At 40.6% G+C, this 69,861-nt stretch overlaps 4 protein-coding genes across 8 annotated transcripts in view; 2 read left to right on the plus strand and 2 right to left on the minus strand.

Annotated features, from left to right (window-relative positions):
• Positions 1-7,094: 7,094 nt before the first annotated feature.
• On the minus strand, positions 7,095-16,368 carry LOC308661582 (hepatic lectin-like; the record flags this gene model as incomplete). Its single annotated transcript, XM_081316584.1, has 6 exons — positions 7,095-7,332; positions 7,949-8,061; positions 8,340-8,491; positions 9,015-9,089; positions 11,067-11,168; positions 16,326-16,368. 6 exons carry the CDS (start codon positions 16,366-16,368, stop codon positions 7,167-7,169), a joined length of 651 nt encoding a protein of 216 aa, XP_081172710.1. The 3' UTR covers positions 7,095-7,166.
• A 7,081-nt stretch (positions 16,369-23,449) lies between these two features.
• FBXL12 (F-box and leucine rich repeat protein 12) lies at positions 23,450-28,268 on the minus strand. The gene is made up of 3 exons (XM_081316582.1): positions 28,131-28,268; positions 27,135-27,207; positions 23,450-25,878 (listed from the first exon to the last, which is right to left on the minus strand). The coding sequence occupies exons 1-3, from the start codon at positions 28,229-28,231 to the stop codon at positions 25,078-25,080; spliced, it is 975 nt and encodes a 324-aa protein (XP_081172708.1). The 5' UTR covers positions 28,232-28,268; the 3' UTR covers positions 23,450-25,077.
• On the plus strand, positions 28,160-34,127 carry UBL5 (ubiquitin like 5). 2 transcript variants are annotated; one of them, XM_081316586.1, is made up of 5 exons: positions 28,160-28,259; positions 29,973-30,068; positions 31,315-31,398; positions 32,841-32,878; positions 33,899-34,127. In XM_081316586.1, the coding sequence occupies exons 2-5, from the start codon at positions 30,013-30,015 to the stop codon at positions 33,940-33,942; spliced, it is 222 nt and encodes a 73-aa protein (XP_081172712.1). In that variant the 5' UTR covers positions 28,160-28,259; positions 29,973-30,012; the 3' UTR covers positions 33,943-34,127. The 2 variants fall into 2 exon arrangements, with proteins under 2 accessions (XP_081172712.1, XP_081172711.1); XM_081316585.1 differs by having other exon boundaries at positions 28,212-28,445.
• Positions 34,128-48,223: 14,096 nt separating this feature from the next.
• PIN1 (peptidylprolyl cis/trans isomerase, NIMA-interacting 1) overlaps positions 48,224-69,861 on the plus strand; it is a 51,179-nt gene continuing 29,541 nt past the window's right edge. For all 4 annotated transcript variants that reach the window (XR_014025225.1, XR_014025226.1, XR_014025227.1 and 1 more), the window contains exons 1-2: positions 48,224-48,302; positions 61,177-61,377. Coding sequence is in view for 1 of the 4 variants with exons in the window: in XM_081318494.1 (XP_081174620.1) it covers positions 48,245-48,302; positions 61,177-61,377 (259 nt within the window). In the remaining 3 variants the exon portion in view is untranslated. The remainder of the gene's footprint in view (positions 48,303-61,176; positions 61,378-69,861) is intronic.

A 69,861-nucleotide genomic window follows, 5' to 3' on the forward strand; every position in this document is an offset into this window, starting at 1 on the left:
AGACATGCTTTGTTGCGAGTTTGGAAAAAGTATAGACATAAGTTAAATTATAAGATACCTTTATGGGCAATACCGAAACACGCAATAGAAAACATAAATGTTGGGTTCAAACATGATGTGACTACATATAAGGAAATCTTAAGTTTGGAGAGGAATGTATGGTGTTTGAAGCCGTATAACTTTTTAAGAGAAGAAAAGATTGTTCAAACCTGGTTTCAATATGGGCAACTACAGGCCAGGTGGAAAGAAGATCAGAAAATTGGTTTTTCAATGACTGATGAAAATCTGGTAAAGCAAATTAGAAATCAGGGTCCAGCACATATCAAACGGATATATCTTGCATTGATAGAAATTGACTCAGAAACAGAACTTGTTAAAGATTGCATGATAAAATGGGCTCAGAATATTCAAGAAGTTATTACAATGGATACTTGGGAAAAGATCTGGGTGAGAAACGTAAAATTTACGCAAGCTCAAAATTTAAGAGAGAACTTTTATAAAATGTTTTATAGGTGGCATTTAGATCCCAAAAAGCTTGCAAGTATGTATCCGAACTATCAGCCTAAATGTTGGAGGTGTGGTGGCGAAGACGCAATGTATTTTCACATATGGTGGACCTGTAAAAAGGTTAAAGCGTTTTGGATTAAAATCTGGTGGAACATGCAGAAGATATTTAAGAAAAGGATAAAGTTTTGTCCGCAATTGTTTTTACTGGGCATAATTACTGATACTACTGTTGTGGACACTAAGTTGATGTTGTACTTAATTACGGCAGCAAGACTTTTAGTAGGTCAATATTGGAAGAAGGAGGAACTGCCGACTATAGAAGAATGGACTTTAAAAGTGTCTAACCTGGCGGAAATGGCAAAGATCTCAGCGTATTTGAAAGACCACTCGCAACAACGTTATATTACGGAGTGGAAAAAATGGATTGATTATATCCAGAATAAATATGGGACTAAAAAGTTTCATTTAGCATTTGAATAAGTATTGATGTGATATCTGTATTGCTTGTAGTCACTCTATAAGAGCTAAAGTGTGATAGATTTAATAGTTCATTGTTGTTAGCATATGGTTGTTTATGATTGTTTTTACTTTTATACCTTGTATTTAGCTCTGGGAAGTCGGGGATGGGGGGGAAGGGGAGGGGGGAGGGTTGGGTAGGGTTGGGAAGGGGGTGGGTGGGGAGGGGTTGTTAAAGATAAAATGTATTGAAAAACTTTTCAATAAAAAAAACACATGGGTTTCCAGACCAGTGGAAGGAGGGGATTTCCTAGCAGTCCTTTTGAGGATGAGTTTCACTTCATGGCTTGAGAAAAGGAAAATGGGAACTCATTCCCCATTTCACTCTCTAGGAATCGTTGGGAGGGATTTATGGAATGGTGGGAAAAAAAGGCTGAAAATAACTGAGAAGGCTGGAAAAAGCTTTTTTTAAAAAAGGCGAAAGGAGAGCTTGTGGCTTCAGAAATATTTCAGCAGTGTCTGCTACAATTTCAGAAGGTCAGCCATTGTAACAGAGCATGGGAAAGATCTGCATTCCACACTTGGAATACTGCATCCAGTTCTGGTCATCACAGTATAAAAAAGATGTTGAAACTCTGAAAAGAGTATAGAGAAGAGGAACAAAAATGGTTAGAGGGCTGGAGGCTAAAACATACAAAGATCGATTGCAGAAACTGGGTGTGTCTAGGACCAGGGGAGAGATGATAGCAGTGTTCCAATAATTGAGGGGCTCCTACAAAGACAAGGGGGGTCAAACTATTTTGCAAAGCACCAGAATGCAAGACAAGGAACAATAGATGGAAACTAACCAAGGAGACGACAAGCAACCTTAGAACTAAGGAGAAATTTTGTAACAGTGAGAACAATCAACCAGTGGAATGACTTGCCTTCAGAAGTTGTGGGTGCTCCAATACTGGAGGCTTTCAAAAAGAGACTGGACAGGCAATTGTCTGAAATGGCATAGGTTCTCCTGCTCAAGCAGGGGGCTTGACTAGATGACCTCCAATGTACCTTCCAACTCTGTTATTCTATGTTCTGTGTTATATTTCCTTCCAAAGGATTGATTCCTTCATTGCAATAATTAGCTCATCAGGAATGGTTATAACTCTGGAAGGTAGAGCACACTTATTATTTGGAGCAGCAGGAGGAGGAGCTTTCTCTGTTTTTCAGACCTCTGGCAGTTGACAAAGATCATTGCTGGAAGGTGAACTGAGTCAGGATCCATAGTTCTTGTTGGTTCAGTCATCCTGTAAATATTATGCCACCTCCTAATCTTGAAAGCCGTTAAAAGGAAAAACTGTAATATTGACTGTTGCCTTTATTGGTAATGTTGTTTTGCTCAGATTTGATTTTTTTTTCTCAGGAAAAAGATGCTTCCAATAATTAATAAGAAAGTAGGGAATATATTAAAATTTCAGTGGAAGAGTTCAATTGTCCTCAGTGGATCCCGACTGAGGAAATTTAGACTAACTGGTAAATATACCAGCAGAAATCCTTAACTCAGAAATCAGCAGTCTGTTCTCTTGCATTTATTTGAACTACATCTTCCATGTTCCCACGTCATGTTTATTTATTTTTATTTTTTTATTTTAATTCCATTTATATCCCGCCCTTCTCCGAAGACTCAGGGCGGCTTACAAGCTTAGCAGTAGCCTTCATTCTATGTATATGCCTGCTTATTAGGGCTTTCACACACACCCCAAGCGGCATTATTACAAAGTCAGCTTAATTGCCCCCAACAATCTGGGTCCTCATTTTACCTACCTCGGAAGGATGGAAGGCTGAGTCAACCTTGAGCCTGGTGGGATGCGAACCTGCACTAATTGCAGGCAGCTGGTGTTACTTAAGGAGGCATTAGCCCACTGCTCCACCAAGGCATTAAGTCTTCTAGGAGGATATTACTGTTCTTATATTTGTATTCCTGGAATGCCTTTGCCATTTTAGCTAAAGATGCTGGGCTAGAAACCAAGAGACTATGACTTCTAGTCTTTCCCCAATCTATGACTCTGGGCCAACAGTGGCCTCTATTTCATTTCTATCTCCTACTTTAATCCAGTGGCAAAAGCGTATGTTCCATATGGGAAGCATTGATCCTTCAAGCCCTTTGATGTGAAAGGGCACCCTTACCATTCCAGCCACTTCCAGTGCCAAGCCAAATGCTTATGAAACTTTTTCATTTGCAGGATCCCACTCCAAATACGATGGAGCCAACCAATCAGCCCTTGTATGCAGAGTATTCCAATGGAACTCAGCTCAGTGTGAGTTCAGCTTCTCATTGTGTCCCTGAGAATTGCTGCAGATTGCATCATCCCTTTATACCTATGCGCTGTTTCTACCAGCAGGACAAATGATGATATATAAGGGGAAATGTCTTCATTCACTTCCCTTGTTTCTGTTTTTCCTCTACTCTAGTCTTAGTTAAACCTCTGTGTTTAAGAGAACCTACAACCCTGGAATTTCCTGTGGTCTCCTATCCAAATATTTTCCTTAGCTTTTCCAGATTAGCTAAGGTCAGCTAAATGCTCTCAAACAATCCTTTCTAAAGGTGAGGAGCCTTTGTAAATTAGAACATAGAATCACAGAGCTGGAAGGGACCTTGGAGGTCTTCTACTCCAACTCTGTGCTCAAGGCAGGAGACCTTATACCACCCTGCTGAAATAGTTGTTCAGTCTATTCTTGAAAACGTCCAGCGATACAGCACCCACAACTTCAGGAAGCAAGAATTGACAATGCTTACATATGGATCATTGTGACTCAATAAAAGCAATTCCTTTTCCACACCCCTCATACAGAGGAAATGTGTAAATTTTTTTAGATTATATATGTTAAATGCTTGTTAACTATTTAGATTACCTTGTTAGGCCCCAAACATGGGACAAATCTTTATTTCCTGTTTCAGCCTAACCAAAGGCCATCGACAGGCAGTAGTCACAACAGTGACAGCTCATATTTGTGTAAATCTAAAAAAATTACATATATATATATATATACATGTTTGGGGCCTAGCAAGGTAATCTAAAATAGTTAACAAGCATTTGACACATATCTCCCCTTGCTTCTCAAGCTAACAAAGCGAGAGAGATCCTGTGGCCTAGAGGTGAAAACAACTGCCTAATGTGCAATCAGCCCAGGTTCGAATCTCAGAAGGGTATGGCTGACTGATGAAAACTAATAAGTTTGAAATGCATATCAGTCTCCCTTAATTCTTTGTTAGCAATTTACACAAATATGAGCTGTCACCGGTGTGACTACTGCCTGTCGATGGCCTTCAGGATAGGCTGAAACAGGAAATAAAGATTTGTCCCATGTTTGGGGCCTAGCAAGGTAATCTAAAATAGTTAACAAGCATATATATATATATATATATATATATATATATATATATATATATATATATATATATATATATATATATATATATATATATATATATATATATATATATATATATATATATATATATATATATATATATATATATATATATATATATATATATATATATATATATATATATATATATATATATATATATATATATATATATATATAGGCCGAAGAGCCAGCGCTTGTCCAAGGACGTCTCCGTGGTCATGTGGCCGGCATGACTAGACACCAAAGGCGCACGGAACGCTGTTACCTTCCCACTGTAGTGGTCCCTATTTTTCTACTTGCATTTTTTACGTGCTTTCGAACTGCTAGGTTGGCAGAAGCTGGGACGAGTAACAGGCGCTCACTCTGTTACGCGGCACTCGGGATTCGACCCGCCAAACTGCCGACCTTCTGATCGACAAGCTCAGCATCTTAACCCACTGAGCCACCATGTCCCATATATATATATATATATATATATATATATATATATATATATATATATATATATATATATATATGGATCTTTGGTTATTCGGGTTTTTCCCCGCGTAGAACTAAAGGTGTAGGCGCAACGTTTCGACGGAACATTCCGTCGAAACATTGCGCCTACACCTTTAGTTCTACGCGGGGAAAAACCCGAATAACCAAAGATCCACATACAAACACCCGCAAAAACCTCAGAAAACATATATATAAAACCAAGGATCCATATATATATATATATATATATATATATATATATATATATATATATATATATATATATATATATATATATATATATATATATAGGGACGCGGTGGCTCAGTGGGTTAGGACGCTGAGCTTGTCGATCAGAAGGTCAGCAGTTTGGCGGGTCGAATCCCGAGTGCCGCGTAGCAGAGTGAGCGCCTGTTACTCGTCCCAGCTTCTGCCAACCTAGCAGTTCGAAAGCACGTAAAAATGCAAGTAGAAAAATAGGGACCATTCCGGTGGGAAGGTAACAGCGTTCCGTGCGCCTTTGGCGTCTAGTCATGCCGGCCACATGACCACGGAGACGTCCTCAGACAAGCGCTGGCTCTTCGGCTTTGAAACGGAGATGAGCACCGGCCCCTAGAGTCGGAAACGACTAGCACGCATGTGCGGGGGAACCTTTACCTTTACCTTATATATATATATATATATATATATATATATATATATATATATATATATATATATATATATATATATATATATATATATATCCTCTTTTTCTCGTGTATGTTTGCTTGTATGAAAAGAAAGTTTTCCTCTTTTCTACTAAATTACCTTATTTATTTATTTATTAAAAAACCTTATCCAATATATTTGGTGAGACCTCAACTTCCCTACTTATGTGTCCTGGTCTTTCCCTCAGCAACCTGGTTAAAAAAAAGCTCCCACCCCCCGCACCAGATGGGTCTCAAACCTGTGACTTGGGATGCTTGTGAAGTCTCTGATTTAGCATTTTGTCCTAAGACAGTGATTCCCAAACTTGAGTCAATTACCCCAGTTTTGGTAAAAGTGATTTTCTTTGCATAATGACACGTGAACCTATTGCCCAATCACAATAGGAAAGTTGAAATAAGAACTTTTTGATAAATGGTGAAAAAGCCTTTTTGATAGGTAGTTTTGGGGTAACAAAGAAAAAAGTTTGGGTAACAAAGGAAGCCCTGCCCTAACAGCTGAAAGATTGCTCTTTACAATCTTTTGCATGCTAAGATTCAAAGCAATACTTGTGAAAGTAAGCATATTCAAACTCTTGTCTGTAAAGGTGGATGAAGATTGCTGGTTGAACTGGTGTCTTGCATGGTGATTTCATACATGGCAAAAGTGTGTCCTGGGAATGTGTCCCATCCTGATGATTTCCTTGATTTGCTAGTATGTGAAATTAGATGGAGATGCTGACTTGCACATGTCCAAAGGGGTTGGACAATGGGAGCATTTCCAGAGATGATGTGATCTTGTCTTTTCTTCATGTGTGGACCAAACCTACCAACTAACACCACATGAAATCCTTAAGACCAAAAACTAACTCATCCTTGATACATGCCTTGGCCTTTTGCAGTCCAAAAAACAATGTGTTTTCTTGACTTTCATTTGTATCATTGGAGTGCAGAATTGCACATGAAGCAACCAAGATCACTAAACCATTATGTGCTGTGTTAGGTTTTGTGTTAGCATGGCATATAAAACCAGCTGTTACAGTTTAAAAGTTAGCTTGTGAGCCTGCTGTACAAAGTCAGTTGTGGCTCATTCAATAATACACAGTTTAGTAAATATGTCTTAGTACAATGCTTGAACCCAGGTAATTTTAATACAGCATCATCTTCTTCCCTGTGGTTGTAATTACTACTATACAAATATGAGACTATAACTAGTGATTTTTTTTTTACAAATTTTAAGTTTAGTATTTTCACATTGTTCAGTGACTCATATAATGAATGACACAGCAATAGCAATAACATTTAGATTATGCCTAATGGCATTACATTTATCTCTCATATATTATGATTTCAGGAATACTTTCCACACCTTGGAAGGTAGATTAGTATTTGGTTCCTCCAGATTGCAGGAAACAATTGCTTAGAAAATTTATATGCATAATTTGATTTAGCTACAGAATTGTCAGATAATCCAGAGCTACCAATATGCTACTGATTCTGTGTTAAATTGAGATCTTAGTCTAGCAAAAGTGTAGTGCTGCTTTGTCAGTCATGGTGTGAGGGTTGCAATCTTTCCTTCCAAATTATTTTTGAGAAGTTCTGCTTCAGTTTGAGAAGTTCTGCTCAGAGCTTGTGTGATGGACCTTTGGGTTCGGCCGGTAAGGGCTTTTCACAGATATAATAGCTGTCGGATGAGCAGATAAAATCATTCCATTCACCATTAATCCAAACTTGGGCACAGTCCTCTTCACGACCCTGGTAAGTGTTGGGTTCACCTGACTTCCAGTTCCTGAGATGGAAGCAAGAGACAATCCATGTTTTTATCTCAGATAGTCAAGAATAATCTCAGATTCAGTAAACTTATCTCTGGAGCCATCAAGCTATTGTTTCCTAAACATTTTACTGATAAATGTTTCTGAACAAAAGTGGAAACTCCTCATCAGTTTCATAGCCAAATAGATTTACTAAATACAGATCTCCTTGCCTGGAAATAAATGGTTTTATGTGGCTTATTTTAGGTCATATGATTAAAGGATTACAAGTCTAAAGGATGTTGAGGGTCATTATGTTGCTGTCAGTAATTGCTGGTTGAGTTCATGCATCATGTTAAATCAGCATAAAATTATTTTATTGCTTGGTATGATGTTTGAAACCAGTCTTTCACTTATTCTGCCTGTCAGAATTACAGAGACGTTGAAAAAAACTGGAGCTGAAGGTGAATTTCTGCTTCATGATGGCTGTTCAAGTGATAGCCATTCGGCTGGTGATGAACCACAGTTCCCAATATATCCCTCAACCTTAATAGTGCGGCCTGGGCATCTGGGAATTGAAGTTTAACAACAAGTGAAGAGCCACATGTTCCCCAACTCTGCTAACAACAACAATAAAAATTACTCAGTGCTCACTTATAGCCATTTCTGTAATTACTGCCATCCTCCCATTTCCACTCTCCTTCTCTATCTTGGTCATGGAGACCAATCCAAAAACGTTCATTTCTGGTCCGAGTCTCTATGAAATTCTGCAAGAGAAAAATCCAAGAAATTTGAAGAAGGGCATTTGGACTGTGGCTGTGTAAGAATAAAAATGATGGAGAATATTTCCTTTGCAACCATAAAACAGAAGAAAGGAGAAAAATGGAGTTGAATTACTTCTTATAAATTCTAGAAATGAATGCCATCTGAACCAGAACAAGGCATCCAAGATAGGAAATATATGATACCTTAGCTTTATTCATGCTTGCTACCGGTATGTCCTGGGAAGAAAATTTACACCAAATCTGTAGGTGTCCCAACTTACCTGTTTTGCAAGACTATCAATGACGACCAACCGTGATTGTTTGCGTTCACAGTCTGTCCTGGCTTCATGCCAGGGAATTGACCTCAGGGAGAAGAAGTAACACTTTCCACTAAAATATTCCCATTGTCTAGTGTCAGAACCACACGGGAACACTGAACAATAGGAGGAAAAAAAAATAAAGTCAAAAACTGATACTGACGTGGCTTGTCAATTCATGCAAGATCAAAATGTGCTGTTTCTTCTGATGATAAAGGCTGATAAAACAAGTTTTTTTTTAAAATTCCATTTATATCCCGCCCTTCTCCGAAGACTCAGGGCGGCTTACAAGCTTAGCAGTAGCCTTCATTCTATGTATATGCCTGCTTATTAGGGCTTTCACACACACACACCAAGCGGCATTATTACAAAGTCAGCTTAATTGCCCCCAACAATCTGGGTCCTCATTTTACCTACCTCGGAAGGATGGAAGGCTGAGTCAACCTTGAGCCTGGTGGGACTCGAACCTGCACTAATTGCAGGCAGCTGGTGTTGCAGAGACAAAGCTAGAGAGCATGCACTAAAGTAATACTGTTTCTTTACCTACAGCAGATTTTTTTTTAAAAAACTGGAGCAGAATTGCCCCATGAATTAGAGACCAGAAAGCTAATCTCTGCTAAGGGAAATAGAGAAACTTACAGTGAAAGTCCTGGCCGAAGGGATCCTTTGAAAAATTGAGTCTCATCTTATTGAGTTCAGATGGAATTGCTGAGACTAAGATTGTGAAGGAAGGGAAATACATATTAGAAATCTTGCAATGACACTCCAACAACAGAACTGTAATAAGAAGAGAAGGGGCAGATGACGCCCATCTCAGAAGCTGCTCTCGTAGGACTGTTTCCTTTTGGTCACTACAGAATTGTTACTACCAGTACTAACAGCCCTTTGAAGTATTCCGGGGAAGAGAAGGCAAGCACCTCGCAGTTTGTTCCAGTTGATAAAGAAAAGAATACGAACATTTTTATTGCCACATGGAAACTGCTTCTAGACTTTGTGCTTGAGGTGGAAAAAAAATGAATTTTTGATTTTAGGTCTTACCAATTAGATAGGTTTGATGTTATCGAAATGGCTAGTTTGTATTATTTTGTAAAAGTAAAAAGTTGAGGTTTGACACTCGACTTTACTGCACCAAAGGAAACCAGAAGTCAATCCATTTTTTTTCTTTTTTTCCCCTCTCTTACCACACTTCTCTACTCCCTTTTCCCTTCCCCATCTTTTCCAATATTTGCTTTTGTATTTTGTATCCTATATTATAAACTAATAATAAAAAAGAGTTGTTCCAGCTAGATTGCCCAACGTCTTTGCAGCAATGTTTCAGTGTTTCAGTAGAAACAATCTCCAAATTTCTGACTTAACTATGATTTTATTAATGAAATTGGTGCATCTTATGCACTGTTTTGATAAGACTTCTTTTCCTGAGAGATGGCATTTGCCCACAATAATACATAAGAAGAAAATTGCTCAGCAACCAGGGATACAATCCTATACTGTGCTGTACAGTAGCATTCTGCAATAGATATAGTATACGAATGTACTAACAAAGAGCAGTGGGAATGGCCCTGGAGAATGAGAAGGGAGTGTCCTTGTGCCAGGGAAACCTAGTTTTAATTATAAAATTGTATCAAAAACAATACAAAACTAAACAAGAACAGCTGTTGGCAAGTTCTTTGCAGGATTAAAGCTGTACTTATATTGCAAATATGTATTAGATATCAACTTTCATACAACCCAGACTTCCTGTTCTGCCTGCCTGATGTGGCTGGAATGACACACTTGGAGAGTTCTAGATTGAGAAAGACCGATCTAGCCTTAGATTAAAAACAGTCGATTCCATGTCTGAGCTTCCTCTAAACCAGGGGTAGCCAAGGTTGCCTACCCCTGCTCTAAACCATATTTTCATTCCCATTTCAGTATCAGAGAGGCCTATAGGGTTTATAAAGCCAGGATGGTTGCTCATAGGTGGTCCTCAACTTACAACCATTCATTTAGTGACTGCTTGAACTTACATTGACAAACAATGATTGACAACTAGTCCTCGCACTTACAACCATCGCAGCATCTCCACGATCATGTGATCAAAATTTGGACACTTGGCAGCCAGCATGTATTTACAATGGTTGCAGCATCCTGGGGTGATGTGGTCACCATTTGCCACATTCCCAGCTAGCGTCTGACAAGCAAAGTCAATGGGGGAAGCTGGATTTCCTTAACAATCACATGGTTTGCTTAACTGCAATGCTTCATCTAACAACCATGACAAAAAAGGTCATAAAAGCAGGTGTGACTCAGTAATTGCCTTGCTTAGTAATGGAAACTTTGGACCCAATTGTGGTCATAAGTCAAGGACTAACTGCATTAAAAAGCCTTCCTGAAATCTATTATAATACAATTCCCAACATTCCCAGATTGTGTTGGTTAAGAGAGATGGGAGCAGGGAGTATCGCACAGCTGGAAAGTACAGTATTGAGAAAGGCTGTACTAGCTCAGAGCTGCAAATTTATCCAGTGCTCCTCTTACATATAATGTACTACAAAGATCCTCCATCTTGCTTTAGAGTCAATATCCTTCTGGTCCTTTGAACCAAAAGCGAAGGGGAAAAACTGAAAACCTGCTCGGCGTTTTTCAGCTTTCCTTAGAAATTCCCTCTTTTATTAGATGAAATATTGCAAAACGTGAAGGAGAAAAACATACCTTTGGAGAAGGCCACCGCATAGCCAATGAGAATTAGCAAATAAGAGATACCCAGTAGTGCATAAATCGGAAAGTATGATCTTGGATTCAGGTTTCTTCCTCCTTTACGTGAAAGGAAAGAACGAAAATGTAGAAGTGTTGTCCAATTAATGGGTAGGAATGTCTGTGGATGTTCCTTATAGCAGACAAGAGAATTGGCCTGAGCTACTGTATATGCTCTTTCAGTCACCTGGTGTTTCTTTCAACAATTTGAGGAATGAAAATTTTATTAATAAATGGTTTCCAGATCTTGTTTTGTAGGGGTACTGGATTCTATTCAGGCCTTCTCACTTACAGTATTTTTAGAATGGGCAATCCTTTTTAGGTCAAGAGACTTATTTTTACCAGTGTGCTGGAAATTGCATTCCAAACTTTTGGTATATAGGAAAAACAACCTTTTTTTTAAAAAAAAATCATTATCAAACAGGAGGGCAGGGGGTTTATACTTTTATCAGTTGATGCTAGTATAAACATTATTGTGTAATTTCAAACTGAGTTCAAGACTTATTGTCTTTTTATTCATTTCTTGGGACCCAATGTATAATTAAAAAGCAATTGATCTGTAATATTATAAATAAACACAAAGCCATTTTAAAGCTGTCCCTCCCCCATGACCACTAATTTAAAAATTAAAACAAAAAAAATATTTCTGCAAATTATGCTTCATGTTATATCATTGGAGTTTTTTTTTAAAATAGAGTTTCATTTTATTTACTTCTTGTGATATCGATTCATCTCCTATGATTGATGAGACAGAAAATCTGGGGAATTGTCTACAGCACTGTTTCTCAATCTGGCAGCTTTTAGATCTGTGGACTTCAACTACCAAAACTCCAAAAAGCCAGGCTAGCTAGCGCATTCTGGGAATTGAAATTTGCCTATCTGAAAGCTGCCAGGCTTAAAAAATACTAGTCTGTGGGCCTTGATAGCCTATTGTCTAAATACATAGCAACTTGCTGACAAAGCATCCCCATTTGGGCAATCTCTTAAATATGAGCCAGCAGTGGGCTGCAGCTGCCAAAAAAGCCAACACAGTGCTAGGCTGCATTAACAGAGGGATAGAATTAAGATCACATGAAGTATTAATACCACTTTACAATGCCTTGGTAAGGCCACACCTGGAATACTGCATCCAGTTTTGGTCACCACGATGTAAAAAAAGATGTTGAGACTCTAGAAAGAGTACAGAGAAGAGCAACAAAGATGATTAGGGGACTGGATGCTAAAACATATAGGGAACGGTTGCTGGAATTGGGTATGTGTAGTTTAATGAAGAGAAGGGTGAGGGGGGACATGATAGCAGTGTTCCAATATCTCAGGGGCTGCCACAAAGAAGAGGGAGTCAAGCTATTCTCCAAAGCACCTGAAGGCAGGACAAGAAGCAACGGATGGAAACTAGTCAAGGAGAGAAGCAACCTAGAACTAAGGAGAAATTTCCTGACAGTTAGAACAATTAACCAGTGGAACAACCTGCCTCCAGAAGTGGTGAATGCTCCAACACTGGAAGTTTTTAAGAAAAGACTGGACAGACATTTGTCTGAAATGGTATAGGGCAGTGATGGCGAAGCTTTTATAGACCGAGTGCCCAAACCACAACCCAAAATCCATTTATTTATTGCAAAGTGCCAGGGTCGCATAAGCATTGTGGTGCCTTCGGGGGGGCATGGGAGCGTGGTCCACTGGGTAGGCATGGCTGCAGTTATTACAGCAGACTGGGTGAATATGGCTGGGGTGGGCAAGGCCACCTCGATGTTGCTCATGGGAGGATGCCTGTGGGGGCAGGGTTGGGGGAGATCCAGGGGGTCTCTGGAGGGTGGGGCAGGAGGCCCAGCTTAAATGGGGGGAGGCACACTGGGGGGCCATGGCGCCAATGGGATCTGGCTTTCTCTGCTCGGGGTGGCCTTTGGCTTGCTGGGTGTGGGCGTGCTCTACCACCTCTACTCCAGCTTGCTAGCTGGCCGCTTCGCCTCCTTTGTGCTGGGTGGAGCTGCCACTCCAGGCGGTGGTGGCGGCCTAATGGACCTGCGCAAGCTGTTGGTAGCAGCGGCGCGCGTGCCCACAGAGAGGGCTCCAAGTGCCGCCTTTGGCACGCGTGCCATAGGTTTGCCATCACTGGTATAGGGTTTCTTGCCTGAGCAGGGGGTTGGACTAGATGACTTCCAAGGTCCCTCCCAACTGTATTATTATTATTATTATTATTATTATTATTATTATTATTATTATTATCATCATCATCATCATCATCATCATCATCATCATCATCATCATCATCATCTTAAGCCATTTTAGAGTCTCCACTAACATCAGGCCAGGCCAGGAACAGCTTAAGGGGTTTGCAGTGTGTGTCTGAGAAGGATTGTATGTGTATATGCATAACTAGAGAACTGTAAATTCTGTAGAACTTCATAACAGGTTCTTTTTGCAGCAGCACCCTAAAAATTGAAGCAATTTGGTATGATGGTTAAGACACCAGGCTAGAAACTAGGAGACTATAAGTTCTAGTCCTGCCTTAGGTACAAAGTCAGATGGGGGTATCTTTTTGCTTGTCACCTTTTCTCAGGTCTGTGAAGCAGGTAAAAGCAAACCACTTCTCAAAACCACACTAAGAAAAATGCAAGGACTGGTGCAGGCAGTTGTCAGGAGTCAAACTAGCTCAACACACAATTAAACCCACCCTGAAAGGTAAACTAAAATGAAAGGTAACAGGTGATCTTTTCATGGCAAAACATGAAGGACAGAGTCCAAAAGTTCAGCTCTGCTGAATCTTGCAGTGATCTGGAAATGTGCAGAAAGCTGCAACCTAATCAGTCCCATTTGTCCTAATGGTAAATAAATAAATAAATGCCTTATTGACTGTCCTACTGGAATTTGCATAGAAGGAGAAATGGACCCCACTCTATAGTAATACGTTTTTAGCTAGCTAGCTTTTTTGAGGGGGATGACTAATCTACAAGCAAAGCTTTTCAAACAATTAGCAATTTGCCTGAATGGCTTTTAAAAAGCAAATAATAGCCACACAACCAACTCAAGGCTGGGATATGGCAATTGATAACAGGTGTCCACTCAGATCACCTCTTTTGCTGTAATCTATACTGGAAGAACTCCTCACGTGGATGAATTTCTTTATATTGTCTTTTCAGTCAATGTAAATTATATGGCATCCTCAATCTGCATCAGGACTGTATCATTTATCTTTAGTATATTAAAGATACTTCTATGGTACTGCAATAATAAAAAAGACCCTTGGCAGCTAACATAGAACAACTAAAAGTCAAAGCATGCACAATATCAATAAAACAGCTGTTAAAACAATAGAAAAATTGAAGCTGTACAATGTATATTTGTCTTCATTTGTGTACAGCATATGCTACAAAAGAAATAAAAACTGAATAGCAATGTTCACATTAAGGGCTCTCTGAAACAGTTTGGTCTTCAAGGGTTTCTGAAGCACCCACAGAGGGAGTCAGCCTGATCTCTATGGAGAGGCTGTTCTTCAGGGTCACCTGACTAGGTAAATTAGACTCCACATGCTAAAACTATTTTTATTGAGACTGATTGCTGTGCGTCTTCCTCCAATTTACAGTTTTAGTGAATTAGGGAGGTGTCTGCCTGAGAAAGGCTGAGCGCCAAAGAATTGAAGCCTTTGAACTATGGTGCTGGAGAAGACTCCTGCGAGTCCCTTGGACTGCAAGGCGATCAAACCGATCAGTCCTAGAGGAGATCAACCCTGACTGCTCTTTAGAAGGACAGATCCTGAAGTTGAAACTCAAATACTTTGGCCACCTAATGAGAAAGAAGGACTCACCGGAGAAGAGCCTAATGCTGGGAAAGATTGAGGGCAATAGAAGAAGGGGACGACAGAGAATGAGGTGGCTGGATGGAGTCACTGAAGCAGTAGGCGTGAGCTTAAATGGACTCCAGAAGATGGTAGAGGACAGGAATGCCTAGAGGAACATTGTCCATAGGGTCACGATGGGTCGGACACGACTTCGCAACTAACAACAACAACAACTGCCTGAGCTGCCTCTGAATCTTGCCTCATAGTTTAGGACTCAAAACAATGCTTTAGTCTTTTTTGCCTAGGTAATAGTTCCTATATATCTCTGTCAGGGTAATCTGATTTACTCTATAGTATCCAGGGGTGTCAAACTGCCGGCCTGTGGGCCAGTTGCCTCATGTGGAGGCCGCACCAACCCCAGCTCTGGCAATGCAAAAAAAGTGGCAATACGTTGCAACACATTTGACACCCATGCTCTATACCAATATTCCTCAACCTTAGCAACTTTACAACATGTAGACTTCAACTCCAAGTATTTCCCAGCCGGCACTGTTGGCTGGTGAATTCTGGGAATGAGCTCAAGACATTTTAAGGTTGTCATGGTTGAGAAAGAGTTGCCTAGATACACAATGTCAGCAACGCTACAGTAAAGCAGCAGCACCGCCTCACTTCTGCCCCCTGAACTTCTCTGATGTGGGATTTACAGCAGCTTCTTTCTATTAGAGCTAATTGAACAGGCCAGTATTGACTGCAGTAGGGAGTCCTGGGTATACCTGGGTACCAAATCGTATCGGGTGGGGTTGAGAGGAGCAAATGTTTAAATTCTATTTCCACCCCACCCCTTGTTGCAGTTTGGAATTGCTGTGTCTAAACATGTCATTAAAAAAATGTGCTATTGCTTGGATGCTGTCATCCCTGATATTTCTTCAGATATTTCTAGCAACAGCATCTATTTGTGATTTTGTGGCAAATAGACAAATACTTTAGACAAGTGAGAATTTGAAAGTCTCACTTCAAGCAACTTGCTTATCTATTTGAAACCTGGTTGCCTTCAAAGGAAAAAAAAGGACATGGGCTTATGTGGGAAAAAAATTAATGAAGGAACACTGAACATAAAATATGACATCATATCAAGCATGAAAATCACCTGAAGTGTGGAGCATAAAAGAATTTTAAAAGCTGAAAGTGGAAAGATCTTTACCCAGTGCTGAAAAGGCAACTGACAGGCATCAGACAAATGTCTATTAGTTACTTTACTTTACTGTCATAAACTTTTAGTCCCTGGTTGCCACTCATCACACCTCTTGAGTCATCTGGAAATAAGGCTTCAGAAAGTTGACCTTAGAGAAGCCAACTTGATATGAAGGCAAGGGATCCTCCAGGATAAGTCTATATCTCAGTTAGAAAGACACTACTTTCTGAATGGAAAGATAGATTAATACCTGTATATTTCCGCAAATCATCTGGAAACTTTTCTTCATCCATCCTGGAAAGCTGTGTGCCTTTTGTGTTATTTGGAAACACTTCCTCAAATAGGGACTTTGTGGTTTTGCTGAAATTGCTCTAGAGAATAAATAAATAATGGTTAAAAATTAGCTTGGAATGATTCTTTACTTTTCTGCCCTTCTGCCCATCTGTTTTTAGAATATAGTCACCTTTCAAAACTTACTACGTGCACCAAGACCACAATTTCCCCATATGTGATAAATATGTGATGATTCAAATATGTGAACAACCGGTTCTCTGTGTGGATGACGCTTCCAGAAGTCCATTCTGGGCAACAAAAAATTAACTAACGGTTCTGCCGAAGTGGTGCAAACTGGCTGAATCCCACCACTGGATGAATGGGAGCAATAAAAGAATCTTGCTCCTGTTATCAGGTTTTTCTTAATTATATAAAAGGCCTATTCTTTGTTCTCATCTACCTAACTGTAACTTATAACAGTTACAGAACAAGACCTTTGAGCAAGACCAGTGAATAATACCTTATGATTACAAAGAACTGTAAATAAGCAAACAATCCCACAGATTTCCTATATTAAGACTAGCAGTGAGAACTGTTTGGAACAAAACAGACATCAATGTGATACTCACAAATATATTCACTGTTATTAATAGTAGTAAGCAGCTCATTATTGTAATTTACATTATAGTAATTTCAGAATAAGGGACGCGCTGGTCAGTGGGTTAGGACGCTGAGCTTGTCAATCAGAAGGTCGGCAGTTTGGCGGGTCGAATCTCGAGTGCCGCATAGCAGAGTGAGCGCCTGTTACTCGTCCCAGCTTCTGTCAACCTAGCAGTTCGAAAGCACGTAAAAATGCAAGTAGAAAAATAGGGACCACTACGGTGGGAAGGTAACAGCGTTCCGTGCGCCTTTGGCATCTAGTCATGCTGGCCACATGACCACGGAGACGTCCTTGGACAAGCGCTGGCTCTTCGGCTTTGAAACGGAGATGAGCACCGGCCCCTAGAGTTGGAAATGACTAGCACGTATGTGCAGGGGAACCTTTACCTTTACCTTAATTTCAGAATAATTTGTAAAGGTTAAACATGAAGGACACAATCTAAAATAGGGGTGTCAAACTCGCAACATCATGTGATGTGTCATGATGTATCATGACTTTTTTTGCCATTGCCGGCAATGGGGTGGGTGCAGTTTCACTATGATGCATCTGGCCCATGGGCCGACACCTCTGATCTAAAAGTTCAGCTACCTACACGTAGGTACTAAGTCATGGTTTGCTTAAGTGTTATTTTTGAAAAACAAACAAACTCAGAATTGATTAGGTTTCCTCAAACCAAAAAAAGCATAGATCTCACTATTGCTTAATATGACCGGAAGTATAGCATACTTTGCAGTCATGAAGTATAGAGGTGACTGGGATATTTGCAGGTGGCCAGTTCCTATTTTTCCAGGAAAGGATGCAGTTGGCAAACCAGGTACAATTTGCTTACTTAGAGACAGCTAAGGTTAGCAAAGGATTCTATCTAGATCAAAGGCAACTCTTTTAGATCTGTTCAAAATAAAATCTGCTTAGTGCAGATGACAAAAGTTTAAAAAAAGAACAAGGAAGGGGTAGGATGACTCAGATTTTGTTTTGGCTCTGTTTTGGTAACATCAGGGAAGAGCGTGCTAGCAGCTTGAGCTGGATGGCAAGATAATAAGCAAGCATTAATTTAGCTTAAATAAATTTTAATTATCAGATGAAAAGCATTCTATGGGATGGAAGGAAGGATCTTGCTAATAGTGTGGTCAAACCTCTGTTCATTTATCAATGAGAAAGCCTGGAAAAATGGATGAAAGGCCAGACTACTGAAGAGATTAAATTTTATCTCTTTGGAAAGAGGGAAGGGAGATCCACAAGCCAGGTTGCTTGATAATATCTGGGAAGAGTTTAGTTACATTAGTTGCTCGATTCTTGGTGACTCCATGTATAAATGCTGACCTATCAATCAGAATAGAGCTGGAAAGGACCTTGAAGGTCTTCTAGTCCAGCCCCCTGCTCAAGCAGGAGTTCCTATATCATTTCAGGCTAGTGACTGTCTAGTCCAGACATGTCAAACACAAGGCCCGGGGGCCAGATCCGCCCCGCAAATTGGTTTCATGCGGCCCGCGAAGCCATCCTGGAAACAGTAAGGGAATGGCCCCCGCTGCCTTGGCCCTGGCCCAGAGACCCTCCTCCTGCCAGAGACCCTCAGATCTGTCCCACTCCTGCCCAGGCCCCCATAGGCACCCTTGATGCGAACGATGTAGAGCTGGCCACGCCCACCCAGTAGGCCACGCCCACCCAGGCCACACCCACCCGGCCCCCTGAAGGTAACTGCAATGCTGATGCAGCCCTCAATGAAATAGAGTTTGACACCCCTGGTCTAGTCTCTTCTTAAAAACCTCCAGTGATTGAGCACCCATCATTTCTGAAGACAAGCTGTTCCACTGGTTAGTTGTCCTCACTTTTAGGAAGTTTCTTCTTAAATCCCGGTTGCTTGTCTCCTTGATTAGTTCCCATACATTCTTTCTTGTCTTGCCTTCTGGTACTTTGGAAAATAAATTGACCCCATCCTCCTTGTGGCAGCCTCTCAAATACTAGAATACTGCTATCATGTCCCCCCTAGTCCTTCTTTTCTCTAGACTGGCCAAATCCTGCAACCATTCTTTATATGTTTTAGTTGCCAGGCCTTTAATCATCTTAGTTTATTTATTTATTTATTTATTTATTTATTTATTTATTAAATTTTTATACCGCCCTTCTCCCGAAGGACTCAGGGCGGTGTACAGGGCAATAAATATCAAAATGTAAATACAAAAGTTAAAAAAGAGATTAAAAAGAATTAAATAATTATGCCCAATAATACAATACTAAAAGTGTGTTAAAACTAAATCCAACCCCAAACCCATCAGACCAGGCCAGATTGTTCAAATAAATAAGTTTTTAAATCACGCCGGAAGGAGCGCAGGTCGGGAGCCATGCGGAGCTCAACCGGCAAGCGGTTCCACAGGTCTGGCGCGCCCACAGAGAACGCCCTCCTCCTGGGGGCCACCAATCGACATTCTTTGATCGGAGTCTCAACATCTTTTTTGTAAAGTGGTGACCAAAACTGGATGCAGTATTCCAGAAGTCGTCTTACTAAGGATTTATAAAGTGGTACTAATACTTCAGGGACGCGGTGGCTCAGTGGGTTAGGACGCTGAGGTTGTCGATCAGATGGTCGGCAGTTTGGTGGGTCGAATCCCGAGTGCTGCGTAACAGAGTGAGCGCCTGTTACTCATCCCAGCTTCTGCCAACCTAGCAGTTCGAAAGCATGTAAAAATGCAAGTAGAAAAATAGAGACCAGCGTTCCGTGCGCCTCTGGCCACATGACCACGGAGACGTCCTCGGACAAGCGCTGGCTCTTCGGCTTTGAAACGGAGATGAGCACCGGCCCCTAGAGTTGGAAACGACTAGCACGCATGTGCGGGGGAACCTTTACCTTTTTATCTTTTTACTAATACTTCACATGTTTTTGATCCTATGCCTCTGTTTATACAACCGAAGATTGTATTAGCTTTTTTGGCTAATCTGTCTGTAGTAGTACCTTATAAATTGTACTAAGGGCAGTCCTATAATTTCTCTGATCACATTTCTCCACTTATCCATTGCCTTTCCTTTCCTCAGCTTTATCAAGCAGAGTTGTTTTCTTCAAATTCATCATCAGTTGTGTCCAATGTTGACCGATATCTGTTTGTAAAATCTTAATCTACTTGCTGCAAAATTGTTGAGGGGTCACTTAGGAATGATTCTTTTTTATTTTTATTTCTATTCCAATTCTCTAATTCTCATGCTTCCTTCAAAGACATAACTCCACTCTCTAATGACTTTGGTAAAATGTAAATATTTGAAGAATTATAATTTTGTACTAATAGATATATATTAACCATATGCTTAAATTCTGTAAATGATTTATTGCTTTGGGTAAAATGTCCCTTTAAAAATAAAAATCAATTTGCACCTATCACAGCAATTTGCATCTATCACAACCAATTTAATTAGTTTCTTAATTTCTCCTCCATCTCAACTTCAAATAATGAAAATGAATTTATATAGAAATTCTTGATCTGCTATTCCATTTTCTCTTTCAGCCAGCAGTTTAATTCTATAGGAGCAAAAGATTATATCAGTCCTTAAAAATATTTGTATATCCATATATGAAACATATATTGAATATTTAATTTAAATACTGCTTTACTTAAAAAGGCACAAGTTACATTAATATTTTGTAAATTTTACCCAATCTCTGTTTGTATCTTCCATCATTAAGAACATTGTATACTTAAGCTGAAATGGAAGAAAATATAATTACATGCTGGGAACATCCCATTGTCTTTCATCTGCAGTGCTTAGTGGTTATCACCAAAATGATTGCCAATTTCTGATAGCATGCTTTTATGTGTTGAAGGCTACCCAGCCCCAGCAGTTCATTAACCACTTTGGAAGGCTAGAATACCCTTTCAGTGGAGTCAATGCTTACTACAGTACAATCTCTAATTGTTCTGTCTCCCTTTCCAGACACACACAGATAGTTGCAAAAGTGTTAAGTAGATAATAGTAGACAAGATCATAAATCAAGGTCTATGCAAAGAGAGCTTGCCTGAATTAGTCCATTTGTATTTTAAGCAGCAACAGAATAATACAAATTCCTTCCAGGAATCAAACTGTCAAGTAGTCAGCCAGTTCAAAAGGGTTCAAGAACAAATAAATAAAGGAACAAAAGTCACAAGTTGGAATTCTGAAAGTTGTTTCCAAGGAAGACTGAAAGTAAAGCTGTATGCAGGCAGCTGGCTGCAATTAGTCAGGCCTCAGCTTTATCCAAGAGAGGAGTCTCATTGACTGTCATTGCTTTGCTTGCTGCTGTCTGTATCGGGACCTAGGACTTGAGGGTCCTCTCTCTCTTCATCTGAGTTTTCCAGCTGTTCAGGAGATGCCTGTGATTGCTGAGCTTCCTCAGATGAATTATGGTTTGAAGATTCCTGAGGGTGACAATCGAGATTCAGATGGAAGGGTGTCATAATTGAGTCTGTCTGAATCTGAATCATGGCCCATGACACTAGCATATTTTAGATCATGAATGCTGTAATAACTATCAGTCCTTATAAACAGAAAGTCGGTGGTTTGAAACCCAGCAAAAATGTTGTTGTTTTTTTAATAGCTATTTTTCTTTCTTTGAGTTTTCTTTTACCTGGATTTTTTAAAAATCCAGTCATGTACATATTTCACTATTTTTTTCAATCACTTCTGGTAGAAGCGTTCACCCTAGCTTTGTACTTTGAGAGCTGAAGATGAAACTTGTCTCTTGATTGGGTGATTGGAAAAATGATAAAACAGTGAACAGATTTATTTATTTTTTTTAAAAAAAGCGCAGGGAGACAGGAAGCTGAGGAAATAAGAATAGTAATTAATTTTTTCTGCCAAGTTTTAAACTAGCAAGATTCTATTTCAGGGAGACCTATAGTCAATATTCCATTACAGAACTCATGATAATGTAAAGCAGACATGTCAAACTCGCGACGTCACGCGACGTTGCGCGATGTATCGGAACTTTTTCCCATTGCCGGCAATGGGATGGGCGCGGTTTCTCCGTGACGCTCTGACCTGCGAGCTGGCAGTTTGACACCCCTGATGTAAAGGATAGAAGCCAACAGTAAAATTATTTTTCTTTTAAAAAGTCACTTGTTCGAGTGTGTAAATTATTTGATGCTTTAACTTTATATAATACTAGACAACCTTGTGACCTACTGGGTCATCCTTTGAAAGGCAGTGCAATCTGATAGGGCCAGAATGAACATTACGTTAGGCTGACCACATCCTTTTACACCAATTGTGGATGGTCCCTGATAATCAAGAGTTTATATCATAAATAGAAAAATAATCACAGTGGCAAATGTACTTCAGTAAGTCAATATTTATCTACCTAAACCAGGGGTCTTCAAACTTGGCCCTTTTATGACCTGTGGACTTCCAGAATTCCTCAGCTAGCATGCCTGGCTTAGGAATTCTGAGAGTTGTAGTCCCCAAGTCATAAAACGGCCAAGTTTGAAGTCCCCTGACCTAAACAGACTGGAAACGTTATATGGGCTTTTTGCTGAAAGAAAAAAAAACCTGATTGTAGGATTTAAAAAGATGTGGACTAAACTAAATGAGGGGTTGAAGTGATTTGTACATCTAAGAGGGAAGGAGGATTATAGAACTGTAAATCTGCTGAAGAGAAGGTTGGTAGTCATATTTAATAACTTTTCTTTCACCTTTTCTTTAGATTTGATTTTTATTATATGTAAAATTCTCAACGAATATAAATAATTTAAAAGAATTAGTTCCTCTTCCAAAATTTATTTTAAGCTGCAGGTGAATACAGAAGTTGAGCAAAGATTATTGTCACAAACATGACCAGAAAGGCTCAATAACTTTTTATGAGAAAGTAGGAATTAGACTCAACTAATTGGCAGTAGCAAAGCTAAGCAGTATCACACCAGATTAAGATTTAAATAGGAAACCACCAGGAAAACCTAGGATTATAAGGTTGGTCAATAGAGAAAAACATATCAGAAGGCACTAACATAACTAATTCCATATTGTTGCAAACACTAAAACCAACAACCTATGTGAACATTTTATTTATTTATTTATTTAATTGGATTTGTATACCGCCCTTTCCCGAAGGACTCAGGGCGGTTTACAGGGAATTAAAACAAGAAATACAAAAATTAAAAAACAATTAAAAAGATTATAACAGTCCCTGAAAGAGTAAAAACCCCAATTAAAATTAAAATTAAAATTCTCAGCCTGGGCCAGAGAGCTCGAAGAGCCAGGTCTTCAGGTCCTGGCGGAATGAACGGAGGTCGGGGGCAGTCCTCAGCTCCATGGGCAGCTGGTTCCAGAGGGCAGGCGCACCCACTGAGAAGGCCCTCCCCCTGGGCGTTACCCGCCGGCAATCTTTTACCAGCGGCACCCTGAGAAGACCCTCCCTGTGGGAGCGCACTGGACGAAGGGAACTTGATGCTCATTAAATGCTCATTAAATCACCAGGAATCTAATTCAGTTTGAAGGACTTTATTTTTTAAGTCACCATAGTGATGCAACGATCAGCAGTGACAAAAAAAAAAGAATGGAAAAAGGCAAAGACAATGCAAATAAGATACAAGCCTGATACAATTAATGTGAAGATTAGGGAGTTCATTCTGTTCAACAAGCTTATGCGTAGTTTAATGTGTGCAAAATGGAAGTTGGAACACAAGGTGCAAGAAAATTCTACTATACCGCAGGTTCCCATCACTAGGTACAAGAACAGAGCAGTGTAGCATCAGGGACTGCATGAAATTGTTGGAAAAGATTATAGCTCATACATTTTCCTGGGAGGAAAGGGTTAAGAAATGCAGAAAATAGTCCCCTTGGTAACTCCACGAATGGTTCAGTGAGCTCCAAGCATTGTCCATAACAGCCAAAGACATTATTCTCTGCTGGTATTGATGCTAATGAAAACCAAGGTGACATGGAGAAGTTGGATCAGTAGTACAATGCTGCAAAGGCCTTTCGGAAAGGCCTCTGACAGCGAAATGCAGCCTGGAGCTCCATTCTCAGCTGCAGAATGAAGCTTTCTTTAGCCGCATAAAAAGTGGGCCGGCGAGGCAAGTGTGGATCCACGCAAGGCCTGGCTGCAATGGTAAGCTCCACCATCCCCTTAGCTTGATTTTTAGGCATCTCACCCCAAAACTAGAGCTTATTTGGAGGGTAGGTCTTACTTTCAGGGAAACACAGTGCAACAAAATAAGGTTGACAGCTCATTCTAATTTTAGATCAAATATTGCAAGGGTGAATTTTTTTCTTCAATCTGAGGATCACATTTATCTTTTGGGTAGAAAGCCCAGGCTGTATTCCAAACCAACTTTTAGAGTGGGCTCTGCAGGACGCTCCCAAAGCTTCTGCATGCATTTGAGATACCAGGTAGTAGGCTTTTTAACAAGCATTTGATGGAATATCCATAACTTAAGTCCTATCTGGAAGTTAATCAGTTTCAGAATTCATGGGGGAAAAATGTGAAATGCAAACATCAGATAATTTATTTTTTAAAAAGCCAAACTTGATGTGTCAGATTTCAAATAAATAGGCTGTTTAAAAAAATGTAGTCAGTCTTGAAAATTATGCATTTGTTTTGTAAATGTAACTTTTGCGCTTGTTCAAAGATACCAGCTCTTTTGAGTTATTCAGGAAGAGGAATGGACTCAGTCAAAACTGAGACTATGTCCTAGATTAGATGCCCAAAAATTTGCTCCTTGCATTTAAAATGTTATAGTATGTCTAATAACATTTGGAACCTGGCAGTCTCCTGGTATTATTGGATACTTTTTCCATGAAGGTTCACAGTTGATTGTATTTGCTGGAACTGGTAGGAGTTGAGGGATATATCAAAAAATTTGGAAGACAGTGCATTCTTTATGCTTGAGCTATGTCCACATCAGAGGACATCTGCAGTACAAACACTGGCCATATAATTTGCACAACAGTCAAACAAATGGCCTTTGAGATGTGTTGTTTTGTCTGATCTATTCCATTTTTAGCCTGCTACAAACATTTCGGCTGTAAGGACAAAAAGCTGCTGAGATGTATCTGAGTGCTGCCACCTTTTGACCTGTGAAAAACATGCAGAGGGGAAATTAGCTATCTTCTAAGATAGTGCACTGGAATCTGTGCAAGGGATGGTGTTTGCCACTGTACAGCTTGGCAAACCGAACTGGATCTTTTGGAATATTTTGTCTTCAAAGTCTATCCTGCTTAAATCAAGACGCTTCAAGTTGGGGAATGACTGGCAAACAATTAAAATGGTTTCTGGAGAAAGTTGACTGCAGTCTTTCAAACAAAGGCTCTCTAAGATTGGCAAACCACTTAAGCAAATAAGACCTGCATCTGTCAAAGAATTGCTCCTGAGATCTAAATGGTTTAGTTGTTTCAGGTGTCGCCCAATGAAGTGCATGGCTGAATCACCAATGCTACAATGGCACAAGGCAAGGTGCTGAAGGTCTTTCAGATGTGGTGCTACTGCCTGGATCCCCACATCTGTTATACGGTAGACTTCTGAAAGGATAAGCGTCTTGAGTGTGCTCTGGGTGGCGATATTCAATAAGTGCTGGTTAGAAAAAGCAGGAACATTCCAGATTGAAAGTTGCTGGATTCTTGGGAAACTGCAGGAGGCATCTGGCACTTGGAACCAAACAAAAGGAATCTCACAGCATCTCAATTCCAGGGAGGTAAGAGAAGAGGGCAGATAACCATACTGGAATGAACGGAGATCTAGCTCCATCAAGCTCAACTGCTGGAGTTTGGGACATTGTTTACCCAAAGCCTGCATCAATGCTGAGGTAAGTATTTCTTGTTTTCGAAAGGAGAGGAGGGATCCCCGTAGTTTCAGAGTCCACAAGCTGCCTTGGAAATAGTTCCGTAGAAGATGCCATAAGATCTTGGACGATATCTAAAGGGAAGGAAAAAAACAATAGAATTGGCAACTGGAAAAAAATACTGGAATGCATATAATAACTGAAAACTATAATTGGCACAGAAACCTAAACTAACCTGCAAGCTTACGACCACAAACCAGATATGAATTAGCTCAGTGAATCTTATTTCTAAAACAGATGAATAAAATAGAATTAGACTAGATGTTTTAAATCCTGTATCAGTGGCATCTACATGCAGTATGTGATGTGTGAAATGTCAAAATGGCAGACAGAACATTGTATATGCAAGTTCTGCTACTTCAGAAGGTTCCTGTGAAATTGATGCATGTACTAAAAGGATGGGGCTTGCATTTTACTGCTAAGCTTGTAAGCCGCCCTGAGTCTTTGGAGAAGGGCGGGATATAAATGGAATTAAAAAAAATAAAAAAAAAATAATAAAAAAGTAAATTTTAATGTTTCACTGGCAATCTTGCCAATTTCAATCTCTTCTGCAGAAACTACCACATTCTATAGTTTTAAGCATTATCGGGTTAGACTTTTTTGTCTGATAAGCATGCTAACTGTGAACATGCTTGTTATTTACCTATATAAAAACTAGAATAAAATTATGTCACCTAAATCATCAATGGAACACTGCTTATAATAAAGCATGCTATGTTGCGCAGATTAAAATAACACTATTCGTTTTGCCAGATATTGTCCTGAATTACATCACTACGAAGATGTCTTTCTCTCTCTCTCTCTTTTAAATTATAGTCTATCTTTTGTACAGCGTCTGATCTGGCCCATTTTGCTTGTTCCCTCCCAACGCCTTTCCCAAAACATCTCCTATCTTCAGAACTACTTAGTTGTTAAAATTCATATAGCCTCTCTTCTCATATATGCGACTATGGGTTGTTAGGCATGTTGCGGAACAATTAACAGTCCGACCAGAGGTGGATGGACTGTGGTTCATTTGCATGGTCAATATCAAAGAAAAGAAATCCAAAACATGTTCTATAGTAAAATTTGTTTAATGAGAAAACAAAAGACCTAGACTGACTACATTCTCTCATCAGGCAGAAGAACAAAGTAAAGTAGCAACTGTGGGAAACTTTTTCTAGGCCTGCACACAAAACAGTTTAAAACCAAAACATTGGCTGGACATAGCTGGAGTCACTATGGTTACATGATAAGAAAATACACAGGTGCAGAGCAGAAAGAGATGTACACTTAGGAATGAGCGAAGCTGGCAAAACTAAAAAAACACACAGTGACAAGGCATTCCCACCCTGCAAGAAGAGAGGTCCACGTGTCGCCACAAGAAGTTGTCCCGCACCAAACGACGCCACCGTTTGCAGACTCTGCAGAAAGAGAAGATTGGTTAAGATTGGGATATTTGAGGGAACACCTGCTGCCAGCATCAAGTTCCCTTCGTCCAGTGCGCTCCCACAGGGAGGGTCTCCTCAGGGTGCCGCCGGTTAAAGACTGCCGGCGGATAACACCCAGGGGTAGGGCCTTCTCAGTGGGTGCGCCTGCCCTGTGGAACCAGCTGCCTGCGGAGCTTAGGACTGCCCACACCCTCCGTTCTTTCCGCCGGGACCTGAAGACCTGGCTCTTCGAGCTCTCTGGCCCAGGCTGAGAATTTTTTAAATTTTAATTTTAACTGGGTTTTAATTTTCTCAGGGTTCTATTTAATCTCTTTTAATTTGTTTTAACATTTGTATTGACTGTTTTTTAAATGCCCTGTAAACCGCCCTGAGTCCTTCGGGAAAGGGCGGTATATAAATCTAAATAAAATAAATAAATAAAAATAAATAAATAAATCTTCCCTAAAAGAAGAGATCAAGATGATCCTGAGGCTTATTTCCTCCCCACTCCCCCCCCCAGGTATTCCTAGACCAGGGGTCGGCAACCTCGGCTCTTTTATGACTCGTGGACTTCAACTCCCAGAATTCCTGAGCCAGCATAGCTGGCTCAGGAATGCTGGGAGTTGAAGTCCACGAGTCATAAAAGAGCCGAGGTTGCCGACCCCTGTCCTAGACGGATGTCACGGGATTTATTTGCCCCTTGCACAGTGTTTCCATTGACACGTTACTTCGCATTGCGACGAGTTTAGCCCTCGCGCCGCAAGCACAGCCATCCCTCGGCATTTGACCAACGGCTGCGCATGCGGGCCGGCTCTATCCTGAAATTAGGACGACTACAAGGCAGCATCGTTGAACGTTGAGAGGAGGGAGGCGGGTTCCCATGGAAATAGAGAACGCGAGGCGGAGCCGACTACTACCTGGCCACGCCCACTCGGTCACACGGCGGCAGCCAGACCAGAATCTGGAGCAGAAGCGAGTCCGGGAGAGAGGAAAGAGTCGGGGGGGATAGCGCGGCCATCGTTTATCACAGCGTTTTCTTCCTACTGGTAATCTTCTACGCGACGGTATTAGAAGAGCGACAACTGTGGGCGGAAGGGGGTTTGTAGAACTTCCGTTTCCCAAATGACCCCGCACTTCCGGGTCGACGAGCCTCCGCTTCTTTTGCGCGAGGTCTCCATCTTCCGCGAAGGGGTTGTGGCGTCTCGGCTGTCTCAAAGGAAGCCTGCTCCGCGGTGAGAGCGGGGCTCTTGGGGGGGTGGGGGCGTATTTCGAGTCGGGGTCGGTGGTTTGGGCCTGGTCGTTGAGGGCTTTTGTGAGTAATGCGTGACGAGGAGACTTTTCTTCCCACCTGTCAACGCCTCAGGGATTAGGCCAGGGGTCTTCAAACTTGGCCCTTTTATGACTGGTGGACTTCAATTCCAAGAATTCCTCAGCCAGCTTTGCTGGCTGAGGAATTCTGGGAGTTGAAGTCCACAAGTCATAAAAGGGCCAAGTTTGAAGACCCCTGGATTAGGCACTGGGGCTTTGTAAGACTTCCGCGTCTAGTACACGGAGGCCTCTAATGCAGTTGCAGAGGGGGAGGAGTTTCAAGATGTATACAGTGTACCACATTTAGCATTGTTTATCAACCTTGGCTTTTTGAAGATGCTGGGGAATTCTGGGAATTGAAGTTCATCTTCAAGCGGCCAGGGCGGATGAGAAACGCCATTAGTGGCCGTTAGCTTGAGAATTCCCTTTCCTCCGCTTAAAATATGTTTTTTTAAACTATATTCGGTGTTTACATCCGACTGCCGGATTACTACTTTTTTTGACATTGATTATTTTGTTGTTGCGAGTGAAGAAGGAGAGTGCAAAAGTTGGGTTGAAACTAAACATTAAGAAAACCAAGATCATGGCATCCGGCCCTCTCAATTCCTGGCAAATAGATGGGGAAGAAATGGAGGTAGTGACAGATTTTATTTTCCTGGGCTCCAAGATCACTGCAGATGGGGACTGTAGTCAAGAAATTAAAAGACGCTTGCTCCTGGGGAGGAAAGCCATGGCAAATCTAGACAGCACACTAAAAAGCAGAGACATCACCCTGTCAACAAAAGTGTGTATAGTGAAGGCTATGGTCTTCCCAGTTGCAATGTATGGCAGTGAAAGCTGGACCATAAGAAAGGCTGAGCGCCAAAGAATTGAAGCCTTTGAACTATGGTGCTGGAGAAGACTCCTTCAAGTCCCTTGGACTGCAAGGCGATCAAACCGGTCAGTCCTAGAGGAGATCAACCCTGACTGCTCTTTAGAAGGCCAGATCCTGAAGCTAAAACTCAAATACTTTGGCCACCTAATGAGAAGGAAGGACTCACTGGAGAAGAGCCTAATGCTGGGAAAGATTGAGGGCAATAGAAGAAGGGGACGACAGAGAATGAGGTGGCTGGATGGAGTCACTGAAGCAGTAGGCGTGAGCCTAGATGGACTCCAGAAGATGGTAGAGGACAGGAAGGCCTGGAGGAACATTGTCCATAGGGTCGTGATGGGTCGGACACGACTTCGCAACTAACAACAACAACAATCAACCTTGGCTTTTAGAAGATGCTGGAGAATTCTGGGAATTGAAGTTCATCTTCAAGCGGCCAGGGCGGATGAGAAACGCCATTAGTGGCCATTAGCTTGAGAATTCCCTTTCCTCCGCTTAAAATATGTTTTTTAAAACTATTCGGTGTTTACATCCGACTGCCGGATTACTACTTTTTTTTGACATTGATTATTTTGTTTAGCTTTCTAGCAGAGCCGACCGAACGTGAAGCCGTGATCAAGATGATTGAAGTAGTTTGCAACGATCGGCTGGGCAAGAAAGTTAGAGTGAAGTGCAAGTATCCGAAACGAAAGAAACCGCTTTGGGATACCAACTATTTTTCTTTTGTTTAGCTGATCTTTTGGGCTGTAAAATTGCAAAAAAAGGGATTCTAGATTGAAAATATTTATTATGGGTACCATTAATTTGGTGTGAATGTGGCTTAAATAGATGTTTCTCTGTTTTGCTTCTGTCGGATATTATACATACCACCAGATATAAAAAGTGCAACCAGGTTATTGCAAGTTTTCTTTTGTTTTTATTTACCCCTAAAGATTCATCTTCATCTGATTTTTTTTTACATCTTAAAAACCTGGCATTTAAACAGTGGTGTATAGACTTTCTGTATCCATTGTTTTCCCCAGGACAAGCCCAGAAATGGGCATCTGTTCCTTTGAAATCTTTTTCCCTGCATAACCACATTATGGGAATCTTAGGAATCTGCAGGAAATTCCAATTTGGAGATGAAAATTTTGTCATGCTAGTAGCATGGGAAATTGAGTGAGAACTCTTCATGACTGCTCTTTCTTTGTGTGACTGATCAGTTGCTTAACCTTTCAAAATTACAATGCTCTGAAAAAGGTTCTTATGACCTGCATTCAAAGTTCCAACAGCCACTCACCCCTACAGTCACATGACAAGTTTGTATGCTTGGTATCTGGACCACATTTATTGCTGTTTGCAGCATCCTGCAGTCACATGACCACAATTTACAAAGTTTTTGGTGGAAACTGGCATTAACATCCAGTTTCCAGAAGAAAAAAAACCATAGCAAACAATGGGTTTGCTACCTCTGCAAAAAAGGTCATAACATCCATTTAGCAACTATCACAACTTATGATTGGAATTGCAGGCTCTATTATGGTTGAGAATTACCTATGTTAAAAATATTTGGCTTGAGCAATTCCTGAAAGCATTGTGTAGCTTCAGTGCTTTGTCAGCTCAAGGAAGGCGAACAATATCTACCATTTTTAATATAGGTTCATATTTAGGTGGTGTCCTCAAGTTGGCTGTTCTTAATCCAGGGATTGTCTATAGTCAATATATGCAGATATGTGTGCATAGATTTGAAAGTCCAAACAATAGTCCTTTGGTCATCTGTATATGAACAATGTACAGAATATCTGCATCCATAGCCATTTCACACTGTACAAGGGATTCAATTGTTTCTGATTAAGTTGTGCATAACAAATAGCTTATTTAGTGCTTATAATATACTGGGCCCTATTTTCTCATTCATTTCTTTAACCAATATTACTGCTCAGCACTGATGATTGCATCAGGGATCTGAAGAAGCTTATTGCTGCCCAAACTGGTACTCGCTGGGACAAGATAGTTCTGAAGAAATGGTAAGTAGTCTCTCCAACTTACTCTACTGACTCATAACATGCTTTGAATACAACTACTCAGGTGATCAGTCAGTCAAATGGTTAGATTGGATTTGGCATCTTTATCTACTCTTAAAATCCTTTTCAAAAATCTGATAGATATTGTCCCATGGTGTTAAAATTATTGTCACAGAATGTAAGCTGTTCCAAGTAAAGTTGCTGTTTGAATTGACTGATACTGATTTTGTCATACAACCATTGCACCTTTTTATACATAACAAACATATGTAAGTCTGCCTCTTAATTTCCCCCAAAACAACAACTTTGTGAGGTTAGTTGAGCTGATTACCCCAAAGGCACTTAATCTGGTTATGTCTAAGGCAGGTCTCACCTTCCTCTCTACTCACGTGAGCCAATTAGAGACATGTCTTTTACCGTAAATCTTCTCAAAATAGCTACTGTGTTGTGTGGCTTTCTTATGCAGGGGAGGCCACATGGCTCTGTCTTGAAAATGGGGTTCAATTTGAGAGTGGCTGCACTTAATTGGGGCTGTTCCAAAATGGTGTCCACTTCTGAGATGTAGCCATGCGGCTTCCATTGTGTAGGAAGTCCACACAGTGAAGCAACTGCTTCTGGAAGATCTACAGTAAAAAAAAAATTAAGTGACTGATCAGTGATGGGAGGTGGGAAAGAGAATGTGGGACCCAACAGGGTGGAGTGCCTTGGGCTAGGGAAGACCCAGGGTAGGCCACTTATGAGCTGGGCCTCTTCTAGGGCTTCTATGACCCTGCTCCGCTTATTGACCACATCAGGAAATGAATGGATGGGAGTTGTTAAGCGACACAATCGTGTGGGTGTCTCGCTTAATGACCCCATTACAGTTTAAGTTAAGGATTATCTGTATCTCATAGTTTAGAAAGAAGCAACTGCAGCCTCCAATTGATGAAAATGGAATAAATTGTAACAAACTGAAATTTATGCTTGAAACAGAAACCTTGAATTGTGATTGGCAGCAGACTGATAATCTGTATAAGTATTTAAGATGATACAGTTTGATGAGATCAGAACAAATTTGTGGTGGTCCCCACAGTACCAGCTCTTTAATGCTGATTGGCCTTTCATTTTGTTGTGATTGTTTATACGGGCAGTCTTCATGACCAGTCACGTCGTGGCTGTTTGAAGTTATGATGGACTTACCTTATTAACATATGACCAAGATTTGAGGTTATGGTGGTTCTCTTCCCCCCACCCCATGAATGAATAACCACTGTGAAAAAGGTCCATAAAATTGGGTTGGTTTTATGAGGATTACAACTTATGACCATGATAGATAGGCAGGCTTCATTATGGTCATAAGTCGGGGCCTATGTATAGGCCTGTGATAATTGTTGACTTAATTTTAACTGAACTGTGTGAAAACTATAGCTACTATTTTTATACATATATTTTTATATATATTGTAGGTATACAATTTTCAAGGACCATGTGATGCTGGCAGACTGTATCCTTTAAAAGATTGACAGTAATGAAGAAAGTGGTCAGATGATTAGAGAAAGAAAATGTGACATTTTAAACATTCTTTAAAATTATGACTCTTGTGTGGTTTTTATTTTTTGGGAAGGCATTTAAATTTTAGTCGAATACTAAATCATTATCCTGCACATGTTTAAAAATACAATCTTCTTAATTGATTCTAACCCCTTTTAGATATTTTAGACATTTTAGCATGAATATAGTGTTCTGCAAATTGACTGTTTTATCTTTGTTCTGAGATCGAACCACTTTTTGAGATACATAGAGCAGCCTATTTTAAGATCAGAAAGTTTCAGTCTTAAAATTAAAGGTATACTGAACTGCTTTGAGCACTAAATTTTGCAAATAAAGCTTTTTTTTACATATGTGAAACAGCTCTGTTCCAGACATAAACAACTTCTAAAAATGTTCAAAATAAGAAATGGCATGAGGCTTTGTACTCAATAGTTCAAATTGAAAATTAAAGCTTTCTAGACTTATCTTTTCCATTTTCCAAGCCTTTTCCATCCAGTGTTTCTTTTATGAGCCCAGAATCCTCAGCAATATAAACCTTTCCAGTTCTATCAAGGCTCTAAGACAGAAATTGTTTGAAGGGCCCCATATCCCATTTTTTGTAATTTTTAGGAATTACAAGGAACTCTGTTGCTTGATACCCATACTATTTTGTTTCTCTGTCATCTTGAGCTTTGAAAGAAATGGAAATTGTAGATCTTGATACTAATTAACAAGTGCACTACCATTCTTTATCTCAAGAAAATAGAATTAGGTTTTAAATATCTGAATAACTGGAAAAAAGATATTTGGGGCATTATACCAATCTATATGGTCATATTATAAATATATATGTTTGCATATATCTGAACAGCATTGACAGTATTACCAAAGAATGGTCATTTGGCATGATGTTATTTTCAAAGGCAAATCCTACTTACTGTTAGTACTCATTAATATTTTCTTGTAAAAATTAACCTTAACTCCTTACTTTCAGATGAAATCCATGATGGTATGAACCTGGAACTGTATTATCAGTAGTGTTTTGGTCATGACAAATACTATCTTTGCTATGTTTCCTTGTTCAGAATTTCTCATTGTATAGATGGGTTACTTTGTGGCTTGACATTAAGTCAGGAATATTTTATCCTTGATGGCAATAAATCAGGAAGCCTGTGTTCAAACCTTGTTTTATGTATTTGTATTGAATAAATGTGATTGACACATGTGCTCTGTGTTTATTAAAAAAATATTAACCATGTTTAGTGAATGTGACTTTAAAAATAGTTCTCAGGAGATAAGCAAGAAAGCCCCTCCCCCACAGTTTCACCTAGCTGACAGCAAATCTTGAAAAATAATTAAATTTGCAAAAAAAATACCATTACTTGCATTCAACATGGCCTCCACATTTAGTGTCATTGTTACTGAGTATTGTTTATTCAGCAAACATAACTGTCGTAGATGCAATCTTGTCTTCCAGATAATTCAGTCATTTTCCCTTCAAATCAACTAAAAGTATTCTCCTTAACCCTGATATGTGACAAATCACACAACTTTTGTAATTAGCTGCCAGACAAAAGGGAAGGCTGATAAAAAATGAAATCAATTGTACTCAAAATGGAAAAGAAAGTAAAAATGATAAATGTTGGCCATCCTTTTAAAAATAGTCATTTTTTCTGATAATCCCCAGTCCCCACTCTTTTTTGACTCCCTCCAGATTTTTGAAGATTCAATCAGTTAATTCTGAGGCTTTTGTGGAGGCGGAGGGTACCCTGTTTCTTTTCTCAGCTTCTATTTCCTTTTTTTTTTGCTCATTTTCCTAGATTTCCAACTGCTGGTTTTCTAAAGAAAAAGGCTTTTTTAATATTGGGGGTGGGGCGGGAATTGGGAGGGAATCTTTCTTTGCTACCTGTTTCAGGGTATGCAACTATCTCTTGTGTAGATGGATTTTGGGGAAGTCTGAATTGGTGACAAAATTGCAGTCTTACGAAAGTAGGCCAGCTGCTCACCAATAGCTTGCTACATTTAATAGGAAAGAGGGCTGGCGGGTTCCTCTAGCTCTGAAAAAGAGCAATGCCAGTTTAAACTCTGGCTTTGATAACGGGAGAATTTTCTTTGGTTTCTGCCATATGTGATGATCTTACTGAAAGAATCAGGAATGCAATTCTGTTCTCTTGGACCTTGGGGGCATGGAATGGTATCTTTCTGACCAGCTGTTGCATATATTGTATCCAGTGATTTGGCTGGTTATTTCTAGAAACAGACTAGACCAGGGGTCGGCAACCTAAAAAAGTAAAAGAGCCACCGGGAACCGGTTCCATCACAAATTAAAAAAACTGGGAGCCGCGTGCGTGTGTCCATGCACGCGCAAAAAACGTTTTGCGCATGCGCAAAACGGTTTTTTGCGCATGCGCGGACGCACGCGGATGCCATTTTTTTTTAAAAGTCAAATGGAACCGGTTCCCGGTTGCCCGACGGCGACGGCCCGTCTGCAAAGCTGCCGCTTTCGGCAGCTTTGCAGACGGGCCGCGGCAGCTTCATCAAAGAGCGACGCCGCGGCCCGTTCGCGCGGAGGTACGCGCGCACCTCTCCAAAGGTTTGGGGAGGTGCGCGCGCAGCTCCGCCCATTCGGGGAGGTGCGCGCGCACCTCTCGGAACGGGCCGCGGCGTCGCTCTTTCAGGAAGCTGCCGTGGCCTATCTGCAAAGCTGCCGCTTTCGGCAGCTTTGCAGACGGGCCGCGGCAGCTTCCTCAAAGAACGACGCCGCGGCCCGTTTGCGCGGAGGTACGCGCGCACCTCTCCAAAGGTTTGGGGAGGTGCGCGCGCAGCTCTGCCCATTCGGGGAGGTGCGCGCGCACCTCTCCAAACGGGCGGTGCCACTCTCCATTTGGAGAGGTGCGCGCGCACCACTGCCCGTTCGAAGAGGTGCGCGCGCACCAGGCGGCTGGGAGCCGCAGGAGACGGCTCAAAGAGCCGCATGCGGCTCCGGAGCCGCGGGTTGCCGACCCGTGGACTAGACCAAATGACCATTGGGTCATTTCAGTGATATTTCCTGATCTAAGCCAATAGAGAATAGCTGTGGGCAGGCAAAAAAGCAGTGAAAGTGTGGAGTGAATTCCAACTTCCTGCTAGCTTCCCCATTGACTTTGCCTGTGGGACGTTGGCAGGAGAATCAGAATTATGTGACTGCAACACCACAGTAATGCTGCAGTGGCCAGATCTTTGCCAATACAAATGGTGTGAAGATCCTTGAAATTTCAATCCCACTGGAATAACCGGGTCCTGGATTTTGAGATATCTTACTTCAAAAATTGTTGTCTTATGATTTATGGTTTGCTCAACAGATAGAAGACTTTTAGTAATATAAATGATGCTGAAGATTTTTGCTCTTTGGCAGTATTCATGGCTGTTGTATCCCATTGAAAAATTGGGCCAGACATTAGTAGCTACAATATCAGAAATGTCAGCAAGGATGTCTGCTTCTGTGGCTAAACCTATGTCCAAAAGATGTTAAATCTGATGCAGAAATAATAGAATCAGTAATTGTGTGGATTATGAGATAGATAAGTTAGTTAAATGAGAAGCCAGGGAAATGATCCTGATAAGGACTTTTTCCTGGATATCCAGAACTTGGTGAAAGCTTTGAAAATCAAAGTGGAAATACAAATGACAAATCAAGACAGTGACTTGGATAATGACTAAAAAAGAGATTTACTAAAGCCTTGAAGCCTCTTATGATAGAAAGAACAAAAATCGAGGAGACCAAATCCTCTGGCAACTTCTGAATGAATTAAAGAATAAGATTGTTAGAAATGAAAGGAAGGAATACAAAGTTGTTTGCCAACACCAGAACTGAAAAGTTGATTCATGAATTTACATATAGATAAGGGATGGATTATGGGAACATGAGATACGTTTGTAATCTTACAGGAGATAAAGAGTTATCAAATTTGTTTTTACTTGTAATAAAGATTGGAAGTCACTTTATAGGTTTTTTTAATCTTTTTCTTTGCACTTTTTATACTTTCTTTTTTCTGAATTTAATTTGTATTTGCTTTTACTAATGTAACTACAATATTTAATAAAAAATAACATTTGACAACCTAGTTTTAATTTTAAATGCCTTCATTATTCTGGGATAGTGATTTCATATATGATTGTATATATTTTTATTTTTATTTCCTGTACAATCTTTTGATTTGCTGCTGTGCTTTTACTATTTTTAATAGCTTACATTATAACCATAAAACTAATTACTGGATTGAAAGTTACTTAATAGAAATTAATGAATGCAAAAAGTATCTTTACTCATCTGCATGAAGACAGGTATATTAATCATTTAGCATATTTCCCATCTTTAAATAGGAGTTACTTAAAAAAACCTAAATCTTGGATTTATCAAAACATATTCTAATATGTGCTTAAGGAACATTCTTATTCATTACAGGGGAATGATATACTGCATGTATAGGTATGTGGTTAATGCTGGGATTGACAAGCATATATTGTGTATATATGAGTAGTATATATATCATTAAGGATATATATATATATATATATATATATATATATATATATATATATATATATATATATATATATATATACAAATATATATATATATATATATACACACACACACACACACATATATATATATATGTATATATGTATATGTATATATATATATATATATGTGTGTGTGTGTGTGTGTGTGTGTGTATATATATATATATATATATATATATATATATATATATATGTTTAAGTATTTGTCAAGGCTTATATATATATATATATATCCTTAATGATATATATACTACTCATATATACACAATATATGCTTGTCAATCCCAGCATTAACCACAATCCCAGCATTAACCACATACCTATACATGCAGTATATCATATATAAAAATACAATACTTATGGGTGGTTTAAAATAAAGAGAAAAAAAATGAAACTGCCACACCATCAAAACAAATACACAGTAACCTATAAACACGAGTCTTTGGCAGTCCATGGTGTTTTCAACAAAACATCCTATGTTTAAAGGGATTATTTATAAACTTATTATTTGAATATCTGGCTACTAATTTCAAAATAGTAACCTTTGGTGGCTAATACAGGGTCACTGAACAGTGATATCTATACCTAATGGCAACTGAAGAAAACAGATCAGCAGATGACCTATCAGTCTCACAGATCAAGATAAATCTTCCAACCCCATAGCAATGTTTTAAGTTTTTATGAAATGCCAGCAGTGTTAGGGCCAAACTGGATCTTGGAAGGGTAGTGTCAGAATCCATTTATATCACATTTCATAATTGTATAGGTAGAACAACGTGCTATTTCTGAGGATTCTGCCATCTCTCCGAGGGGGGGGGGAGAGGATGATTACTAAAGCGATTTTCAAACAACGGGATGTTTTAACTGGGGAAGGGAGGGGGGACAGACAGGTCTGGATTGTATCTTCATTTACAACTGAAAAGGAAAGCAATAACCATAAAACAAGGAGAGTTCCCTTTCCCATGGAAGGACCTGACACCTAGCAACTGACGACAGCCTGACCAAATGGATGAGGGGAGGGGCTGAAATGGGAATGGTTTATATAGGATTGAAATGTAACTTTTGTCAGATTCCGTCTTGTATTCCCACAATCGATTCCATCCTAGTAAACATTTTCCTTTTGGACTAAACTTGCATCCAAGAGTTCTTATTTCCTAAGATGTGGATTGAGGTGGGTCCTGACAGTAGACGGAATCTGCTTTAAGAGTCAACCTGGAAGGGAAAACCTTACCGGGGGACTTTGCAACAAATACAATGTCTGGCGACGAAGCAAGAGAGGAGGGAAGCTCCATGGAGGGGGAGTCTTCCCCCCAAATGGAATCCCAGAGACAATGGGAAGCTGAAGCAGCATATTCCCCCGGGGAAGAAGCGGTGGAGCAGTACGACCGAAAACCCCGGTGGTCGATGGGCGTTGGAAGGAAAAGTGAGTGGGAAAAGGCTTCGGGAGAAACGACCCTGAGGCGTAGTAACCACCAACCGGAATGGAGGCAAGAGATGGAGAGTTCCCTGCACGCCAGCGAGGAGGAGCGGATCCTGGAAAAGGCCATTGATCTGATGAAAGCAACCCTGAGTTCACTGAGGGAGGAGAGAGCTGAAAATCGCAACCGAGGCAGCGCCTGGGGACGCAACTGGAAAGGTAACGGAGGGGATCCAACACCTGAAACCCCGGGGCCATCCAATGGAACAGGAATTGCTGCCTCAGCAGTAACCCCCCCCCAGAACCACAGATGGGGACCAGGATGAGGAGCGATACCGGCCACGGCGCAGACAACGCTCCAGCCAAAGACTCCCGCCCCTGGAAGTCAAATTCAAGGGGGAGCCATCACGACTGGGATTTTTCCTAACCCAAGTCCTCAGCTACATGGAAGAGTACGGACGGGACATCCTCAGCGACAAAACACGCATCCGAATTGTGCAATCTGCCCTGGACGGGACGGCTGCAGACTGGGTGGTGAACTTGCATGACTCCAACGCCCCAGAACTCAACGACTTCAACCGATTCATGTCATCTTTGAGGCGACGGTTCGAGGATCCTTTGGCTGACCGTAAGGCCCGGGAGAGAATCAAAACGGTGAGGCAGGGCAGGCAAGCAGTGGCTGATTATACCCAAGAATTCCGAGCCATTGCCAGCAAGCTGAACTGGCCAGAAGACATCCTCCTTAGCCACTTCAAAGACGGTCTGAACTACGACCTGTATGATGCTTGCCTGCCTAGAGGAGACCCACCCCACCTCGACGACTGGTACATCCTGGCGGAGGAAGTGGAAATAGACCTACTGAGGAGACACCGCAGAGGAAAACCATGGGGCCGCCTGCCACCCGAGCAAACACGCGAGGGGGAAAAACCACCAGCCACAGCCAAAAAATCAACAAGTTGCTTCAACTGCGGGAGAGAGGGCCACCGTGCTGCAGAATGTCGTTCAAAAGCCCCCCCCACAAAAACCAGAGGCATCATCCTCCAAGAAGCCGGGGAAGCCCCAAGGCAACACAAAAGAATCTTCCACGAAGGGTACAGAGGCTGTAGAGTCCACAATTCCTGCCAGGAACTGGGACTGGACTCCGGCCTGCACCGCAGGGACGGTGGACAACTCGGAAGACAGCTCAGAGGGAGAACCATTGGTAAGTGGACCCCTTCCACCCATACTTAAGACAGTGACTATATTAGCTTCCCCTATGCCTGAAGCAGCCAAAATAAAAGCTCTGATAGACTCTGGGTGCATCCGCTGCCTTATCAGCCCAACGCTGGTGGAGAGATTGAGCATCCCAGTGAGGAGGCTAAAACAACCAATCTCTTTTAGTCAATTAGATGGGACAATAGCAGGGGGAGGACCAGCCACCCTAGCCACTTTACCAATCCACCTATCACTGGGGCCCCATGAGGAGGACATAGCGTTTATAGTGGCCCCAGGCATGGAATGCCCAATGATCCTAGGACTGGAATGGCTGAAGAAATGGAACCCCGGGATAAACTGGAGGACAGCAGAACTCAATTTCCCAAAGGGGGGGCAGAAGAACTTAGACTCCAAAAGCACCCCCCCCAACCCAGAGGGAGGAGACAGCAGCAGTGGGGAAAGAGAAGGGATTACCAGAGATACCGGAGGAATACAGGGACCTGACTGAGGTTTTCAGTGAGGAAAGAGCAGATGAGCTTCCCCCCCCACTGCCCCACAGACTGCACCATAGAATTCAAACCTGGGGCAAAACTCCCAAAACCCAGGATGTATGCCATGAGCCCAAGGGAAATGGCAGAAATGGAGAGATTCATAAAGAAAAACTTAGAAAGAGGATTTATTGAGCCTGCCAAACCCAAAGTGGCCGCCCCGGTTCTGTTCAGGGAGAAGAAGGATGGGTCCTTTCGTTTGGTTGTGGACTATAGAAATTTGAACACAATTAGTGAATGTAATCTGTACCCCCTTCCCCTAATGAAGGATATGTTATCCCACCTATCGGAAGGAAAGATTTTTACCAAACTAGACCTGAGGGAAGCATACTACCGTATTAGGATTAAGGAAGGAGACGAATGGAAGACTGCATTCAACTGCCCAATGGGGTGCTATCAATTCAAAGTATTGCCATTCGGACTGCAAGGGCCCCCCGCAGTCTTTATGCAATTAATTAATGACGTGCTGAGAGAGCACCTATATAAGGGGGTCCTGGTTTACCTCGATGACATCCTTATCTTCACAGAAACCAAAGAGGAACATATCAAACTAGTCAGAGCAGTCCTGAAGAAGTTGCGAGCTGCCCACTTATATGCTAAATTATCGAAGTGTGAATTCCATCAGGAAAAAATCGACTACCTGGGATATCGCATATCTCCAGAGGGCATCGAAATGGACCCTGAGAAGGTCAGGGCAGTACTAGAGTGGGCACCCCCCCACACACGGAAGCAATTGCAAAGTTTCCTGGGGTTTGCAAACTTCTACCGCCAATTCATCCCCGCATTTGGCCAAATAGCCATGCCCCTCACAAATTTGTTGAAAACGAAGGGGGGGTCACCCGTGAAACCCAGCCAGCCTCTGAAATGGTCAATGGAATGTCAAGCAGCATTTGAGAGGCTAAAGAGACTTTTTTCTGCTGAACCTGTCCTAAAACACCCAGATCCCGACAAACCTACTATTACAAGAAAATGATGGGGGGACATTGCAACCATGCGCATACACATCCAGAAAACTCACAGAAACAGAACAACGCTGGCCAATATGGGAAAAAGAGGCATTCTCGTTGAGGTGGGCATTACTAACATGGCGCCAATTTTTAGAAGGAAATAAAATACCTTTCCAGGTCTGGACAGACCACAAAAATTTGGAAGCACTAAAAACGCCCAGGAAGCTCACTCCTAAGCAAGCCCGCTGGTCCCAACATTTTCACCGATTCAATTTCACTCTCAAACACTTACCGGGGGGAAAGAACTTCCTGGCAGATGCATTATCCCACATGCCCCAATATAACAGCACAAGAGTTACTGACTTTAAACCACTTGTACCGGAACAACAACTGGCAGCACCAGTCACCACCAGGGCACAAGAAAAAATAAAGCCGAAGGTAGATAGCCAAACTGGAATAGAATTCAGGAAATCTTTGGAAAGTGATGAATGGTTCCAGAAAAATAAACATGTGTGCACAATTAAAGATGGACTGCCGTGGGTGGGGGAGAAGCTATATATACCTGCCACACAGAGAATCAATTTCATGCAACTGTGCCATGATACAAAATCAGCAGGACACTTTGGCTTTGTAAAAACCTTACACTTAACTAAAAGGCAATTTTGGTGGCCATCTATGAAAAAGGACATAGAAAGCTATGTGGGTAGCTGTCAAATTTGCGCGATGGCCAAAAGACTGCAAGGGAAACCGCCAGGTCTGTTACAACCGGTGGCAAACCCCTCAGCCCCATGGAAAGAAATAGCCATGGATTTTATCGTAGAACTGCCAGAAAGTAATGGAAACACCGTAGTCTGGACTGTCACAGATCTGTTCTCTAAGCAAGTACATTTCATACCTTGCCAAAAAATCCCGACTGCAAAAGCATTAGCAAAACTTTTTGTACAGCATATTTACAGATTGCACGGGGTACCACAACGCATCATATCTGACAGAGGGGTGCAATTTACGTCGGCATTTTGGAAAGAATTTTTATCCCTCTTAGGAACCACCCAAGGACTGTCATCTAGTCACCATCCTCAGACAGACGGAGCTTCTGAAAGACTTAATAATATACTTGAACAATATCTGAGATGCTATATTAATTTTCAGCAGTCCGACTGGACGGACCTACTGCCTTTTGCAGAAGTAGCATATAATAATGCAGTCCACTCAAGCACAGGTTACACTCCTTTTCAAGTAGCTACAGGCCAGAGTTTCAACCCAATACCAGAACTAACCCCAAAAGAACCGGTTATCCCTGATCTGAAGGAATGGATTGCTCAATTACAAAATACATGGCCAATCGTTAGGAAAGCGTTGGAAGATGCCAGAAAAGCATACAAGACACAGGCAGACAAAAAAAGAACCGATCCCACACCATTTAGGGTAGGAGAGATGGTATATTTATCCACAAAATACCTGAAATCACTCCAACCCTGTAAAAAACTAGGACCAAAATATATTGGACCCTTTCCAATTAAAAGAATCATAAACCCAGTAACAGTTGAATTAGAACTACCCAAAAATCTTAGACGAATACACCCAACCTTCCACTGCAGTCTATTAAAGAGAGAACAACAATCACCACTACGAGAAAAAATCCCACCACCACCACCCCCCATCATGGTGGAAGGAGAACAACATTTTGAAGTGAAAGAAATCTTAGATTCCAGAAAACACCATGGAACGATACAATATTTAGTGGCATGGAAACACCTCCCCTCCTCAGAAAATGAGTGGGTTAACAAACTCCATGTTAAAGCACCTAAGTTGCTTAAGAGGTTTCATACAGAATATCCAAACAAACCAGGCTAACATTTATATGTTTTCTTTCCCCACAGATGGACTCATCTTTTTTCTGAAAGGAGAGCCGAATGTCAGAATCCATTTATATCACATTTCATAATTGTATAGGTAGAACAACGTGCTATTTCTGAGGATTCTGCCATCTCTCCGAGGGGGGGGGAGAGGATGGTTACTAAAGCTATTTTCAAACAACAGGGGATGTTTTAACTGGGGAAGGGAGGGGGGACAGACAGGTCTGGATTGTATCTTCATTTACAACTGAAAAGGAAAGCAATAACCATAAAACCAAGGAGAGTTCCCTTTCCCATGGAAGGACCTGACACCTAGCAACTGACGACAGCCTGACCAAATGGATGAGGGGAGGGGCTGAAATGGGAATGGTTTATATAGGATTGAAATGTAACTTTTGTCAGATTCCGTCTTGTATTCCCACAATCGATTCCATCCTAGTAAACATTTTCCTTTTGGACTAAACTTGCATCCAAGAGTTCTTATTTCCTAAGATGTGGATTGAGGTGGGTCCTGACAGGTAGGGTGTTCTTGAGGTCACACACTGTGATAGAAAAGTCTTCTAGGCCCTAGCAAATGACTTTTTTTTTGATAGATGAAATTTGATATTTCAAGTATTCAGCAAGAGAAAAAAATTGTGAGCCTCTACTAGGAACTGAACTCTTGGCAGCCCCAGTCCAGATTATTTTTTTTATCTTACAGAACGGGTCCCCAACCCCTGGTCTGTGAACTGGCACTGGGCCACGGCATGCCAGAAACTGAGCTGCACAAACGAGTGAAGCCCCATTTGCGGAATGCAGGCAGCATGTGCCCCTCTGGTCCACGGAAAAACCTTCTCTATGGAACTGGTCCCTGATGCCCAAAAGGTTGGGGGCCTCTGCTATAGAACACTTCTTCTCCCCGTCCATCTTGGTGTTAATACTCAGTATCAGTGTACTTATATTTTAGGGACAAAAGACCAAACAGTTTGCCCTTTAAATCCCACAAAAATAAAAAAACCTTATAATTAAGCTTGACAAAGGCTATGAGTATTTTCTTTCTGTATATTTCCACATTTTAACATATATTTATTGGTGAGAGTTATTGATAGCAGTAAAATAATTTAGGATCAGGATTCATCATAATATATGGAGTTGTGCAGAAAAGTGAAATCCATTACATTCCTTAGTAAAAACAGCTTGTTCAGAGTACATGTTCCCTTTTTTATTTTTTTTTATTTTAATCCCATTTATATCCCGCCCTTCTCCGAAGACTCAGGGCAGCTTACAATCTAAGCACAAATCAATGTGCTTAGCAGTAGCCTTCATTCTATGTATATGCCTGCTTATTAGGGCTTTCGCCCCCCCCCAAGTGGCATTATTACAAAGTCAGCTTATTGCCCCCAACAATCTGGGTCCTCATTTTACCTACCTCGGAGGGATGGAAGGCTGAGTCAACCTTGAGCCTGGTGGGACTCGAACCTGCAGTAATTGCAGGCAGCTGGTGTTACTTAAGGAGGCATTAGCCCACTGCTCCACCAAGGCTCTTTTTGGCCTCCAATTAAGTTTCCAACCCTGTTTACACATTCTCATCAGTGATTGTTACTCTTGTTACTACCATCTGGGGATCTGCTGTAATTTACAAAATGTTATAATAGAAATGTAAGAAAAGTATGTACCTATGGTGGCAAAAAAATATGAGTCTGTTGGTACCTTTTTTGATTAACAAATTTTTAGGTAGTTGGAAAATGTCAGACCCAGCCCAAGAATGACATAGAACAATCCAGCCAAGGTCTAGCTTTTTGCTTACACTGTATAGAGAATCTTGTCTATACTGCTCTAAACTGTGGATATAATGTGAGAGATTCATAAATCTCTTCCATTTTTTCTAATCCAAGTCCAGGCTGTGTTGTCTCTTGTCTCGACCATCCTTGAAATGTACTTCCACTTTCCTGGGAAACTGCTGTTTCACTGTAGTCCATCACACCACTTCCTCCTTTGCAGACACAATCGAACACAGAAAAGGTGCTATCAAACTTCTTCCATTTCAATAGAATACTGTTCCACAGAATATGCAAACTAATCAAGCTTTTGCAAAGCAGTCAAATTTGCAGTCATCTTGTGGATGCACCCAGTTTATTTTAAGGGCAGCTTTTTTTGCAATGCCTATTACTAATCTCACCAGCAGGATCTTGCCATGCTTATTAGTATGAATATACTGAAATGCCTTTTAGGATCAAGCATATAAATGCTACATATTGATACTTGGTAGAATAGCCATGAAGGCCTTGGAAAAGATATTCAAATGCTGTGATGTATCTATACCTTAAAAAATCAGAATGGTGCAAGCTATGGTATTCCCTTATGGAAGCAAAAGTTGGACTTTGAAGAAACAGGAGAGGAAGAGTACTGACCCCTTTGAACTTTGGTGCTGGAGAGAATCCTGAGAATATGGTAGACAGACAAGAAAACAATGGATCATCAAACAAATCAACTCAGTGATTCATCATTGTGATAATTGTGTTCTCCCTCAATTACAAATTACTAGGTTTAAATTATCCTACTTTGGACACAATATGTGAAGACACAGCTCTTTAGAAAAGGCTCTAATGCTGGAAACGATGGAAGGAAAGAGGATGACCAGTAACAAGATGGATGGACTTAGTTATAGTGGCAATGAATGCACCATTGGAAAACTTGACAGTTAGGGACAGATTGTCATGAAGCGTACCTACGTGATCACTAGGAGTCAAAAATGACTTGATAGCACATAATCAATTAATAATCTGCCTTTTTGTGAGAGCAGCCTTCTTTTGGTATTGAACGCACCTGGAATGCACGTTGGACTCCAGAGTGGGAGCTAAACAAATGTAACAGATTTCCAGGTGTATTAAGATTCTCCCCTCTTGCACTCTGAAATCTGATAAAGAAAACTACTGCCTCTATTCTATCATAATGCAAAGCCAGAGCAAGAGAAAATATAAAGAAGTAAATAAAAGATTGACATAGACTAGAGCAAGGATACATAACACGATCTTCCAAAGGCTATTGGGGAAAAGTAGCTAGTTTATAATATTTTTCACTTAATAATCAATGGCATATCATAAAACATGTTTTACTTATCAGAGACTTTTGTGCCAAGTATTTATCACTTCAATATTGAAGTCTTGGGTTAATTATCTAGTCTTCCTAGGGTACCTGTGATTTTAGTTTGAGATCAATGGACTATGCCATACTGGATTTAGGCAAATGATGTTATTACCCAGTTGCACAAGCAATTATTCTAGCATACAGACACTCAGTTGCAGGTCATTCTTTGTGTCTCCCATTTCAAGTCTCTTGCACCCCCTCCACCCAAACCAAACCATTTTTTGAGACAACTTTGCCTAAAGTGACTAAGCATCTTAAGCATGTGCAACAATATACTCTCTTTTATGTGGTCCCAGCCATGTGAGAGAGGTTGAGACTGCACTTGTTACAATGGGAGACTGAGTCTCCTGGTGTTTTTTCACAAGTGAGAATAGAGCAAGTTTCAGTACAGGTAGTCCTTGATTTACAATCACAATTGAGCCCAAAATTTATGTTGCTGAGTGAGACATTTGTTAAGTGAGTTTTGCCCCATTTTATGACCTTTCTTGCCACAGTTGTTACATGGATCACTGCACTTTGTTAAATTAGTAACATGGTTGTTAAATGAATCTGGATTCCCCATTGACTTTGCTTGTCAGAAGGTGATCACATGGTCTCAGGAGACTGCAACCATCATAAATATCAGTCAGTTACCAAGCATCTGAGTTTTGATCACATGACAATGAGGATGCTGTAATGGTTGTGTGAAAAATGGTCACATCATTTTTTTCAGTGATGTTGGTCACTAAATAAATTGGATGTTGGTCACTAAATGAATTGTATGATAGTCAAGGACTATCTGTGGTTTCAGGGTAGGAGGGCTGAAAATGATCTTTGCTAGAGACCAAACTGCAAATGGTCTGACCCCGGCATTAAAAAATTACCCAAGAAATTTACACTGCCAATTGCACCACAGTCTGAGCCACAATAAAAGATAGCCTATCAATGTAATAATAAAAACCTGTACGGAGGACCCATATGCCAAGACTGGAATTAGTCGGGAGGCTCCCCTATGACTAATACTATCCTCTTTCAGCAGTTAGCTTAGCACAGATACGGCTGGCAGATTGAATTTCAAAAGAGGCCGTAACTAATCTTGGAATTGGAGAAGCGAGCACCTTATCTGCCTGCATCTCTAGGTGATTTTTGACTCAATTTCATTCTAGGCAATTCTCCTCGACCTTTAACTCTCACCGTTTCCAGCCAAAGGCAGGAGAATTTTAAGGATGCATTTCAAAATGGGGCGGGAGTCACCATTTTAGAGAATGTTATCCATCCAACTTGCGGATATTAAAAAGATTTCCATCTTTACGTTTCAAAAGATTCCAGCCTTTTAAAGCTGATTCGCCCTCGCCCGAGGCTCATCCTCCTCCTTTCCGACCTGCCGCCGCCAACACCACCACCACCACCACGTCCTCCTCCATTTCTCCTCTACCAATAGTTTCAATGAGATTCAGATCGTGGACAGGTTAGATAGGCCTTCTCCGAGAGGGATTCCATCGTCTTTTCTTTTCTTTTTTTTTCACAAAACCCGCCAATAGGAACGAGGCTTTCCCGCCAGAGCGGCCAATGGCGGGAAGAAGCGCTGGTTGTCGCGAGAAAGGCCGCGGGTGCTCTTGAGCGCGTGCGGTGGCGGCGGCGGTGGCGGCGTTGCCAGGAGAAGTGGGCGTGGCCGGCTCTGCGCTTGCTGCCGTGAGACGAGGGAAGATGGCGGAGGAGGAGAAGCTCCCCGCGGGCTGGGAGAAGCGCATGAGCCGCAGCTCCGGTACCGCCGCGGAGGGAAGGGTTGAGGTTGGGTCTGGAGGGGTGTCCCGGGAGGTTGTTATATGTGCACGTCCCCGTCTGAAGCGACGAGAGAGGGCCTGACACACGGAGCTTGTTGCTGGGGGGGGGGGGAAAGAGGCGGAGGCGGGGTCAGTGAGGCCTTTTTTTTCTTTTTTGCCCGAGGGAGTGGCGGCCTTTTTCCTTTGGAAAAGAAGAGTTCCCGTGAAAAAGACGGTTGAAGACGGGGAGAAAAAATAAATAAATCTCTGGTCTCGAACGGAGGCGTTTGAATTTGGAGGGAATGCTTTCGGAGGGGGAATTCCGTAAGGCGGACGTGTTTGGGCGGGCTTGCATGCTTAGACGCCTGCTGCTACGGCTCCTTCGGGGAAAAAAACAACACTGCAGGCTCTTGAAAACTGGCATTATGTATATCGCTTCCCTTCCTCCCCCCTTTCCATTCTTTTTAAATCCGTTCCCATTTATCTCAGTATTCTTTCGCCCTCCTTTTTTGCTCCCTCCCCCCTTTCCCCCCCCTCCCCATAGCTATTCCTTTCTTTGATGGTGTTTTAAAACAATAAAAAATAAACTTCCAATTAATTTTACCATCGTTTTTCTTATTCGTTTCAATGAAATAAGCACCCACCCACCCCCTACCTGCCTTTAAGGGCTTTTTTTCCCCCCCATAGGCCATTTCATTAGGAATCTTGTGTTTTCAGGATTGTGTAAAGTGAAGGTAATTTGGCACCTTCCCAGTTACATTTTTGACCCGATGCTGTGAATTCAAATAGAGTGATGTGTGTGTTTCTGGGGCGGGAGAGGGGAGGAGCTGTGGTGAAAATCATGGAAGGAACTCTGATGAATCAGAGGAAGGGTTCCTCCGCTGCAGTAACCAGAATATTAGCAATGGTGGCCATTCTGAAGCATTTAGGAAACAAATCAGCAGAACCTGAAGCTATTTGTTGTACCTCTTTTCCACTACTCCCGTCCCATATATGCAAACAGTATCCAGCATTAATTCCTGAACATGGACACTCATTTATTTTAAGAAAAGAACATAATATCTTCACTCGTGAATTTGCTTAATCCCTTCTTCAAACAGCTTGATTTTATAGCAGTGAATTCCCTATGTTATGCATTTTGTAAAAGCATTTGCTTGTGGCAATTCCCTATCATTGTGTGAACTCAAATTCTAGTTTTCTAAAAAACAGAAAATGCCCCTGTTAATTTTCTCCATATTCCATCATTTTGCAAAAAAAATTAGTTACTCCTATCACCAATGTTCCTACTGCTGTTGCACGATGATTTAACTTCTTTTGAGCTCTCCACCATGATCCTTTTTGCCATTTTCATGCCTGCTCATCAGTTCGAAGGTATATAATGGGAAGATTTCACCAGATTAAATAATTTGTCTTCCACAAATTATTTTGTTACCTTGTCCTCTAGCCCGTTTAAAATGTATCTGTCCTTTGGGAGACTGATTAGTGATGCATACTAGCCATTTATTGCTAGCCTCAACTTCCTACTTAAACTATTTCTGATTAATAGGATTTATTCTCTTCTCACATACTTTATAGAAGTCCTTTGGTGAGGATGTTTTTCATGCATTTGTATGAAAGTATAAGTAACTGGCCACTCTATACATATTTTCTAAGACAAATTTGAAAAGGTTTTAAGGTAATATATTCCTTTATAGAAGTTGTGTAACTGTTTTCAGATATTTAATTCAGCCCTTGATTTTGATTTCAACCAAAGATAAACAGTTTCTGGGTCTATTATATATTTTTATATATAAAAAAGGATATTACCTTCTGAATAATGACTGATTATAACAACTACATTGCATTATGACATTTCTCCCCTGATTTTCATTCAAGGTGGAGGCAGGGTTACTGCCCATATTTTATCTTGGTAACCACTCTGCAAGAAGGTGGGCTAGGTTGAGAAATAATCATCCATTTGAGATTTTATAACTGGTATACATTGGAAGCTGGATTTCCCCAAAAGTACTATAGTTTGATCATGCTTTAGCTACAATATGCCATCCAAACACATAGTTTTTAAAAATTTTAGTATGTCTGTTAAACCTAAATGTAATTCTGTTGCATCTGTTTGATATAATTCTCCTTTTAGAAAATAAGGCTTTGTTGACTGCATTTTCTGCAATCATGGCAAATGCATTCAGCTACTCTGTAGTTTTGCTTAGTATTCTTTTCAGTCTTGTAATCTAATTGTGTAGCTATTCTGATTTTCCTCTCTCCACTTCTGATGGGTTTAGAGATACTGAAGTTTACTTGCTGATTGTTAATAAGCCAAACATTACTTGGAAAAATGCATGTTTTATAACAATTTGCTGAAAATTATTTTAATATTGCAGAAGTAGAAAAACATTGATAAAGCAAATGGTAAAACCTCTCCCCACACAGCATTAGAAAGGGTTACATGTGTGTAGTCACAGGAAAGAATAGAAAGAGGAAGGACTACAGATCAAATCAGGAAGTACAGAGGCATTTAGCCAAGCTACTTGCTCTCAGCAGGAGATATATTCTCAGAGCATTAGACAGGTTCATATTGTCCAAGGAAGAAAATTGTGCTAAGAGATGGAGGACGAAAAAGAAAAAGGTAGGATGTATTGAAGATTTGTGGAGTACAAAATATTTAAAAAAGAACTGAAGGGGTTGTCCACCCCTCTTCCCTGCCCCAATGAGTAATGACTGAATATGCAAATCAGCCTTGTAGAATGTCTATCAGTCGGAAAGAGAAACAGGAAACAGAGAGAGTTGTTATATTGGATGAGTAAAATTCTGATTGTGAACTCACATTCTGCAGCATTTTGCTGAAGGTCCTACTTAGGCTTTCTAAATCGCTTTGCTTTTTCATTTACTTTATTAAAAAGTCAAATTTGCTTTTGTTGGCATTGAGTTCTTTTTGCTCTTCTTAATTTTAGACTTCCACTTTTTAAAGGAAGTTTTTTTTGTCTCATGACTGTTCATTAACCACAGTGACATCTTCTCAAATCTATTTGCATCTCTTGTAGCCAAGTTTGCATTCATTAAATTGTTAGTAACCCTTTTTCTTTCAGAGAACTGGAAGCTTCTTTGACATGTTTAAACTAATGTACCTATTTTGAGATGGCCATTTTTGAAGTTAAATATGATTACATTGGGCTTCTACAGATTTGACTTTATTATTAAATTTCTCATGCTGCCCATCTCACTGATATAGTGACTCTTGAGTGGCATAGAATTTTTTAAATTTGATAGCAATATAGTTTACAATGAGCACCAGATCCCTGACACCACTTTGGCTAGAATTGTAAGTAGCTATTGTATAGTCAGCACGCAGTATTTTAGAAATGTCATGATTTATTTGGGACTATTTATCTCTATAATGTAGGAGGAAGATAGTACCCAGGTTCATAGGATTTCTCTAACTCTGGTTCATTTCTCTCCAACTTCTAATGGGTTGTGGGAATATTGTACAGGTCTGGGAACATGGTACATAGGCTGGTATTTTTATCTTAAAAGAAATTTGCTTTTAGGTTTGGGCTCTGTATATCTTTGAAGCATACATATACAACTGAATTACATTCTGTGTCCTTTCCTGTTTATGTGTACATTTGATATCTGAATATAATCATAACACTTCCTATTTTGCAAGGTTTCTCATATATTCATATATTTACCAAGTTTTTCTGTTTGGGTCAGAATATTTCTGGCACTATTGTATGAAAACATACATATTATGTAAATCAGGATTGCAAAATATAAGACATCGCTTCCATGACCTGCAGAGTTCATAGAATTTTTTTTAAAAGCCTCCCTTTTCCAGTTTTGGAAGGGGGTTAAAGTGGTGACCTTAAAGCCCTTCACACGTCCAAAAAACAAATTGTGTCCCATCTAGTTTAGATCATAAAACTTGACGTGCCGTGCAAACTGCCTGCAGCCTGCAAACCAATAGAAATCATGTACTCCTGCTTTTGGGTGAACCAAACTTCTTATTTTATTTTATTATTTTATTTTATCGTCATATATGCAATTATGCTATTGTATTTTCCTAAGAAATCAGAAATGAGACTTTTTTAAATCTGATTCCATAACAACTGAAATACAGTTTAACTTATTTTTTCCCCAACATCTTAACATCTTGATAGCAATAGCACTTGGACTTGCATTTGCCCTACAGTGCTTTACAGCACAGTGCTTTACAGCATTCTCGGAGCTGTTTACAATGTCAGCTTAATTGCCCCCAACAATCTGGGTCCTCATTTTAAAGACCTTGGAAGGATGGAAGTCTGAGTCAACCTTGAGCCCTCTCAGGATCGAACCCCAGTACTGCATTCTAATCACTACCACCAGGGCACCTCCCTGAGGCTATTTTACTCACACATTGAGTTTGTTTAGCTTTTCATTAACTCTCAGGATAGGAAAGATTAAGCTTCAATTATGTAATTTAGATTTCAGATTGTTACAATATCTCCATGTCATTGAGACCCCCCCCACAAGTTCTTCTCTCCTACAGTTTGCAGTAGTCAGTCTTTGCATTAGATAAAGTAAGCCATAGTGTAATCAAACACCAGTCACAAACTGGGCTGTGTTTTTGATTATTCAGTTTGATATTACTGATAATTTTTTGTCACTGTTCTTATAAATTTTTCTAGATCTCAGCTGAAAAATAGCAGATTGCTGATCATTTCCTTCAATTTACTGGATGCACTAACTAACTTTTTGTGACCGATGACAATCATGCATAAATTACCTTGTTGAAAACAGCATAGTCCCCACACCTTTGCTAGCTTCTAACCTGTTTTTCCTTTGGAGGAAGGAAAATACTTTAAAAAGCTAAATGGTGTACGCTGAGCCTTGTTATTAGGTTTGTAGCACTAATGGTTTAGCTTTTCTTTTCTTGAGTTCCATATCTTTACCAGAACTATGCAGGCACATTTGCATATTTTGCTTTCTTGTCTTTGGACTTCCTTCAGCTTCCACAATGAGGTTCCCTTATAAATGTCCCTAAATATGGTAGCATAAGAACTTGCCCAAAATGTATTAATTTATCCATGGATTAGATTCTTTTTATAATTGTAAATGTAGGAAGAAAACAAAGCTGATAATTCCTCAGTACCTTGTTGGAGCTCATTGCAGCTTCTGAAAAATGGGTGTGCTGTGCTGCCTTCAAAAACATGATGTTGCATAGGCAGGATAAAATTGTTCATTAGAACAAGTCAAAATCATTGAGAAGTTGTTGCCGATGTTCTTCTCAAGGTTTAAAGGAGAAGAAACTAAGAATGTACTCCCTTATAAAGTATTCAGGATGGATTCCGTATTTAAGTTCATTTTATTTGTATTTGTATTTTTTTTTGATTAACAGTTGGAAAATAGTGATACCTAAAGAAATAAAAATGGTCCAGAATTGTGTCAACTCTCTTCCCCATAAGTCTGAGGTGTATTTGTATATTTATCTTGTGACATCATGATAAAGTCAAGAGTCTTAGAACTTGGTTAAAAATAGAGTGATCCTGGGACATAACTTACAATCTATAAGATTCTTTTAGGGAGATAATAAGATGCAAAATTATTGGAGCAAAATGAGGTTCTTCATTCCACTTTACATGTGTGCTCCATCGTTCCATGATTTTATATGGAGACTTGGAGAGGGTAGTGATCATTAAAATAGCAGATACAGGCTCTTTGCCACCACTGGCCGTAGATAGTTGAACAAAGGACATGAGGAGCTAAGACATGTTCAGAGTTAATTTTTTTTGCACATTATAAAAGATTGCTCTTGCCTGTACGTGCAGTTACTGCTTTTTCAAAATTAACTGAAGGAATTTCAAGTTTATAAATTATAATGTCTTTCTGTAAACTCTCTTCTTTTTCAGGCAGATTGACAGTGCAAAAATACATTTGGCAAATGTATTGTAGATAATATTGCCCTGCTTTAAAATTTTTCACATATCCACAAATAATTTTGCTTTGTTGATCTTTTTAAGGAGAGTTAAGTTTGTGCTGTCCATTTGTATTAGAAAGAAGCTTTGAGTAAGGAATCAAAATACTGCACTTGGTTGTTACTGTATTTTTCATGGTATGTGTTGAGGTGAATCCTTGCTGTTACTTATTTGCAGTCAGTTCCTTCCTGCTGTTGGACTAGGTTCAGGCTGTAAAGCACATAACTGTTTTTTACTTCCATTGCTTATTTCAATATTTTTGCTTGGGCTAGAGTTAAGAGTCGAATTCTGTGTACATCTGTTTGCCATATCTTTTATTTGCTGCTAGCAAGTGACTGTGATTACCATAACCTGCTTTGCGCATAAGGACATTTGTGCTATATTTTTTTAATGAGTTACTTTTTCCAGTTAAGATTTAATACAGCTTTGCATATACATTCACAACATTTGCTAGTTCACAAAATTTTAAAGGTGGCTGGCATCAAAATGCGCATCAGTTTATGAAACAGTGGAAATTAAAAGGTAAAACGATTAAGAGTCGGGTGTGAGTGTGGACTGAATGCAAAAATGAGAGATAATAGAAATACAGTGTTTCCCCGAAAATAAGACTGGGTCTTATTTATTTATTTATTTTGCCTCCAAAAGAGGCACCAGGTCTTATTTTCAGGGGGTGTTTTTTATACTCCACTCAGGCACCGACAGCCCCACCCAGCTGGCCCACTTCTTCTGACTGAAGGAGCAGCTTCATTCTGCAGCTGCATTCCAGCCTGCATTTTGCAGTCAAGCGTTTCTGGAAGGCCTATACAGCTGAGTACCAAGCTATGGATTCAATCCATAGCTCGGTTCTTGGCTGCAGTGGCCTTCCGGAAAGGCCTGTGACTAAGAAATGCAGGCCTGGCTGCAGAAGACACCACAGAAGAAGTGGGCTAGCGAGGAGAGGCCTGGCTGCAAGGAGAGTGGGTGCGGGGCGTGTGGGGCAGCTCCACACCCCCACACCCACCCTAGCTTGATTTTTAGATGTGTGCCTCGCCCCAAAACTAGGGCTTATTTTGGGGGGTAGGGCTTATATTAGGCCCACCCCCCAAAATCAAGCTAGGGCTTATTTTCAGGGCAGGCCTTACTTTTGGCGAAACGGTATCTACATCAAGAAGTTTAGTTGTAGAAAGACAGCGAACAAGTACATGAATGGATTGTATCAACAGGGAAGTCTGAGAAAGTCATAGTTGTATGAGTTGATGAGATCCTCAAAAACAGAGTGGTGGGCTTTTAGATTAGGAAAAACATTAACTACCACTTAAATCAATTTCATTGGGGGTGTTTATAGAAGCATCTATACTGATGTTTTCAAAGTCGAGTTAGAAGAGAAGGGCATGCTATTTGTATGGTATTTTAAATTACTTAAAAGTTTTGAAATGGATTTTTGCGACCAGGTTCAAATGTTAGGGCACCAAATGGAAAATTTTACATTTAGACAATTGATGCTGTGGCTTTTCTGAGCCTCAGTTGGGCTAAGAAAGAAGTTTTGGTGTGTAAAGGTCTGTACAGACAGTCCTCAATGTATGACTGTTCATTTAACAACGGTTCAAAGTTACATCGGCCTTGGAAAAAGTGACTTATGATCTGTCCTTGAAGTTACAATTCACACACACACACACACACACACACACCCTCATTTAATCACAATTTGGGTGTTTGGCAACCGGTTCCCATTTATGACAGTAGCAGTATCTTCTTGCGGTTGCTTGATTGTGATTTCTGACCTTCCCAGCCAGCTTCTGGCAAGCAAAGTCAATTGGGGAAGCCAGATTCACTTAACAATCACACGATTCACTTAACAACCATGTTTACCATTTGTTTAATGACTATGGTAAAATTGGTTGTGAAATTGGATGTGGTCATGTGATGACTCACTTAATGGTCACTTTGCTTAAGGACCAAAATTCTGGTCCCATTTGTGGTTGTAAATTGAAGATTATCTGGAGTTCACTACAGTGTTTTTTAAAAAGCAATTAACAGTTTTTGCAGTGTCATGCTCTCCAGCCTCTTTTCCTGTTAACTAGTTTGATCTTGGAATGAATATAATTCAAACATAAAATAGTTATTTCCTAACAGTATATTCTGGAAGATGATGAGCTGTGATGATATTATTCTAGTAATCTGAACATCTGCATTCTCACTGCTTTGCAGTCTTTTCCATTTTAATATAATATGGTTTGTCCTTTGCCCAGATGTTGGTATGGGAGAGTTATCTAATCCATTATTAGCTTTTCTTCTGCATTTTATGAGCAAAGTAGTTGAAAAGTGAGAAAATAGTATAAAATCGTAATTGATGAAAGTCAGTTATTTCTCTGTGGATTTTTCTTTCTGTATTTAAAAAAAATCACTTACGTTTATCTATTTTTGACAGACAGTGATTGAAGTGAAAAGATTTAAATATTATATGCTTATTTTTATATTTTCATTCTAAACCAGGTTGTTTTTCAGATCATTTAATAAAATTGAAAAACAATTTTAGCATTTTCTGTAAATGCTGTAAATTACAACGATTAAAGTATGAGAAATATGAGAAAAAGAATATTAGTTTTTGATACCATTTTTTAAAAGTGTGTCATTTTTTTAAAGAATATCTTATAGAGAAAAACTGTTTTCTTATCCCTTTAGTGACTCAGGAGGTGTAATTGCAAAGTTTAACATTGCCTGTAATCTTGCGGAATCCTTTGGCGCCAAAATGTATCATGTAAAATTGCATATTATGTGTGTGATGTGCATATTGTGTTGAGAATTTATTCATATAGCCATTTCTTCTTCAGCAGCTGAGCTTACCATATCTCAATGATAGACATTTGATTGTTGTTGCTTACAAATCATGTCTTGGTCTAGTAATGATTTTCCAATGAAATATACCCATAATACTATTGTGATAAGCAATATTGCACTGAATGAGAAAAGGAGTAAAAGTATGCCGGAGATATTGAGCTGTAGAAATTGAATAAATAAGAAAATAAAGATAAATGCAGTACAAAAAAAGAAAAGAAACCATACCTAAAACTAGCTTACACCAATACCATTTACTATACATTTTATACCATTCTATCCTCACAAAGCATCCTTGCCTTCTACTTTGCCACTTACATGCGCTATACATTGCATTTGTTCTTCAAAGTTCTCACCTCTTATCTTTTTCAGGATTTAATCTACTCCATCCAATTGCAATTGTTTTGCACTTCTCCTTTCTCTTGACTAATTCACCCTTCCAGTATATTTTTTTCTCATTCTTTTAATACGACCAAGTTACCTCAGTGTTCCTTTTTGCTCATCTTTTTGCACTCAGTCTATAATTAATGTTCCCATGTCTTCTTCCTTTACTGCTCATGCTTCTTCAGTAGGCCATTCCATCTGCATTTTATGTTTTCATACTGAATTTTCATTTCCTTGTAAAAAGTGTCCAGAAACACATTCTTAAGTACATCCATTTATGCTTTTTTTCAGCATTCTCTTACAATAGAGAAACATACTACTCGGTACTTTTTACCAGCCTGTTCATAACTTAAATTGGCTTCATTTTCCCATCTTTTAGTAAACATTCAAACAAGCTATATAAATTCATTTTTAATCTGCTTTTTCCCTTCATGTATAACTTGCCATTGTTAGCTTAGTTTTCCTATCAAACACAACAGCCTTGGCCTTTGTTACATTATGTTTCATATTTGTGCTTCTCATTATGTCATACAGCCTAATGTTTATTGTAAATCATTTGGGTTCTTAGCCAGAGGTTTAACATCATTTGCATACAAGATACATGTGTATCTGTGTTCCCGATCAACATATCTATAGTAATACCACCACAAGAATTTATTTATTAAATTTGTGTCCTGTCCGTCTCTCTACCAAGCACCTCTGGGCAGCTTATAATGTCACAAAAAAACAATAAGAGAATTAAAACATTAAAACAGCAGATGTTAAAAGCTAAAACATTAAAATTAATGTTAAAATGGATAAAAAGAACCAGTGCATATATGGGGTTGAGGTGAAATCTTGTACTAGTCTACTATCTGCCTCCAAAATGGGATGCCCTCATTGGGCTGCAAGTCAGTTGGCAAATCTAGGTTTTCAGGCTCTTGAAAGGCCATGGGGATAGATTTCAACTTGAGAGGCGGGAATCACAGCAGAAAAGGCTCATTTCCTGGACTTCCCCCAGCTGCAATTCCTTGGCCTACAGGATCCAGAGTATGTCCCTTCTGCCAGAGCAAGTGGGGCAGGCCAATCCCATTGAGCTGAGATGGTCACTCAGATAACGTGGACTTGTGCCATAAAGTGCTTTAAAGGTAAAGAGTCTTGGTGGAGCAGTGGACTAATGCCTCCTTAAGTAACACCAGCTGCCTGCAATTAGTGCATGTTCGAGTCCCACCAGGCTCAAGGTTGACTCAGCCTTCCATCCTTCTGAGGTAGGTAAAATGAGAACCCAGATTGTTGGGGGCAATAAACTGACTTTGTAATAATGCCGCTGGGGGGGGGGGGGGCGAAAGCCCTAATAAGCAGGCATATACATAGAATGAAGGCTATTGCTAAGCACATTGATTTGTGCTTTAGATTGTAAGCCGTCCTGAGTCTTCGGAGAAGGGCGGGATATAAATGGGATTTTAAAAAAACAAAAACCAAACCTTGAATTGGACCCAGAAGCAAACCAACAACCAGTGCAATTTGTGCAACCGTAGTGTAGCATGGGCCACCCTAGTGTTCATGCATCTGTAGCTTCCAAATGCTGTTCAAGGATAGCCCCGTGTAGATTGCACTGTAGTAGTCTAAGCGTAAGATGACCAGGACACGAGTGACTAAGCTCAGAAATCGGTGTTCCATCACTGGAGATTTTTAAGAAGAGGCTAGACTTGTCTGAGATGGTATAGGTTCTCCTGCTTGAGCAGGGGGCTGGACTAGAAGACCTCCAAGGGCCCTTCCAGATTCTATTCTATTTCTATTTCTATTTCTATTCTATTCTATTCTATTCTATTCTATTCTATTCTATTCTATTCTATTCTATTCTATTCTATTCTATTCTATTCTATTCTATTCTATTCTATTCTATTCTATTCTGTACAACTGGTGCACAATTCAAAGTTGTATAAAAGTTCTTCTAGCCACAATGTGCATCTGCTCTTTGAGCAGGACTCGTGAGTTTAGGAGGACTCCCAAATTGTGCAGAGGATCTGTCTCAGGAAATGCAACCCCATCCAGAACTAAAGATGTTAAGTTATGTATCCTAAGACTCCATGTATCTAAAGCCATTCAAATTATCAGGGTTCTGCTTAAGCCTGTTGTATTACACCCAGGCCCCCACCACCTCCAGGCACCACAAGAGGGCAGCAAAAGCAAAACTTTTTGGTGTCTCCAAGATTTATTCTAAACACATTAAAGCAGTCAAAGGAATATACATGTCGTATACATTTTTAGCATTGAACTGTTTGTTAAACATTCCATTTATTATCATGTATGTTTTTTATCCATCTTTTACTGTCTTCAGCCATCAATGTTTAATTGCATACTCGCACAAAACAATTCATCAATTAAGCTTTGTTTCAAGCACTTTCTCTTAATCAAAAAACATAAGAAACTTTATTTCTCACATCCATTTCTCATGACGCGGTGAAATGGAGACATATGGTCTCCATGTCCTCTGCCTAATATAAAATTATTTACTTCACAAATTTTGCTCAGTATCATCTTTCATAACCTTCCTATCAGAATTTGGCCGAGCATCTTCCTAAGTGTATTTAATGAACTAATCTCCATAATGTTTTGCATTCACCTTTTTTTTCTTGCTGTTTTTCCACAGCCATTCTATAAGTAATCCACATTCTTATTTTAAAATTTTTGCTGTCAATATCTGCAGTCTTTATTGTTTTTAACATTCTCATAGCGTGTATGACTTTTCATTATCATTTTTCTTGGAAATTTATATTAATAGCATTTGCTTTCGTGTATTACTATCTGTCTGTAAGTTCCCTAATTCTGTTAATTTTCTTCTTAGACTTTTCTTGGATTTATAATACTTATTCCAATTCTATTATTCAGCTTATTCCTGTCATTCCTCTACAAATCTCTGAAAAACTCATTCCAGCATTGCCTTGTGCCAGTTTAGTTCCAATTCATTTTGTCAATTTTAATTACATTAACTCTGCTGGAAGCTCCTTGTATAGCCCGCTTCTAAAACCCATTTTTCCTATCAAAGTCATTCTGCATTTTCTTTTCCTCTTTCTTAGCTATATTCCCTGCTCTTTTAAATTATGTTCTATATAAGTGTCTCTCTTGTCTAGATTTCTTGCAGCAATAATTCCCTTATATCCATTTTTGCCACAATTTACGAGCCATTTATTTCCATACTATTAATGTAACTTTATATACATTTGTGACATTCTGTAATGTAACTCTTGGCATTCTGTTCCAAGCAGCTTGTATATGCTCTTTCCTTACATCCATTTCCCATGCATTCTCTTGGAAAATCAGTATGGTATCTAATGCTTTTTTTATATTGAACATTTCTGCTTTCACTGTTATTTTTTTTTTACTTTTCCCCAAATGTTTCTTTTTGATATTACAAAAACAATTTATTAAAACTTACCTGGAATATGTTATTCTTTCATACAGTTTGCACATTCAGTGAAATCACAAAATAACATAACAGTGGGGTTGTACCTGGTGCTAACTAGTTGGGGGGTATTTTTCTTGAATCACTTGGTGGCATACATTGGAGAAGTAATATATCAACCTGCTAACGTGGAAAAGAGTGAGAGTGAATTAAATCCTGGAAAGAGAAGTTGAAACTGAAGTATCATGATGGGAAGGGAGGACCATATGAAATTTATTTTAAGAAAGAACGAAGCTCTTAATGATCTGATTTGTCTTAGAACTAACATCATTCCATTTTATTTTGCAGGGCGTGTTTATTATTTCAACCACATCACAAATGCCAGCCAATGGGAGCGCCCCACTGGCAATAGCAAGAATGGTCAAGGGGAGCCAACAAAAGTGCGATGCTCACACCTCTTGGTGAAACACACTCAATCTAGGAGACCTTCATCATGGAGGGAAGATAAAATCACCCGAAGCAAGGAGGAGGCCCTGGAACTAATTAATGGCAAGTAAAAGGAAAGGAAAGTGAGAACATAACGTGCTGTAATCCTCCTTTCTGCATCAGGCCACCTAGCATTTCATGCAATTCTGTCCTTTGATATTTTTGTGGAGCCTAATGCACTATAGGGTGACAGCAAGTGGCAGAAGCTCTTTCATCACCCTTTTTGTTTTCAGTTTTATATGTTTCTGTGGGAGGCTCCCAAAATTCTACAAATTGCATATGCCCAAGAGACCATACTGATTCTGGTATGAAGGCTGATTCCAGGATCGTTATGTTGTTATGTCTAGGCCTTATAATAATGAAATACATTTTGAAATGGGAAAGATTTGTGAAAGGCTTCGTTTGCTTGGCTTCTTGCCAAAGCTACCCATTTACTCATCTGGCCTTTATAGCTCTATTACTTCATCACTCTTTGCCCAGAATCACGACTACCACAATATTTTGTGTCCTACGTAAGGTATGATAAATTAGATATGCAAAATAAATTCAATAGGAGATTACCTGAAGCTTTGGTCAGAAACATAAACTGTTCTGCACTGGTTATATTTCTAGTTATCTTTCTAACAACATCTAGGTTATTAAGATCTTTTACATCCATACACAAGATGAGGTGATAAAAATTTTCTCCTGAACAGTACCATTTCATACTGATGACGGAGAATACATACATAACACACACACAATCACTGAGGAAGAAAAATATTGTGGGAAGATATTATTTTTCTGGGATGTCCTTTTAATAAGCAGGATCATACTGGTCTGATTGGCATAACACCTCAGAAATGGATAAAGGTAGCACTGTACTGCTCAGTTGCTCCTACTTACTTTATTTTGCCAGGGGTGGGTAACTGTGGCAAGGTCATCCAGTTGTTTCTCAGTTCTCAAAACCCTTAGGACTGAGTAGCTACAGATTGATGGTAGAAATGGAAATTTGAGGCATTTGTTATGTTTTTAAAGATTTACATGTAAGATAAGTGTAAAGTAAAATCAGGCCCCAAATTGGAAAGGCTAAAAAAATTGACTTGGCTTTCTCTGGAGATGTGTGAGTGGCCAAACCCTTCCTGAAGCTGTAAGAGACCAAAATTTTGAAAAAAAAGTCCCCAGAGAAAATAAATAATAAAAACTTTGATCTAGATAAACTTTTTTGTGCCTGAATTGCACCATTTATCTCTTGCACTATTCATAAATCTAAAGCTGCAAGCTAAGGTTTGTTCTTACTCTGGCTTAATAGAGTGGACTTGTTTTTTTATTTGCTCCTGGAAGCAGGACTAATTGAACCGCATAAGCCAGCTTATCTGCTTGCTCTTAATAAGCCAGGATTCTGTGCATGCACGTAAAATGCTCAATCCTAAAATTCTTCACCTGTGGCCTGATGAAGACTTGAAGAACTGTTATCCCTATTTTATATGATTTTATGTAGTTTATCATGATTCATTTCTAAAACATGATTACCGTATATACTTGAGTATAAGCCGAATTTTTCAGCCCACTTTTTGGGCTGAAAAAATCCACTTCGGCTTATACTCCAGTGAACAAAAAAAAAGAACTTACCGAGGACTTGCGCGCGGCTGAGGCTTCGGTGCTTCCGGGATCGCGCGCACCTCTCCCAAGCCGCCGCCGTCCGGAGACCTGCCGAAGTTTGGGGAGGTTTGGGGAGGTGCGCGCGCACCTCCCCAAACCTCCCCAAACGTCGGCAGGTCTCCGGACCTCCGCGCCCTGCCTGCCTGCTTCTTTCCGCTGCCTGGCTGCCCTACGATGTAACCCGCTTCATGATAGAGTGCGACGCCTGCAAGGACTGGTTTCATGGCAGGTAACACAAAGCGGGTGGATCCGCGCTCCGCAAGCCTCTGCCGGCGGCAGGGCGCGGATCCAGCCGGCGGCAGAGGCTTGCGGAGCGCGGATCCAGTGGGGGGGAAAAGCCCTTTAGCAGGATTTGCCTGCATGCCGGCGGAGGGTGGATCCGCGCTCCGCAAGCCTCTGCCGCCGGCTGGATCTGCGCCCTGCCGCCGGCAGAGGCTTGCGGAGCGCGGATCCACCCTCCGCCGGCGGCAGAGGCTTGCGGAGCTCGGGTCCAGTGGGGGGGAAAAGCCCTTTAGCAGGATTTGCCTGCATGCCGGCGGAGGGTGGATCCGCGCTCCGCAAGCCTCTGCCGCCGGCTGGATCCGCGCCCTGCCGCCGGCAGAGGCTTGCAGAGCGCGGATCCACCCTCCGTCGGCGGCAGAGGCTTGCGGAGCGCGGATCCAGTGGGGGGGAAAAGCCCTTTAGCAGGATTTGCCTGCATGCCGGCGGAGGGTGGATCCGCGCTCCGCAAGCCTCTGCCGGCGGCTGGATCCGCGCCCTGCCGCCGGCAGAGGCTTGCGGAGCGCGGATCCAGTGGGGGGGAAAAGCCCTTTAGCAGGATTTGCCTGCATGCCGGCGGAGGGTGGATCCGCGCTCCGCAAGCCTCTGCCGGCGGCTGGATCCGCGCCCTGCCGCCGGCAGAGGCTTGCGGAGCGCGGATCCAGTGGGGGGGGGAAAGCCCTTTAGCAGGATTTGCCTGCATGCCGGCGGAGGGTGGATCCGCGCTCCGCAAGCCTCTGCCGCCGGCTGGATCCGCGCCCTGCCGCCAGCAGAGGCTTGCGGAGCGCGGATCCAGTGGGGGGGAAAAGCCCTTTAGCAGGATTTGCCTGCATGCCGGCGGAGGGTGGATCCGCGCTCCGCAAGCCTCTGCCGCCGGCTGGATCCGTGCCCTGCCGCCGGCAGAGGCTTGCGGAGCGCGGATCCAGTGGGGGGGAAAAGCCCTTTAGCAGGATTTGCCTGCATGCCGGCGGAGGGTGGATCCGCGCTAAAGGGCTTTTCCCCCCCACTGGATCCGCGCTCCGCAAGCCTCTGCCGCCGGCGGAGGCTGGAACCGCCGGCGGCAGAGGCTTGCGGAGCGCGGATCCAGCCGCCGGCGACAGAGGCTCGATCCGCCGTTCTGCAAGCCTCCGCCGCCGGTTAATACCCTGTATTCAGCTCTGGGAAGTGGGGGGAAGGGGGAGAGAGGGGGAGTTTAGGGGGAGGGGGAGCTCCACGGTGCAAAAATAAAGCCCTGCCGCTCTTCGCGTTGCTTGCCCGACTGGCTGTCACGGGACCGCACGGATCGCCTCGCTCCCACCGGCAGCTGATTCCTTCGAGTTTGGTCTCGAGCGATTTTGCATTTTCTCCAGTGCTGAAAGCCACTCGGCGGATCCCAGCCTCGGCTTATACTTGAGTCTAGAACTTTTCCCAGTTTTGGGGGGTAAAATTAGGGGTCTCGGCTTATACTCGAGTCGGCTTATACTCAAGTATATACGGATTTTGAAATCTTAAAACATTTGGGTACCTTCCATTTCCAACTATTTCTGTCTCCAATGCTGTTCAACATGGAAGTGCAGAAGATTACATTATTACCTAAAAGTGAAAAGAGCTAGGTCATAGTTTCTGTAACATTCTTCCATTCTCCCCAATTCATAAAGCTCTTTAATAGGAGAAAGAGAATATTTCCTACTGATCAAAACTGCTAAACCCTGTTCTAGAGTCCCTGGAAAGTAGAACAGTGTTAAATACAGACAACATTTGGGCTAGCAAATAAGGGAAAAGACTGACTTAATAAAATAAAAAGTGGTCCGAAACTAAACATTTTAGTATGGAGCCCTATGCTGCTCATCCATTTGGGAAAAAAATAAAAAACCAGTGGTGATTGAACTATTAGCTGCCAGATTCAGTGTCTTTATGTTGTTCTAGACCCCACATTTAGCATTTCCTTTTGTACAGCCATAGGTTTATTTGTATTTTCTTTGTAAAAAATAATGTGTATTTTTATTTTGAAAATAAAATGTGTGTTTTAAAGTCATAAGCCTTTTTTCAGCACACTTTCCTTATTTATTTCACTGAAGGGTTGTAGTAAAATAAAGCTGTGAAAACTAGCGTGGGATAATCAGATACCATAGGCCAGGTTGTCTACTGAGGTGAAATCATGTTTTATGTATTCAGCTTAATAATTTTCATTCAACATAAATGTGATTAAAATGGTTTTAAAATATTAAATCTATTTTAATGTAGAAGCAGGTGCTGGGAGACTGTTTTCCCCATGATCTTTGGCAGTTGAGGGCCTCGGGGAGGCAGGAGAGTGTCATTGTGATCTTACACATGTAGAACCATATTCTTTTCTTATTTGGGGGTTTTCTGGGGTATTTGCTTCCACGCCTGATCTGGGATGATATATCTAAGGGAGTATTAGACAAAAAAATATCTTACTATATTTGTTAGCTGGTGGAAGTTTTCCCATTATGCAGTTGAAACTTCTGGCTAACCAAAGATGGGGAAGAAACTATTTTTCACGTACCTAATATTCTTTTGGTGGTACATGCCAATCTTCCCACCTCCCTTGTATATTTCCCAATTTTTTTCATTTCATTCAGTGTTGTACATCAAAGCCAGCTCCACGTGAATAAGATGGTGACACAATTCAGCAGCACTAGGTCTTAACTAAAATTGGCCGGCTTTCTAGTTTATTTCATTGGATTAATGTACAGAAGTGACTTATTGAGAATCTTGTTTTTTTTTAAAAAAAAAAAAAAACTACAAGCAAAAGATACCCTGACTGAACTCTTTACAAATGTTCAGTCTTTCAGAGTTAAATATCCAGGACTGTTGTTCTTGAAAGAGCAAATTTCCCCAGATAAAATTGGAATTGCTTAATGCGCATCCTTACGCTGTTAGTGAAAAGATGAAACATATTATTTATATGATAATTTTATTTATTTATTTATTTTTATATTTACTTACTTATACTACACCTTGGTATTCTTTTTACTGGCGCATGTATGCCAAAGAAAATTGATACTGTACAGTGCAAATGAGTATAGAGCAAGGAATTCCTGGTTCTGTAGAAAAGAATACCTTTGTATATAGATAGGTAGAGGCAAGTCTTCTGTAAAATCTTAGAAATATGTGCTAATCAGTGTGGACAACGCTTGGCCACAAGGATGGATGGATGGACTTGTGTATTTGCTTATATATTTATATAACCAATTAATATAGCTGCACATCTCACAAACCAGGTGACTTGGGGCTGCCTACAGATTAGCTATAGTCACAGAAACATGCAGTCTGATTGTGTGGTCCCTTCTCCCTCTTAACAGTAGTTCAGTGAAATAGGGAGATGTTTACCTGAGGCATTTCTGAATGTTATCTGGATGTCCTGGACTTAAAAAATGCTTTAGCACATCTCCATTAACTCATCTTCCTAACTCTGTATAAGACTAATGGGGGAATATGGTTTCTTTTTATGTTCTTCTGTCCTTCGTGTTTTACTACATGGAAATGGCATCTGAAGAGCCATTTGTCCACTCTTACTTTGGATAATTTTTACCATAAAAATGCCAGTTAAGAAACCACTTTTACTCCATTTACTTTTTCCCACGGAAGTCAGATAACTATTGCCTGGAAAAATATGGGGATGTGCCAAAAGAAGTGGTACCAGAAATGCTTTCTGAATTCTCTCCCCTCTCTTTAGCATTGGGTTAATTTTGATACATACAGTATTGGTGAGACTTGAGAAAGAAAAGAGTATTTGTCATCTATACTGTAGTATGGTTGTGCGTTTTTGTTCAGGTGAATGATAATAACTGGCTAGTACAGGGGTCAGCAACCTGAAACAGTGAAAGAGCCACTCGGAACCGGTTCCCTCACGAAAGGAAAAACTGGGAGCCGCAAAAAATGTGTGCGCATGCGCGTACATGCGCGCATGCGCAGAACAGGGTTTGACTGAAGAGTGGAGCCAAGGCGAGATATGCACCTACCCTGCATATTTGAATTGATTAGTTGAACTTTTTTAGTCCCACTTTTTTTTTTTTTGGACTGCACATGGCAGAGGACTGGGAGCCGCAGGAGACGGCTGAAAGAGCCGCATGCAGCTCCGGAGCCGCGGGTTGCAGACCTGTGGGCTAGTACAATCTTCCTGGACATGATGTGTCTCAGATACATTGTGACAGAGGAATCATTTTGAATCCATGCCTGGACTCATTGTAGCATCCTGAAACTGAAGCACTTTGACTTTGTTGTAAAGTTGCTATAAAATTTGGATTTTCTTGAATTTCATGAGTATAAAAACAGTACAGGGTGGACATTTTTGTCAATATTTTCTTGAAACTGGGCAAGCCTGGTAACTTGAGATCACTAGAGCAGGAGCTACGAAGTCCTTTCTCTGCAAACCAAAGTCCCAGAACTACATTTTCAAATAGAAATTCTGAGACCAACTTTTTTCTGCACATTATCTTTTTCAGATAGAATATCAAGTAAATGAAAAGTTGTTGCTGCAGCAGTAACAAATGGCCTCCATCAACTGATAAGGTTATAGAGAGAGACATTTTAATCTTGTTTTATATGAGATCCAGATGTAATTCTTACATTTAAGTGTTTAAAATGTATTAAAGTATCAGTTGATAGCCCCTGAGACAAGAGTCCCATCTGATAATTTTTGTATTAGAACAATCTTCTGTGTCGCTTAAGGACAGAAGGAAAGATGTGATTAAGGGTTGTTTCATCCAACTTTTTCTGCTGCAGGATTGATAAAACCAGTTAGGAATGTATGCATTTGTCACTTTTATTATCTTCTTTATAATTCTCCAAAATATGAAACACTATGGTCAGGAGGGAAGGAAATCCATTTTCTGTCAGAACCTCCATCTGCCCTTGAAATATGCCATTTGCTGCAAAGGACTTTGCATATAATTATTTAAAACTGATATGCACTTTGACTTGCTTGATAAAGAAAGGTTGATACTGTTGACTTAGTGTTATTACCTTCTAAAATGAGCAAGTAAAATTATAAACAAAAGCAACAACAAAATCTCAAAATGTATTGCATCAATGCCCACCTCATTTGCAATCAAACAGCTGAGCTTCATTGAATTTCAGTGAAGAGAGGTATCATCTCTGATGAACATAATTATAGCTCAGAATTGTTAAATAGTTCCTTTGGGAGCCATCAGTTTGACAGGTGTATCGTCATTGCCTTTCATGTATTTGTTTAGTAAATTTTAACTGTTCGTTAAATACCATTGTGAGGCAAGGGAATTGACAGAAACTTTGTGAATGTGTTAACTAGTTTAAAGTGATTGTCCAGATTCATTTATGAGTTCACTTGCTAGATCTGTTTTGCTAGATTTGGGAGGAATGTTTGGGGTTACTCACAGTTACAATTACACAATTTAGATATGTGTGAGCAGCTGATTTAAAACCTGTGAAAGAACTCTGTTGGTATTTACCACTGGGCACAACCTGTTAGAAAACATTCACCTGTTATCTGATTGGTATAGAAACAATATGAATTACGGTTTTGAGCTTCTGAAATAACCCTTTTGGAGAGTTTTTGAAGACACTGACAGCTAGAGTAATTTGATCTCAGTATTTGATGTAAGGCATGATCCTGTGCTTACAGGCAGTCCTAAACTTATGACCAGCTGTTTTAACAACTGTTTGTAGTTACAATTGCCTTGGAAAGGTTCCTTTATGACCCATAAAGCACTGCTAGCCATCATAAAACATTGCACTGCCACCCTGCTAAAGTCACATGACCACATTTCAGGTGCTTGGAAACCTGTTCACACTTACAACAGTTCCCAAGTGCCCTGTGATCATGTGATCTTTTCTGCCGGCTGCCCCAGAAAGTCAGTGGGGAAACCAGCAGGAAAGGTTGCAAGGTTTTGCCTCCTGCCAAGACGATTCCCTGTTTTCTCTAAGGGCTGACTGAAGCAGCTGCCGGCTGAGGGCAGCTGGCATTCTTCCATAGAGTGCAAAAAATGAAGCTTAAATCATGAAGATCTAAGCTTCGTTTCTACACCCCACCAGAGGAGTTCCCATCTTTGTGTAGGGGAGAGCTCACATCTTTTTGTGCGGTACAGAAATAAAGCTTAAATCTTCATGATTTAAGCTGCTTTTCTTTACCCACCAGAGGAGTTCTGTTTTGTGCACAAAGCAAAGCTGAGCTCCTTCTCCGAGTGCAGAAACAGAAATGCTCTCCACCCCAGCACACCCGAGAAGCCTCGAGAGAATGGTAACTACTTGCAGAATTGCACAAACTGACCTCTGTAGGAAAGCTGCACCTTGCATCGGCTGGATATGAGAGGTAAGCAGAGCAATTTATGTGCGCTGTTGGGCTCTGTAGGCAGCTGAGACCTCTCAGCCTGCAGCAGTTTTGCACAAGGTGGTGGGCTGGCTGAGTCCTTCAGAGTCTGGTGGGGAGCAGTCCAAGGCCTCCAGATCCTCCCCAGCCGTCTGAGGCACACCCATGCTTCATTTAATGACCATCACAATCACATAAAGGATTCTGGCCTCAATTATAGTAGTAAGTTGAGGACTGTCTATATCATTTAACACAGAGGTCCCCAACCTTTTGGGCACCAGGGACCGGTTCCATGGAGAAAAGTTTTTCCACAGACCGGAGAGTGTAGTTGTGTGTGCTGCCTGCATCCCGCAGATGGG

The sequence above is a fragment of the Vipera berus genome, assembly GCF_964194415.1.
Source record: "Vipera berus genome assembly, chromosome: 2".
NCBI classification, from domain to species: Eukaryota; Metazoa; Chordata; class Lepidosauria; order Squamata; family Viperidae; genus Vipera; species Vipera berus.

Bases quoted from the DNA above. Each gene is read 5' to 3' on its own strand.
- FBXL12 (XM_081316582.1), bottom strand. From the start codon at position 28,231: ATGGCCGCGCTATCCCCCCCGACTCTTTCCTCTCTCCCGGACTCGCTT. The intron at 27,208-28,130 runs GTAGTAGTCGGC...CTCTTTCTGCAG, and splicing joins GACCGAGTGGGCGTGGCCAG to AGTCTGCAAACGGTGGCGTC. The intron at 25,879-27,134 runs GTGGGAATGCCT...CCTTCCCTTTAG, and splicing joins TGGACCTCTCTTCTTGCAGG to ATATCGTCCAAGATCTTATG.
- UBL5 (XM_081316585.1), top strand. From the start codon at position 28,336: ATGACCCCGCACTTCCGGGTCGACGAGCCTCCGCTTCTTTTGCGCGAG. The intron at 30,069-31,314 runs GTATCCGAAACG...ATTACTGCTCAG, and splicing joins AAAGTTAGAGTGAAGTGCAA to CACTGATGATTGCATCAGGG. The intron at 31,399-32,840 runs GTAAGTAGTCTC...TATATATTGTAG, and splicing joins AAGATAGTTCTGAAGAAATG to GTATACAATTTTCAAGGACC.